Raw genomic sequence first — 72089 nt, forward strand, 5'->3', positions numbered from 1 at the left:
CAAATTAAAAGAACTGTCTGCTTAATCCCACTACAAAAGCAAATTATGGCCAGTACAGAAAAATTAGATACCCAATGTGAACAAACAAAAAAAAACGTACACCACCTATAATTCTCATCCCCAGTTAACCACGTTAAAGGTCTCAGTGATTATCATTAAGATCTCTTATGACACATTTCATTCACAGGTATCCATATAGATGATTTTAATGATCCTCCTGGACCCACTGCTTTGTAACTGGCATTTTTCACTCAGCAAAATATTGTGAAAATATTTCCATGGCCTGAAATTGCATCTATAGCAGATTGACGCCTCTAACCTATGGATAGACCACACGGCATTTAAGCAATATTTCCTGTTGATGTCGTTTCACTTTTACACTATAATAAATAATATTACAGTACTATTATAATAAATAATCAACAACATCTTTGCACCCTCATTTCCTCTTGATACATCCCTAATTGTATAATTTCTGAACCAAAGGGCTCTTAGGTTGGGTTCCCTGGGAACTGGCTAAGGGTGTGATTGAGTGTAGAGAGATGGTCAGGACGCCCTAAAGTTCAATGCCTCTTGGGTTGAGAAGGAAACAGAACTGGAAAGAAGGGGTTGTTGAGCTGTGATGCAACCACAAAGGCCTCAGCAGACCTCACGTGGGGCCCTGGACCTGTAATGGCCCTTCAGAATCATCCCACCCTGAGGCAAGGAGGGCAGGTCTTTATACCCACCCCACATGGACCAGTCAGTGGATGCAGGCTGTTCCCTACTGGGATGGCTCTCGGGCTGAGCGCAAGGCCCAAAGAACAACTCGGCACCCGAGCAGCTGGGGAGAGAGTGCCTGATTCCTGGGGAAGGGGCCTTGAGCAGCGCACCACAATATGAAGGGATTTAGAGGTGCAGGTATTTTAAATTGTTGGTGTTTTCAGGCTGCTCACTCAGAGGGTGTTATCAATTCTCATTGCCATTGGCACGTACGAGAATGCCCTGCTCCACTGTAAAATGTGATGAGTGATCAGAGAGGAACAGGCCCTGGGAGCATGTGGCAGGGAACCTTAACCTACCCGCAACATTGACCTCACGCTTCTGTTACTCCTCAATGGTTGATTTGTGTGTCTTATCTTGCTAAAGTAAATATATGACTATGAACCTGAAATGGACACTTAATGCTGTTTCCAGGCAATCATACCATATTTCATGAGTTCTATGTCCTCTCCCTCGCTCTCTTAGATAAATAGTTTACACCTCTCTCTTCTCAACATCCAATGCCATGACCTTACGTCCTACTGTGCTGAGAAAATTGAAGCAGTCAGGAAAACCTTCCCCAAACTCCCACCAAAACATCTCCACATCTACCAGAATATATAACCTATGTCCTTTTGGTTAAAATGATGAGCAGGATTTGTTCTTATCTGAGGCTGAAATGTCCCTGGAGATTAATACTCATTACTTCTTGACCACAGTAGGTAGGATACTGACTGATGTAGCAAAGCTCCTCTCTCTTCTATATCTTCCATTTTTTCCTCTATATTGGATTATTCACATCACTATTATTTCTCACAAGGAGAGAAAAAAGACCCTTTATTGACTCCACTTCCTGTCCATTACTCCATTTGTCAACTCTTCTCTGCAGCAAAATGACTCAAAGTTGTTCCTACTGCTTGTCTCCAATTCCTCCCCTCCGATTCCCTCTTAAACCTGATCCAATCTGACTTTGCAGACACAGCTTTCTCCTGGCTTTCCTCCTCCCCTGGCTATATTTTCTCTGTCCCGCCTGTTGGCCCCCTCTTCTCCCTGACTTATAAATGTAGGAAAACCCCAGGGCTCAGCCCCTGGAGTGCATCCCTCCTCCAGTGATCTCATTGGGTGTAGCTTTGAAGCAAATCCGCATGCCAAAAATGCCCACAATTATACCCCTACACTCCAGGTTTAGGTCCAACTTCCTACGTGGCATCTCTTATTTTATGACTAACATTCACTTCAAATTTTAAGTGTCCAAAATGTGTTCCTTCTACTGCCCTCACACCTCACTTAACAGCAGCTCTTTTATTCTAGTTGCTGAGGTCAAAACACTCACGATGCTCCACCATCTCGTACTTTTGTAACTCACACATGTGTGTAACTCACACATGTGTGTAACTCACACATCCAATCTACCCGGAAATCCCGTGGGCTCTACCTTCAAAGCATGTCCTGAGTCTACCTACTTCTTACCACCTCTGCTGCAACCACTCTGGTCCCAGTCATCCCCATCAACCCTCTTAATGCTGACTGTCATCTCAGCAGCTAGAGCGATGTTTTTTTAATATCCTTATCATTTTATTTTTATTGACGTACAATATTATATAAGTTACAGGTGTACAATATTGGCTGTATACCTGAAACTAACAAAATTGCTCATCAACTATGCTCCAATATAAAATAAAAATTTAAAAATTAAAAATAAATATAATAAGCTACAAGGATGTATTATACAACACAGGGAATATAGCCAATATTCTATAATAACTACAAACAGAGTATAACCTGTAAAAAAAATTATGAATCACTACATTGTACAGAGCGATGTGTTGAAAAGTAAGTCAAGTGACATCAGTCCTCTGCTTAAAGCCCTCCGATGGTTCACCCTTTCTCTCATGGCAAAAGCAAAAACCCTTACGGTCATCCACGAGCCCTGTGGGATCTGGTCTCCTGCTACCCTAGACCTCAGCTTTTATTGCTCCCCTCCCTTCCAGACCTCCTCCACAGCCTTTGCCTGTGCCCAGCATCCTCTCCCACTGGGACCTTGGATGCTCTTTCTATCTCGATAGCCACTTGGCTCACCCTCAACTTCTTTCAAGTCTTTGCTTAAATATCACTTACATAGTGAGGCCCGCAGGTCCCCTCCCACTTTAAATTTCAGCCCCGCAGCCGTCACTTAGGATCATCGCGCCAACGCCTGCAGCCCACTTGAACTCGGCATACTTTGGAAACACGTCCAGCGTCCCACGCCAAGTACGTGTGCTGGCACCCTTCCGTGCCGCTGCCTTGGAGCCACAGAAGACCTCTCCTCTGCGGGCATACTCTGGAAGTTCAGCGGAGTTAAATTTCCCCAGGAGCATCTCTTAACCAATGAGGGATAAAAGCCCCACGTTCCCCATTTTGCCACAGGACAAGTCCGGGCATGTTCTACGTGGCTTCTTTACTTCTTAGTTGAGAGAACCAGTTTGGGTAATCCGTTTGTTAATGAGTCCTTTCTTGGCCTTTTTTCTCACCGCGGGTCACTTTCCCCACTCCCTCATTTTGCTTCCTGGGATCACCTCCCAAATAAACTACCCACTTCCCAGTCCTTGCCTCAGACTCTGCTGGGGGGGAACCCCAAACTACAATAAATCCTTCCACAGCATTCCTGGATCCCATACCTAGCTCCATTTCTTTTTTCCACAGCACTCGCCCACTTCCTACCTACCATGCACCTTACTTATTGCTTACTGTCATTCTACTGCACTAGAACATAAGCTCTGTGAAGGCAGATAATTTTGTCTTTGCCCACTGATCTATCCTCAGCACCTAGATTACCTCCTGGCACATAGTAGGTCCTCCACATTTGTTGCCTAATAAGATGTCTTGCCCTCTCTTTAAGAACATCTTCTAACACAACGTTAGACAAACGTCAATTTAAATCTCAGATCTATCACTGATCATTTTGTTTTTTTATGGCTGAGTAATATTCCATTGTATATATGTACCACATCTTATTTACCCGTTCATCTGTTGATGGACACTTAGGTTGCTTCCATGTCCTGGCTATTGTAAACAGCACTGCAATAAACACTGGAGTGCATATATCTTTTCAAATTATGTTTTTCTCCAGATATATGCCCAGGAGTGGGATTGCTGGATCATATGGTAGCTCTATTTCTAGTTTTTCAAGGAACTTCCATACTGTTCTCCATAGTGGCTGCACCAACTTACATTCCCACCAACAGTGCAAGAGGGTTCCCTTTTCTCCACACCGTCTCCAGCATTTATTGTTTCTAGATTTTTTGATGATGGCCATTCTGATCAGTGTGAGGTGATACCTCATCGTAGTTTTGATTTGCATTTCTCTGATAATTAGTGATGTTGAGCATCTTTTCACGTGCCTCTTGGTCATCTGCATGTCTGTATTACCCAGCCATAAAAAAAGAATGAAACAATGCCATTTGCAGCAATATGGATGGACCTAGAGATTATCATACTGAGTAAAGTCAGACAGAGAAAGACAAATATCATATGATATCGCTTATATGTGGAATCTAAAAAAAAGGTACAAATGAACTTATTTACAAAACAGAAGTAGAGTCATAGATATAGAAAACAAACTTATGGTTACCAGGGGGAGAAAGGTGGGGGAGGGATAAATTGGGAGATTGGGATGGACATATACACACTACTATATGTAAAATAGATAACTAATAAGGACTACTGTATAGCACAGGGAACTCTACTCAATACACCGTAATGATCTATACGGGAAAATAATCTAAAAAAGAGTGGATATATGTATATGTATAACTGATTCACTATGCTGTACAGAAGAAACTAACAACATTGTAAATCAACTATACTCCAATAAAAATTAATTTAAAAAAATAATAATTTAAAAAATAAATAAATATCACTGATCAGCTGGGTGACCTTAAGCAAAATTAACCTCTCTGAGACAGGTTTGTCTCAATGATGCAATGATGTTTGTTTTGCCATAAACATCTTCATCTGAAGAAAGCACCTAGGAAAGTTCTGGCCCAATAACCAGGTTCCCTTTCCTTCTCTCCACCTGCTCTCTGGGATCAACGAATCGTGGTTGAAGTGAGTTAAACCCATGACTCAGCATCTTCTCCTTCTGGGAATCCTGACGATGCGAAGATTCTTCTGAAACATCTCCTGACGCCCAGCGGAGGTCAGGAAGCCAGGCTTCTTTCAATCCCCCAGCGAAATGCCAATTAGAAGGACATTACCAGAAGGAAGAGCTACTGGCAAAAACCACACACTTGTTCCAAAACAAAGATCACTCTGCATGTCATAAAAGCCCAGAAATGTCTTCCAGATGTTGCCTCCTGGGCCTGCACAGATGTTTCCGATGTCAAACCATAAATGTGGGAAACGTAAAACATTTGTGCCCCACAGATGTAGAGATTTAATTACACAGTGAATGTGATCAATCTTTGGGTAATAAAACAGACCACAAACTGGCCACATTACATTTTTTTTTAAAACCTGATTTTCCCCCCACATTGCAGTTCTACTGAGATATTTCAAGATTTTTATTCCTGTTGTTAAATTTGGGCAATTCACAGGGAAAAGTTGGAATACGTGAAAATATCTATTAACGGAGGTTCTGAATCCCTCTGGTTGGATGTCTGCACAGTCTGTTACAGCTAGGAAGCAACATCGTGACTGATGACGGTTTGCTTCAGGGCTTCCCCACCTCTGTCAGTGTCCCTCCGTGGGAGTACGGAGTTATGTATGTGACTGTCTAAGGAGCTCTCTGGATACATGGGGAATGGATTTCACCATGAACTCAACCCTGCTGCTCATAATTCCATGTCAAAGCAACTCTGTTTCTGACATCTGAAAAATCAGATTTTTCATCACCTCCAAGTACACAAATATATGTATGTACCTATGAGCAGTAAAGAGAAAAAATGTATTTGTGGGGTTTACATACACATACACTTCACACAGAGACAGAATAACTAAAGAAATGTTACCCACCATATACACAGGAGGGTAAGGCAGGAAGGTAACAAATGTTACATTTCCTCAGTGCTCCCGCTTTGACCAGACATACTCTATTCCCTTGATAAATTGATATGGCTAAAACACTGAAAGTTTTCTTCCATGCTTTTCATTCAAAACATTTATTACATTATATTAGTAGTGGAAAAGATACCAAGATTTCTAAGACCCATATCTGCCCTCAAAAAGGTTAAATGATAGGGGTCATTATCCAAAATATACAAAGAACTCATACAGTTCAATGGCAAAGAAACAAACAACCCAATTAAAAAATGGGCAGAGGAACTGAATAGACATTTTTCCAAACAAGACATCCGAATGGTCAACAGGCACATGAAAAGATGCTCAACATCACTAACCATCAGGGAAATGCAAATCAAAACCACAATGAGCTATCGCCTCACACCTGTCAGAATGGCTATTATCAAAAAGACAACAAATAGGGCTTCCCTGGTGGCGCAGTGGTTGAGAGTTCGCCTGCCGATGCAGGGGACACGGGTTCGTGCCCCGGTCCGGGAAGATCCCACATGCCGTGGAGCGGCTGGGCCCGTGAGCCGTGGCTGCTGAGCCTGCGTTCTGCAATGGGAGAGGCCACAACAGTGAGAGGCCCGCGTACTGCAAAAAAAAAAAAAAAAAAAAAAAGACAACAAATAACAAGTATCCTCCAGGATGTGGAGCAAAGGGAACCCTCCTGCACTGTTTGTGGGAATTGGTACAGCCACTATGAAAAACAGTATGGAGAGCCCTCAAAAAATTAAAAATAGAACTACCATATAATCAGCAATTCCACTCGGGTATTTATCCAAAGAAAACAAAACACTAATTAGAAAAAAATATATGCACCCTTATGGTTCATTGTGGCATTATTTAAAATAACCAAGATAGGGAAGCAACTTAAGTGCTCTGCTCATCAACAGAATGGATAAAGAAGATGTGATACACACACACACACACACACACACACACACACAGAGGAATATTTTTCAGCTATAAAAAAGAATGAAATCCTGCTATCTGTGACAATGTGGATCAAGAGGGTATTATGCTAAGTGAAATGAGTCAGACAGAGAAGTATGATTTCTCGTATATGTGGAATTTGATAAAACAGAACAAATGAAAAACCCAACAAAACAGAAAGAGCCATCGATACAAACAGGTGGTTGCCAGAAGGGGAGGGGGTGAGGAGAGGAAAGAAACAAGTGAGGGAGATTAAGAGGTACAAACTTCCAGTTGCAAAATCAATGAGTCACCAGTAGGAAACGTACAGTGTGGGGACTACTGTCAATAGCTAGGTAATGTCCTTGCATGGTGACAGATAGGGACTAGACTTCTATGGTGATTGGTTTGAAATGGATAGAAATATCAAATCACCATGTTGTGTAACATGAACTAACGGTGTTGTAGGTCAATTATACTTCAAAAACTCATTAAAAGATTGGATTTGTGGTTATCAGAGGTGGGAGGGGGGAATTGGATAAAGGGGGCCAAAAGGTACAAACTTCTGGTTATAAGATAAGTAAGTACTAGGGATGTAATGTACAACATGATAAATATAATTAATACTGCTCTATGTTATATATGAAAGTTGTTAAGAGTTATCACAAGAAAAAAATTTTTGTCTATTTAATTTTGGACCTATAGGAGATGATGGATGTTCACTAAACTTACTGTAACAATCACTTCATGATGTGTGTAAATCAAATCATCATGCTGTACACCTTAAACTTACACAGTGCTGTATGTCAATATCTCAATAAAACTGAAGAAAAAAATTTTATTAAAAAAATCAGTATACAAAAGCAAAAAAAAGGAAGCATGTGCTGAGAAGTGGTACAAAAATAATTGAAGAGCTGGGAAATGTGTGTTAAACTTGATTTCCACCATGCGATTTTCTTTTTTAACTTTTCTATATTAGATTAAAAAAATATGACAACTCGTGCATATTTTATATATATATATATATATATATATATATATATATATATAAGCTTTACTGAGGTATAACTGACAAAATTATATGCTATTTAAAGTATATACACTGTGATGATTTGATATATGTATACAGTGTGAAAAGATTCCCCCCTCCTCCACTGAGTTAATTAATACATCCATCACCTCACATACTTACCTTCGTTTGTGTGGTGAAAACATTTGAGTTCTTCTGTCTTAGCAATACAATATGGTGTTATCAACTACACTCAGCATATTATACATTAGATAAAAAAGGTGTGTGTGTGTGTGGGAATCACAATGGAATATTATTCAGCCACGAGAAAAAGAAATTCTGCCATTTGCAACAACATGGACGGACCTCGAGGGCATTACGCTCAGTGAAGTAAGACAGAGAAAGGTAAATACTGCACGATGTCACTTATATGTGGAATCTTAAAAAAAAAAAAAGTCATACATATAATTTTAAAATCAAGAACAGGAAACATTCCACTTCAGTAAATTTTCTTAAAATGCTGATAATAATCCTCGTGTTATTATAGTCAGCTACATGGAAGGAAAAAAGAAATGGAGAGATGGAAGGGGCAGGTGTAGGATGCAGAAGCACAAGAAACACTAAAAGGTAACAGTAATATCTGATGTGGGTTGTGCAAGGCCCAAGGGTAAGCACGTTAACAGAGATTTTCTCGTTTTAAGGCGAGAAAAAAGGATTTTACAGATGATGACACTGGGGCATGTTAAATAACAAAGACATTAAATAATTTTCCTTCAGTCACCCAGCTAAAATGTGAAATGACAGAGACAAAGAAAGAGACAGCCCTTCCCGAATGGCTGGCACCTTTTAGAATAGTGTAGCTAAGGACATTCCTTAGTATTTCTGAACAATCAGAGCCAGGAATGTATGTCAATCCTCCTTCCTCCTCCCCATTGTGACCCTGACCAGGACACATACTGCCTCTTATTCCCGCTGCCAACAACTTCCCGCCCACTATTCACTGCACATATTAGTCACTTAGTAAATATTTATTGAGCAAATAAAATACTCTGTTAACCTCTTCTTAAATCTCTTTCAGTAGCTGTTGAACCAAATTCTGCCAACTCCTCCTTCAATGTTCCTCAACTCAGTGGATCTTTTTTTTCTGTTTCCCAATGCCGCCACTGTCCCAGTAAGCAGCAGTCCAAGTAGAAAGCCCTACAAGTTGTAAAAATGGTAAGCCCCCGAGGGCTGTCTGTCTGTCTGATAGCCAGCAATCCAAAGACAACAATTTGGTGACGATAAAATTCTTGACCTAGTAGTCATTGTTTCTTTTTTTGGTTTCGTCATGGCTGGGAAAGACCAACCAAACAAATCTGAATAAAACAAAACCCAGGACAGATACAACCACTTAAAGGGATATCAACTCTGCAGAACATTCCCTGGAACTCCTGAACGTCTTCCCAGCACCAGTCCACGTACCTCAAGATAGACATCTACAGCCATAAATATATATATCAGAAAAGAATAAAGGCCAAAAACAAATTAGGAATCCATCACAAAAGGCTAGAAAAAGAATAAATTCACAGAAAGTGGAAGACTGGAAGTAGTTTAGGTAAAGGCAGGAGAAGATAAAGAGGTTAAAAGTACAATACAGGGCTTCCCTGGTGGCGCAGTGGTTGAGAGTCCGCCTGCCGATGCAGGGGACACGAGTTCATGCCCCGGTCTGGGAAGATCCCACATGCCGCGGAGCGGCTGGGCCCGTGAGCCGTGGCCACTGAGCCTGCGTGTCCGGAGCCTGTGCTCCGCAACGGGAGAGGCCACAGCAGTGAGAGGCCCGCGTACCACAAAAAAAAAGTACAATACAAAAATTATATGGAAACTTTATGCCAATACATATGAAAATTTAGATAAAGGTGAGAAATTCCTAGTCAAGCCAAAACTTTTCAAAGAGTCATAAAATATATTAAAAATACAAATGGTTATATGTCTCCTAAAGAAAATCTAAAAATCTAGCACAGAAACCTGCAAGTCCAGATAGCTTCAGCGTTTCATGTTTTCAAATATACAGAAATGAAATAGATCTCACAAATTCTTCCAGATAATTTATAACATATGAAACTTCAAAAATCCTGTTACAAGACGAGCACAACCTTGATGCTGATAAGGACAAGTTCAGAAAGGAAAATTACAGGTCAGTATCTCTCATCAACAAAAGTACAATATCCTAGATATTAGGAAAACATAAATAAACAATATACAGAAAAAGAATAATACGTTATGGCCACACTGAGATTATTTCAGAAATGCAAAGTTTGTTTAACATTCAAAAATCAAAAAAAAAAAAATCCACCCTTGTAAATCACATCATTAGCATAATAAAGGAGAAAATTATGTGATCATCTCAAGGGAAGCGGAACAAACTTGGATAAAAGTAAACACTTTCATGATTAAAAAATCACCAACATTTGGCAAACTAGGCACAGAAGGGAACTTTCTTAATCTAACAGAGGGTATCTATCAAAGCCCACAGCAAACATCATACTTAATGGTAAAATAGTGAAAACCTTCGTCCAGAAATCCAAAACAAGACAAGCTTGCCTGGCAATATTGTGATGGAGCTCATCCAGCTCCATAAGAAAACAAAACGTATACAGACTAGAAAGAAGGAAGATACTACTCACAGACAACATGATTTTGTTCTTATACAATCCCAAGGAATCTACAGTATACCACCAGAATTAAACTGATTTCAGCAAAACTGCTGGATACAAGGTTAACATATAAAAATCAAATGCATTCTGTATTGTTAAGAAAAAATTAGAGAACTATTTGAAATAAAATCCAAAACAGCAACAAAAACAAACAAGGAATTAAATACATAGGAATACATTTTACAAAAAGCTGGGCAAGACCTCTACACAAAAAAAGGTACAAAACATTGAGCCTTAAATAAACTTAAGGAAAAGAGGGATATACCATGTTCATGGATTAGAACACTCAAGAGTGTAAAGAGATTTCAATTCTCCCCAAAGTGATGTACAGATTTATTGCTCACTCCAAAATCCCAGCAAGTTTTTGCAGAAATTAACAAACATTCTAAATTTCGTACGGGGATATAAAAGCCCAAGTATAGCCAAGACAACTACAAAGAACAACAAAGTTGGAAGATGAATGCTACCAAGTGTCAGGCTCATTATAGAGCTACAGTGATAAGACAGTAAGAAAAGGATAGGGAATATATGTATATGTATAGCTGATTCACTTTGTTATAAAGCAGAAAATAACACACCATTGTAAAGCAATTATACTCCAATAAAGATACTAAAAAAAGATAGGAAATTAGAATGACAAAATGGGGGTCCCAAAAGAGATCCACATCAATAGAGACGCTTGATTGGTGACAGTGGTGCTGAGTCAAATGGATATCAACATGGAAAAGAAAATACCGAGTCCTTCTTCACATCTGACCAAATTCATAGCTAGCAAGCAGTACACCTGTGCATTTCCATTCCCACCAACTGAGTTAGGTACTTCAAGAGTCAATAGTTTGTTTCCAAATGTGTTTTGTCGATTTCACTTGTTAAGGTACTTACCTAATTCAATTAAATAATGTGTATACTGGTAAACACACACACACCCACACACGCAGGCACACAAACGTAAAGGATACTATGTATAATAGCCAAAACCTAAAAGCAACTCAAACGTCTATCAAAGATAGAGTGGATGGATGAATTACAGAATACTTCCACAACAGAGTGTCATACTGCAATGAAAGTGAATGAACAACTACCATATGTAACTATGAGTAAATTTCACAATCTCTGAGCAAAAGAAGCTAGACAGGAGAGAATCCATAGAGTATGACATTTACATAGAGTTCAAAACCAGTCAAAACTAATCTGAGGTGTTTTAGGTCAGGACAGTGGTTATCTTTCAAGAGAGGGTTCAGGATGTCCCAAGTAGGGCTTCTCAGGTGCTGGCAATATTCTATTTCTTGGTCTGGGAGGCATCTGGGTGGGGGTTTTCACTTTGTGATAATTTATTAAGCTGCACACCAAGAATCTGTATATTTTTCTGAAGGTATAGTACATTATAATTTAAATGTTTATTAAAAAACAATCAAAACATCAGTCATATCAATATTAGTTTCTACTATGCCTGAGGGCACTTTTTCAGCTTAGGTTTCCTGTGTGTTTCTATCTCCTGGAGAAACAAAGACGACTAGCTGTCAATCAAACCTGTGTTCCCTTTCTACGGTCCACAGATAAAGCTGAGAAGTGCCAGTCACTCGCGACTACGTTTCTCCAGCCTCCCTTGCAGCTTCTACTGACCATGGCTGGTTTTCACCAGTAGCCAAAGGGATCTGTGCCACTTTTGGGCCGAGGCTCTGAACAAGCTAAACAGGTATGTCTCCACTACAGTCTTTTCCTTTCCAGCCACTGGACACATATAGTGATAAGACCCCAGAAGATGCCAAGCCCTAAGAGAGAAGCAGCCTGAATTACCACATGGAGAAGAGCTATCAACTGACCAGCAGTATCTAGTGAGAATGGCTCTCTCTGCATAAAGAGAATGTTCCTGTGTTTAAGCCACCGAATTTGGGGCATCTCGGTGAATTGTGGGGGCATCCACTGTAGTTTATCCCCTCCAAACTGGGAGAAAATTGGATTTTTCTTTCCTTTTCTCCCTCTCCCCTCTCCTTCCCCACCTTCTCCAGTTCTCTCCTGTTGGTTTGGAAGTGTCACTGTGCTGCACTATTCCAAGATCTGATTACAAGCTAGTTCACAAACTCTTTAAGCCGTGTCTAATCTGCTATTAAACACATGGATATAATTTCTAATTTCAATTATTTTATATCTTTATTGCTGGAAATTCCACTTGGTTCTTTTTTGAAAATGCTAGGTCAGGATTTTAGAGATTCTCATTCTTAGAGGAAATGTCTAACCTTGCCTTTTTAAATATAGAAACAATTGTTTTATTACCTGTCTGGTAATTCCATCATCTAAATGCTTATGAGTCTACACTGCTGGCTGTCTCTGCAGCTTCTTGCTCATGGTGTCTCATTTTCTTGTGTGCTTTCTATTACTGTAAACACTCTATTTTCCTTAGAAAATCATCTGTGGAACTTCTTTGAAGCAGGGATGAAGAGAGAATTTACTTTTGCCTCTGTCAGGTGCCTGGGGACACTACTGGTTCTAGGCAATTTTAAGCTGAATTAGCAGATCACGTTTTTGACCTCCATCAGGTGTACTGGACACGTGATGTAGAAGAGGAAGAAATTATTTTTCCTACTACCCTCCTAAATTCTCCAGCTGGGCCCTGCAAACTAGACTGACAAAAGACAAATTAACAAGAGAAAAACAAACAGAAGTTTATTAACATGTGCATCACACACACACACACACACAGGCGGGAGCACCCAGATACGAGTAAATGAAAGGGTGGCTAGAATTGGGCTTATATGGCCTCTTGGCAAAGGAACAATACATCTTTCGAGATGTGACGATGTAAAGCAAAGGACTCTGTGTTTCTAGGGTGGCAGGTTTTCGGAAGGCAAATAATGAAAGGAGGGGAAGTAATGAAACCCGTAAGTAAAGTCTGTTATGTAGAGTCCACTGGGTTGATAGGATCTAAACTTGTCTCTGACGATTTACTTTTGTACTTTCTAATAGAGAAGAAAGTGGGTGGGGGGCCCTTTTATAAAGCTGTGCCCCGCTTCTAGGCAAACAGGGAGACGGCGGAGAGCTTTAGCTGTATCTGTGTCTTCTCAGTTTTTTACAACTCAAAATAATCCTGACGCTAAAGTGGCATGTGTAGGGGTGGCCTTTTCTGCTATCCTACGTTGGCAAATCTGCCCAGGGCAAGGTGGTGACTACAACGCCTTAGAGATACCCACTCTTCCCCCACCTTGTTCTGCTCAGTGCCAAACAAACGAACAACAACCAAACCTCTCCCTGCTGTCCCCTGGGAGTGGGGGCAGAGTGGAAAGTTTACATCTGATTCACTTTCTCCTAAGGGTTTGACTCTGAGAATATCAATTTACAATAGAAGTATCTTCTTTTCAACGATCATTTTGAGAAACCTCTTGGGATTGCTTGTTTGTTGTTGTTTTCTATTTGGGGCACTCTGCCACTACAAGCAAAGCAAGCTTACCTATTTGTCAAATGCCTTCAAGGCCAAAGTCACTTCACAGCTCTGCTTACCTCCTTCGGGTCCTTTAGAATCTGACCTCCTAATCCCTCAATTATCTTGTCATGTCTTTGATGCTGTTGAGCATAATTTTTAATGAATATTTCTCCAGAGTTTTTAGTTTCCAGCAGGAGGATTGGTCCTATTAACATATATTGTAGTAATTCCAGAGACAGCTATAGAATGATTCTTGAAAAAGAGACCGACAGTAAGAGAAAATCTAATACTGACGTGAAATTAAAGTTCTGAAATCTCTCTTAGAACACAGGAGTTGGAGATCCTGGGGAAGGACGAGAGTAAAAATATTCTCTAATCAGTGTTGGAGAAGTTCAGTAATAGAACATCTTGTTTTGGTCCATTCAGGCTGCTATGACAAAGTACCAAAGACTGGGTGGCTTCAACAACACTTAGTCCTCACAATTCTGGCGACTGAGAAGTCCAAGATCAAGGAGCCAGCAGATTCAGGTCTGGTGAGAGCCCACTTCCCAATTCATATATGGCCAATTTCTCTTTGTATCCTCACATGGCAGAAGGGGTGAGAGACCCCTCTGGGGTCTCTTTTATTAGGGCACTAATCCCATTCAGGAGGGCTCCACCCTCATGACCTAATTACTTCCCAAAGATTCCAACTCTTAGAACAATCCCATTGGGGGTGAGGAGTTCGACATACAAATGTGGAGGGAAGGGGGGACATAAACATTCAATCCTTTGTATTCTACCCTTGGCCCCACAAGATTCATGTCCTTCTCATATGCAAACCAAAGCTATTTCATCCCAACAGCCCCCAAAGTCTTCACTGATCCCAACGTCAACTCTCAAGTCCAAAGTCTCATCTAAACACCGTCTATACCAGACATCAGTGAGATTTAACGTGCATTTCACCCAGAGGCAAAACTCCTCTCCAGCTGTGAACCTGTGAAACCAAAAAGTTATGTGCTTCCGGGCTTCCCTGGTGGCTCAATGGTTAAGAATCCGCCTGCCAATGCAGGGGACACGGGTTCGAGCCCTGGCCCGGGAAGATCTCACATGCTGCAGAGCAACAAACCCATGTGCCACAACTACTGAGCCTGCACTCTAGAGCCCACGAGCCACAACTACTGAGCCTGCATGCCACAGATACTGAAGCCTGCACGCCTAGAGCCTGTGCTCTGCAACAAGAGAAGCCACCGCAACAAGAGAGGCCACCGCAAGAATAAGCCCACGCACCGCAATGAAGAGTAGCCCCCACTCGCCGCAACTAGAGAAAGCCTGCGTGCAGCAAGACCCAACACAGCCATAAATAAGTAAATAAATAACTTAAAAAAAAAAAGTTATGTGCTTCCAAAGTATAATGGGACAGGCACAGGACAGACTTTTGCCTTCCAAAATGGAGAAAGAAGAAAGAAGGAAGGGGTGACGGTTCCAAAGTGAGTCCAAAATCTAGCCAGGCAAGCTCCATGAGATCTGAGAGCTCAAGAATAAACCTCTTTGGCTTGATACTCTGCCTTCCAGACCCAGACACACGGGGGCAGCAACCCCATCTTCCAGACCCACTGGCGTTGCAACCTCACTCCCACTGCTTGGCTGCGGGCTCCCCCCACTGTAGCTCTCTGAAGTGTGCCTCCCCCCATGCCAAGGCTCTCGATGGGGGCCCTGTCCATGCTGAGGTCTCTGTTAGGGTGAGGGTTGTGTCCTCCTAGCTCCACTGGGCTGCCTTGCCCCCCAGGGCTCATGAGGGCCATGGTGCTGCAGGCAGCTCTGTCCCCGGGGTCCATACATTCTGAGCCTCTGCTGGAGTAACAGCCCTGAGGATCTCTGAATTTTTGAACCTTTGGGGTCCCTTCTTCCCGCATCTTGAAGAACAGCACACATTCACAGCCCCACCATTCTACGGTCCACTCTTGTGGGATCTAAGAAGTCCCATGGTCTTCCTCCATTTGGTTCTGTTATCTCGGTTTCCTTTAGTCACAGCTGGCAATGTTTCTGCTGGTATAATTCCACCTCCGTTCTGGGCTGCGGAACGGAGATGGCCGCTTAAGTCAATGGTTCCCACCCACATTCATCTCTTTGTCAAATGGTCAGTCGGCCACATCATGAGTGGTCGCCTCCAAACACACTTTCTCATTTTTCTGGAATACGGACAGACTGAGAATTTCCTAAACCTTTAAGTTCTGCTTGCTTTCCACTGAACAATTCTCCCTTCAAGCCATTTCTCTCTTTTCACGTTTTGCTCTACAGAGTCAGGAGGAGCCAAACTGTACCTTCAACACTTAGAAATCTCTTTGCTAAATACCTGACTCCATGCTCAGAGGTTCTATCTTCCACGAAACACTAAACATGAACAGAATTCAGTCACATCCTGTACCACGTATAACAAGGAGGGTCTTTTCTCCATCATTTAATAGCTTGTTCCTCATTTCCATCTGAGACCAAATCGGAATGGCCTTCCCCATCCTCATTTCTACCAACATTCTGTTCATGATTATTCATATTCTGAGAAGATGGACGTTTTCTTTGCATCTCCCCTCTTTTCTTTCTGAGCTCTCACCAGAATTGCCTCTAATGCTCCATTCACTGCAATGTACACTATTTCTAGCAGGTGCCTCAAAACTCTTCTAGCCTCTACCCACGACCCAGTCCCAAACCACTTGCACACTTTTAGAACGCATGCCATCCCCTCAGTACCAATTTTCTTAGTTCAGGCTGCTATTTCAAAGGACCACAGACTAGGTTGCTTAGACACTTATTTCTCACAGTTTTGGAGGCTGGTAAATCCAAGATCAAGGCACTGGCATATTTGGTGTTTGCTGAGAGCGTACCTCTTGGTTCATACACGGGTGACTTCTCATTTCATCCTCGCATGGCAGAAAAGAAGGCAAGAGAGCTCTCTGGGGTCCCTTTTGTTGGGGCACTAATCCCATTCAGGAGGGCTCCAGCCTCATGACCTAATTACTTTCCTAAGGCCTTAACTCCTAATACTATCACATCAGGGGTTAGGATTTCAACATATAAAATTTGGATGGGCCTATTCAGTCCATTGCACATTTTCATAAGTAGGAAACTCTTACTTCCATAAATAGTGGAAAATGTATGCTTCAGTATGAGGGTCAAAAAATGTTCATCCCTAGCAGAATGGAAAAATACGGTAGAACTTTTAAATGGATAAGAAAAAAACCAGAAAGTAAATAAAATCAGCTAAAAAAAAAAAAAGGAGAATCACAAAGTAAAACAAATCATCAGGAGGGGCATAATGAGATTAAGCACCATGTGTTAAACCAAATGTAAGCAGGATGAATTATCCCCTTAAATCGCAGAGATTGTCACACTGAGTTAAAAAACAAAACCCAGATATATGTCGTTAATAAGGATCATTTTTTTTAAATGGAAAAGAAACGTTGAAAATCAAGGGATGAGCAAAGAGATGTCAAGCAAATGCAAACAAAAAGAAAGCAGAGATGACAATATTAATATCAGACGGGGTGGAACTTAAGGCTAAAAGCCCAAAACGAGGAGGAACACTGTGTAGTAATAAAAGTTATGAAGAAGAAACAATGATCATAAACCTGTATGTTCGATAAAAACATAGCACCAAAGTATATGATATTAATGATTAGGGAGTCCAAGAAACGTTGATTAAAAGAAAAAACAATTTTTTGGATTTTTTTTTTTTTTTTTTTTTTTGGCGGTACACGGGCCTCTCACTGTTGTGGCCTCTCCCGTTGCAGAGCACAGCCTCCGGACGCGCAGGCTCAGCGGCCATGGCTCACGGGCCCAGCCACTCCACGGCATGTGGGATCTTCCCAGACCGGGGCACGAACCCGTGTCCCCTGCATCCGCAGGCGGACTCTCAACCACTGCGCCACCAGGGAAGCCCTGTCCTGGAAATTTTTAATGTCTCTCTTTCAAAATCAGACAGTTCTGGGGTACAGAAAATAAGTTGTTGTTGTTGTTGTTGTTTTTGGACACAATTGAATAATACATGAAGATATATAGATTTTTTTCCCTCACATCCGTGGACCCTTTACAGAAATCAGTTACATACTTGGCCACAGAGAAAGCACAACAAATTCAAAGAAGGAGGAAGTTTTTAGGCTATATTCTCTGATCATAATCCAGTAAAATTAGAAATAAAAAATATGACTGAAAAACCGTCAGTACTAGGAAGAAACGTTCTCCTAAATAACTCTGGGACCAAAGAAATAGGAAACCAAAATTGAAAGTGCAAGTCACTTAGAGAAAAGAGAAAAGAACGGATCATACCAAAATACGTATAGCAGTGGAAGCTATGCTCCAAGGAAAATTAATAGCCCTAAATGCTTTTATTACTGCAGATAAAAATTAGAATTAATTTATTTAAAAATAGAAATAGAAGAAAAATAATAAATCAACAAGTTTAATCTTGAAGGAATATAAACAATAAAACGGGCAAATTTCCAACAAGTCTAACTAGGAAAAATGAAGTAAGACTAAAGAAAGTGAAGTTAGAATAAAAATATGTAACACAGCAATAAATACCAATGATAAGTAAATACCACATTCCAATCAATCAATCAGATTTCTAAATCTGATGAAATTTACGATCATATGGAAAAAGTACAATTACTAAAGGACCCGCTGCCCCCAAACTCTAAACCTGAAAAGACCGAAAAGACTGAATAAGTTTCAAAGAATTTACCACCTAACAAGGCCTGGGGCTGAAAATGTGCCAAGGTAAGAGCCAATGTATCAAGGACCAAAAACTTACAAGAATATATAAACTCTTCAAGGTCCTGATCCATTGGTTGGGGAAAAAAGAAATACTGTTAGCAGAAAAGAAAAATTATAGGTCAATATAATACATAAGACACAATCACAAATGAAACAAAAATTCAATAAAAAACTCAAAAATTCTTCAGAATATTAAAAGAATACCCTTCCTCAGGGAGGTCTGATTTAACTAAAGGATGCAAAGTAATTTAAAAAGAAGTCTAACAATTAAATGCATCACGTACTTTTCTTTTCAGCAATGGTGAGACCATTGTTAAAATTAACATCCATAACTAATAAGAACTGGAAAAAAGAAAGGATCCTTCCTTCATGTGACAAACTGCCAAAATACTTTGTAAGGATTCCTGCCCGTACGGTATTTAGTACAATTCTCTGCAAGTGGGGTGGGTACCCAATAAATGTCCGCTCAAGGAACTGAACGCTACGGACAGATGAACGGTCTGGCAGTAAACAGGATAGGGTTCCAGAGGAGAAATGCTCGCAAGAGTCTACACTGCTCAGGGGTGGGGGCGTGGTCAGACTTAAGACATTTACAGGGGCTTCCCTGGTGGCGCAGTGGTGGAGAATCCGCCTGCCAATGCAGGGGACACAGGTTCAAGCCCTGGTCCGGGAAGATCCCACATGCCGCGGAGCAACTAAGCCCGTGTGCCACAGCTACTGAGCCTGAGCTCTAGAGCCCATGAACCATAACGACTGAGCCCACGTGCCACAGCTACTGAAGCTCGCGTGCCACAACTACTGAAGCCCGTGCACCTAGAGCCCGCGCACCACGATGAGAAGCCACCGCAATGAGCAGCCCGCGCACTGCAACGAAGAGTAGCCCCGCTCGCCGCAACTAGAGAAAGCCCGTGCTCGGCAACGAAGACCCGACGCGGCCCAAAATAAATAAATTTATTTTTTAAAAAAGACATTTACAGAGGCAAAAGGAGCGGAATGTTAGGAGCACAGGATTCAGGGTAGCAGGATGAAGGATCAGCTAGGAGACAGTTCTTTCTCCTGCGGGTACCTCTGTGAGGGGGTGAGATGTGCTTCATCACGTTTTAGGGATGTACGTCTGAAAGGAGGATGGACTCAAAACCCAAAACCTGCAGCAAGATGAGCAATTAAGAGTCTGTACGTAACAGTTCAGGTCGAGGCCCAAGGTCTGAAGGAGTAGGATGATGAGGGGGTGGGGAGGGGACAGGGGGAATGGGGACCGGGGGAGGGGAGGAGTGGGGAAGAGAACTGAGTGGGTCCTGCTCTGCGGACGCTGCAGCCCCACTGTCACCCCTCCCTGAGGTCAGGTCAGACATGCCCCTCCCCCAGTTCTCAGAGCCCATCCGTCACCCACCTTCCTGATTTTACACCTGAAATCTCTCTCAGATCACTGTGGTCCATGTCTCTTTGCTACCATCTCTTACACCCTTCTCCACCTAGACATTCTCGCCAGGGCTGCCTGGATAACTTCCCAAGTGCTTTTCCACATCTACTCCAGTCCCTTCAAATCTGTTCTTCAAACCAAGCTTGCACCATTTTTAACTGAAAATATAATATTTTCTTTGCTTCATTCTCTTTGTTTCTCTCTCTCACTCACACACACACAGTCACACTCAGCACATACTTACTGAGCTCCTAACGTGCTCCAAAGCACAGTTCTAGACAATGGAAACAGCAATTTCAATTCTCCTTCCCTTGCAGCGGTTCTGTCTAGTAGAGCAGGGAGCGAATGAATGAAGAGAAGCTGTGTCAGCCCTGCGTAACTGTAACACGGGATTAGCCAAGCAGGGTGGAGGCCGGGGCAGAAGGAGGCCTCCTCGTGGACTGGGGAGCCCGGGAGGCGAGGGAAACCGAGGGCTACACGACATCCACCTTCACCTTCTGAGATCCTGTGCTTTCTCAAGGGGGTTACCTGATTTTTGAAGATTTTTTAACCTGTAGCTTGATTTCAATCACTCCAAGTCCATTTATGCTCCAAGCACCGAGAAGGTAATAAAATGCTTCTTGGGATCAAGTGATCAGGTTTGCCTCGCTAATTTTAGAACGTTAAAAAATGTGGAACCACAAGAATAGGAACTCTATTGGAAACTACGTTCTCAAGTAAGACCCTTTTTTAGGTAAATAAAAGCCACTTGGCTCTTGGTGACTGGATTACACATACTTTCCTCAGATTTTTCTAGGGCTAAACCCTTGGAAATATATATAACTGGCTTAGAAAAACAAAATGTGGCTCTCTTTCTGTCTACCCCTTTGTTGTTGTTGGTTTTTCCACTTCTAGAAGCTTTTATAAACAATTCTCAGGGCAATTTAAATTAGGTATAAAAAGCCTCCAGCCTTTAGACCCACCTCAGCTTTCAGCTTAATTCTAGGAATCTTGTCACATTCTAGATGAGAAAATTAACCCTTAGGGATTCCTTGCCCTCCACTAAAACTAATTTTTGCCTACAGGTGTGTAAAGGAAATACACATTTGAACATTTAATGTGGAAATATCTTCGGAGTTTAAAAAATCACCTATTGTACAAAAAAAGGGGGGGGTTTCTCAGGGAATTGACATTCTGAAGAGTAGATAACCTCGCAATAATTCAGCACCTTACTTTTACAGGGTATTCCCAAAAGGATCCTTCGCAAAGGTTATCCAAGTTCAAAGAGAGGAACCATAGTCAACTATGGGGTTTGGGTAAGAAAAAAAGGGATGGCTGTGTTAAAAGTCATTCATGTTATGAAGACGGGGAAATTCGGAGGCTGCTGTCATCTCTACAGATGTGAAATAAACACCAAAAATGCCAAGAGCTTGAATTAACCACTGAAAGAAAGACTAAACGAAAAAGATGTTTTACAGATGGAAATGGAAATGTGGACAACAGAAAAGGGTCCCTAGGGGATTTCTTACAGATATACACAGCCTCTCAGAGAACAAATTCTACCTAAAAAACATGTGCGTTTCTCCATGGTGTGTGTGGAGAAGAGTGTTTTGTTTTGTTTTCTTAGAAGCAGGTCATTTTCTTGATTTAAATTAGATTTTTCTATTAATATATTATCAGTAGAACAGATATGCCAAAAATAATTTGAAAAGTACATTGTAAAAGACTCCAGAGCCAAAAGAAAGGGGTGTTTTGGGGGTGGCTTTTTTTTCTTAGCCCGTCAAGCAAGCCTGCTTTTGGGGGTGATGGACATGTTCTAGAATTGAAGGTGATGATGGTTGCACAATTCTGGGAATATCGTTAAAGCCACTGAATTATAGGCTTTAAGTGAGTCAATTGTATGGAATGTGATTTGTATTTAAATAAAGCTGAAATAAATATTCCAACTTAAGTGGTCAGAAGCAAAGGCCTGGCTGTGAAAGTTTTCAGAGAATCCAGTTTACTGGGATAGAGGTTTCACAAGCCTTTGAGTAGAACAGGCATTAAGAACAGTCAAGGGGGACGCAGGGGCTGAATGGGTCTTTGCATCGCACTTTCTCTGAACCTTGTCAACTTCCTCCCTGAATGTCTCTTCTCCACTGTCCACTATTCCTTTCCAGAAATTTCTAGTTGCCAATGTTGTCCTGACTGACCTTATGTCTCTTATTTGTTCATCATACTGAATCAGGGATGTGCTACCTATTATATTCATTTTTAAAAGCTCTTGATTCCCCAGCGAAATGTGAAAATCTTAACGGATTTGTTCTTTGTTGTCATTGTTTTGTTTTAATTTAAAAACTACGTGGGCTTCTTTCTTCTGGGCAACATATTTTGAGTGTGTGTGTTTCAGGAAAACTCAATTCAGAATGATGCCACATTGAACATCTCAGAGTTCGATTTTTTTTTTTTTTTTTTTAATCCACAAGCAGGTTACGTCATTTGGGGAGTTCAATCAGGAAAACTGAGACAGGTCATTTTCTTGATTTAAAAGATGTCAGAATTATTTCTGGGTTTCAGATACTTGTAAGGAACCATGACTGTTTGAGCTTGGGCCACATGAAACTCACTTCACATCATCCCCAACTCCTTAGATAGGATTCCTCCTTAAATAGGACTATTCTTTCAAACTCCAGAGTTCAGACTTAGAAAAAAGTTTCCACCAGAGGGAGAATACTTGCAGGGTCAAAGGACTCAGTGTCAGAGACATCTATGGTAGTGAACTTGTGTCATAAATCTTTCCCATGTAAGTGAAGTCACTGAGCTTACTGGAAAATGTAGCTAAAAAACCCTATTTTATAAGATTATGGTAGATTTGTTGGAAGGGGAGTGAGAGGCTCCCCTCCTTTCCTCCCTCCCTCCCTCCTCCCTCCAGAACAAACTGGCTCCAGGAGAAGCCAAAGGTCCATCATTTCATTAAGGCCTTTTTTTTTTTTCAGACATGAGCTCATCGCTTTCAGTTCAATAGTAATACATGATTTGTAGGGAGCAGCTTACATCAGTGCCTTGTAAATAACCACCATCTGACTTCCTTGAAACGTTGGCTCAGATGCTGGATGCACACATGGGTACCAACCCTGCAGCCTCCCCGTCCCCTGATGCCAGACCAGTGAGAGGAAGCCCGCGGAGTCTGCCAAAGGGATGGGTGGCAGAGCACGCCACAGACACACAACCATTTCGGACAGTGTCACTGTGCCCTGGTAGGCACGACAGAAGCCGAGTGGGCTGCATTCCTGGGGTCAGGCAGTCCCCAGAGATTTTTCCTAGTGAGTCTGCTCGTGAGTAAGTGGCAAGAATCTCCTCTCCCACCACCAGAGCCCTTCACATATGGCGGCCCTCACAGGCTGCTCTCAAGTGCCCCCAGGTGGAAAGGGCAGAGTTCACCATGGTCAACCATGCAGGTGACGGTGCTCAGCCCCCCACACCGAGCAGGGAACTCTGCTGCTTGCACATGAGGAAGAGTGCTTGTACTTATTTGCACGCAGGTCCAGGACTGGAGAGTTTGGAAAGGCAGAACAGGGCTTCCTGGCTTAATCTTTCATCCAGTTCTTAGGGCTCCATTGACAGAAACTAAACTGCTTGCAACAGGAGGTCCTGATAAGGGACACGGTGTTGCCACTGAAAACTAACCAGGAGAATTCGGGAGGGGCCAAAAGGAGGGAGGAGACACCAGCCCATAATATGTTCTGCCAACCTCCCAGAAACGCTTGCACTGGAATCCATCTTGGCTGAGAGATGCACACACCACCAGGAAGGACCCGAGTCAGACCAAATATGGGCACAAGCAAGATGATTGGCCAGAGACAACCCGGAAAGCTAAGCCCATCACCATAACACCTGAGACTGTGAGCCACGTGGCAGAGCAGTTCTCCTGGGCTCCCTCACCCTGCTGCTCTCTGCCGGGCGCCCCTCCCCAACAAAGTCTCTTGCTTTGTCGGTACACGTGTCTCCTCGGACAATCCATTTCCAAGTGTGAGACAAGAGTCCACTCTCGGGCTCTGGAAGAGGTTCCCCTTCCAGTAACACAATGACCCCAAAACCTTCATCAAAAAGAATGTTTTTTTTTAAAAAGAATGTAAAAGGATGGAGACTTAGAGTCAAAAGACCTGAGCTTGAGGACCATCCAGTCTATGCGTCGAGGCTCTGAGCGGGGCTTCCTCCACCTGGGTCAAGATGTGCAAGCTCTTGAGTCTCCTCAACGGCGACCGGGACTGCCTAAGACACCTCTCCTACCCATCTCAAACGAGGGTGCGCATGTGCTCTGAAGCTATACAGTGCTGGGCAGATGTTAGGTAGATCAACCACTCACCCACCTAGAGCCTGAAGCCATTTCCAACACGCGGGTTGAGAATCCCTATCCCTGGAACCCCACCTTCCATCCTGTGGGAGGCTGAATTACTGAATTCCTAGAAAGCAATTTCCCGCGAGCCCTCCAACCCACAGCAAGCACGCGACACGGTCAACATTTACGGTTATGCAATGATTAAGGTCACGCCGTAATGTATTGGAAACAAGTCGTTGAGATGTCTGTGATCTAGTCAGAGAAAACGCACATTACAAAACAGTACGATCCCATTCGGGGGGAACTCTGCGGGTGCACACACAGGCAGAGACACGGGACAGGTAAAAGTGGGTTTTGCTTGGAACTACAAAAGCATGTCTCGTTTATTTTCTTCTTTTCGCATCATGTGATTTTTTCAATTTTTCCAAAAACTATGTATTTATACTACTGAGGAAAAAGAATTAAGGGCAACACAAGGCATTCTGAAGAGTTACTGCTTCATCTCTGGCTCTTCTCTTCCCCAAGGGCCCCAGAGGCAGGGGACCTTTCCGCTCACCGGCAGGCCTGCCCTGCCAGCCCAGGACCCTCTCCCAAGTTCAGGGCTCCATCCTCCTCAGCCCCCCTTGAGTGGGTCCTGTGTTCTCACCCAACAGCCAGGTGCGGCTCAAAGTTCAGGCTCCCTTGCAGTCCTTGATGGGATAAGAGACATCCAGCAGGAGAGAGGGCTTCTCTTACGGGAGGGGCCGCACTGAGAAGATGTGGCCAGCGTTGCTCAGGGAAAGGAGAGTCCATTGTCAAGGACTCAAACCAGAATGTCTGTCTTTTAAGGTACATGTGTGCGCGTGTGCATGTGTGTGCAGAGGATTGTTAACACTGGCTCTGTTTCTGGGTTACTGGACCCCTAACAAAGCAGAGACAATAATGTAAAGCTTCACTGTGTAAAGAAACACAAATTACAGGCATTTATGGGATCTGGTCGCCATTCATATGGAAAAACTTCCCTGGCAAAACAATTATCCATATTGTTAAATTCACGGCTGTTGCCAGATTAACTGTTGTAGATTTTAATTAACTGCAACACAAAATTGCTGGCGGGGCTCAGGCGTCGCACGTTGGCTGGCCCTGAAACACTACTGTCTGCTCCCAACTTGGAGAAACTTCAGAGAACGCTGACCACAACGACAAGATGGGGCCACACGGTTCAGCACGGTCCATTGCTGCTTGCGTGTTATCGCTATGGCATGAAGCTACTCAATTTCCCCAAATTTTAAACAACAAAGCTGTATTAAGTCTTCGAAAGCTAAAATGCATCTCTTACTGTTTTCGACCTGCCTCTCCATTACTTACTGTTCGACCATTTTGCACCAATATACCAACCAGATGGCTTACATTCATCTTATTTACACTATTTTTTTCAGCCAAACAGTATTAATCCAATCGTATAAACGGATCCATGTAAACTCCTTGAGGCCTCAGACCTACAGCAGCCTCTTCTCTTCCTTCTTGCCCTGGTTGGGTCACCTTGTGGTCCTCCATCCATCTGTCCAGACTCTGCACCCTCGGAACCGTTTCATCACTCCCCAGTGCCTTCTCTCCTTTCCCTCGGAGCCTCGGTGGGTGGTCCACAGAGTCCAGGCTTTGGCACCATCTCTATTTCAGAGCATTTCCTTGTCTTGGTGTGACTGTTGAAATGACTGTTGACGGAAATAAAATCGCCCACAAGGACAGATGTCCTGACCCAGCAGATGGAGGGTAACTGGAATTTAAAATGTCTCTTGGTCCATCTTTATGCATTTCTTGCCCCCAATACTGTAGAGCTTAATCAATTAACCAGTGCATACTTACTGAGAGGCTAAGTGGTACCTAGTGTTTTGCTCGCGCTCTAGGGAATACTAAAAAGCACAGCCCCCACCCCACAACTAGAGGACCGATACCCATCTATTTAGTTGGGAAAGGGGAAGTTGGGGGTGGAAATTAACCTTCAAGAAATGGAAAAAGATGACACACACCCCAGTCAGACTGACCAGGTAAGATACAGTGAAGTAAGATGGGGTGATTGGAGAGAAGCAGGTTAGAGAAAGATGGATCTGACTGGATCCTGAAAGACGGAGAAGATGTGGACATGAACTTGAGGAGTTTGATCTTATAAAAGGTTCAAAAGACACCAGAGACTCTCTGATAGAAGAGTGTTACATGGCACGCTGCAAGTTCCGTCTTAAAAAGATTCCCCTGCTCGTTCTCTACACAAAACAGTGGAAGTCGGGGCGTTGGGGAAGCCAGTTTTAGACACAACCCTGCGAGACAACCTCTAACAGCCTCTCACGGCCCACCTATTCAAACTCTGTCACTGGGCATCCAAGCCTGATAGAAAGGCTGCTTGGTTTTTAAAAAGGGCTGAGATGGAAGCAATTAGATTTGGGTTTTTACAAAACATCAGACCACAGAGCTTGAGCATTAAAGACAAAAGACCAATTAACTTCTTCTTCTCATTTTACAGGTGGAAAGGGTGAGGTGCAAAGAGCTTAAGAAATACACCCGAAGTGTCCTGAGGCCCGGGACCCAGTACTCTGTATCCTCAATATTCCCGAAGTCAGGACGTGAAAGAACCTCAGGTTCAGAGGGAGAATATATTTGCAAGGAAGACTCCTTAAGTGAATTCTCCTCACACGAATTCTCCTTACACGAATTCTCCTCACACGAATTCTCCTCACACGAATTCTTATGTGAATTTTCTTAACTGAAGAAACATCTCAAGAGCTCCCCCAAGCAATGGGACTTCAGTGCCACCACTGAATAGGATTTTCCATGGAAACAATATTGCTTTTGGTTGAGATAACCTAAACAAAACTGTTCACACAAACCTAAACCCAACTGTTACTTCCTGACATGAAGAGTGGAAGTTAGGAGAAACACTTGCAAAAACACAGGCCAAAGAAAATCTCAGCAGAAAAAGAAACAAGATATAGGAACACCTTGAAGGACTAGATAAAATACTGATCAAGGTGATGACACCCTGTTGACACCTCACTGAGAAAAAGTGCTTGGAAGCGGAATTTTTCTCCCCTTAGCTGCTCAGCCTGCAGTCAGGGTGTATCCTCAAATTGTTAAGAATTCCAGACACCCAAACAAAAAGTGCTTCCTGCTAACAAGGGCCATGTCTTACCTGTCTGTCCACTTGTCCCCAAACCCCTAGCTCCCCGACCCAAACCAGGTTGTACCCGTGTCCCTAACAAATCTTACACCTCCAGGGAATGGTCCACAGTGGCTCTCTCCACTCTACCTAAAACTCCTTGGAGTCCAGCTCAAGTCCCAACCTTCTCAGGAAGTCATCCCAGCTTGCCCAACACAGGCTGAAGCATCCCACCACCCTGCACTGTTCCTTGGGCTATTCGTGCCCATCTTTCCAGCTCAGCTTATCAGCTCTTTCAAGGCAGGGAGAGCAAAGAACACATTTTCCAAATATCTCAGTGTTAAGAAGGAGCCCGGAGCCCGGGTGTCAGCCTTCTAATTCATTTCAGGACCAGACCCGTGCATAAATCCCTCAAGGCATCATCGAATAGGTATTTTGTAAACAGAAAGAAACGAAACTTGAACAGCCTTTAACTCTCTGGTTTTCCAAATCTTGCACACAGCTTATCCAAAACAAGTTAGCTAGACCCTTTGTTAAACCTGCTTCGAATCTGTGTAACTACATTTAGCTCCTTGTTTTTGGAGTCAGAGAAGTAGCCAAATTATAATGTCCTCCCTTCCCCCTGCAAGAAAAGCAGCAAAAAAGAGAAGCTGGAGACGGTATTTGTCAAGGGCTGAGAGGAAACCCTTCTCCTAGTGTCTATTTCAGATAGCGAGGGGCGAGGAGAAAGAATTAGAGAACTTGACAGTAAATCAAGGAAAACGTGGCCGTGAGATGTCCGGCAACTCAGGTCTCAGCGGGATGCTGAGACGCGACACCCCCGACTGCTCAAAGGTCAGCTCGAAAACACATGAGAAATGCATCAGACGTGGAGGAAAGTTTGCCCAGCTTGTTAGCCAGGGCCTGGAGAGAGAAGCTCGATAAAGAAGGGCGAGTCAAGAGGGAGAGAAGCCTTAAATCAATATTTAGACTACCCCAGAGAGACAGATGAGACCTGGAAGAGGGGGGCCGATCTGTGGTCCAGAAAGAACGAAGTACGCCACCCAGGGCCCAGCACGAGAGGAAGTGAGCTCATTAGTCTGAGGCTGGCTGAAGGCTGGAACATTTGAGACCCACGCTAATACCCTAAGCCACCCTCAGTGGGATCGAGGAACAGCAGTGTGAGGTTCATTTGTATCTCCTAGACTTCCTCCAACTCTAAGACGGTGTTTTTGGCCTCCTACCCGGCCAACCTCACTATCTTTGGAGAAGATCCTTAGATGGCAGGACTTAAGATACTGCCACTGGGGGTTTCCCTGAAGCCCTTTCCTCCTGGAGGTATCTGTGCAGCAGCTGCCTCCCTGCACGGCTATTAACGCTCTAAGCACTGTCCTGGCATCTTCAGCGACGGCCTCAGTACCAGAGAGGACTGTGGGCTGCTGGGAGCAGCATGTGCCGGAGCATCCTCAGATGACTGGCTGCTGGCCAGAGGAGGGCCAGGCCCGAGAGCCGGCCACACTGCAGGCCTTGGCAGCTCGGGCCGGCCACCCGGGGCCGAGTCCCGCAGGAATGAGCCTGGGTTGAAACCACCATCAATCTCTGTTTCAAAATCCTTGTTAAGTTTTCCGTTTTGTTTTGTTTTGTTTAAATGTTGTTTAAACATCTTTGGTTCTGGAAGAGAGGCGAGCTCCGAGTCCCTCAGTTCTAAGGAACTCCCCGAGGCCAAGTGTGTCTGATGAAGTATGAGAATCTTGATAAAGAGGACATTAAACAGAAACTAAGTGTTTAATGTAAAAACCTGGCAGCTGTGTGTTCATTTTACTTAGTAATCTACCTGTCGAGGGATGGAGGTTTTCCCTTTGTTTTGGTTGGAAAATTCCTCTCTTTTGATTGGAAAAACACTGTCACTGAGGTTCAGTTTTTTTTCTTCCAGTATAGAGATACATCTCTTTAAGTATTAGGTGTCCTGTTTGTATACCTTAGAGAAAATGCTCAGGATTCCTCAGGGGACACAGGAGGGTAATTAAGGGCCAATTAACATCTGCTCTGACTTATTTTTATCAGTGTAATGGGAAAGTGTACCCACAGTTAAGGGAGAGAGAGAAAAAGGTAGAGGCAGCTCTAAGGATAAAATCCAACCAGCGTAAAATCTTTTGACGCCAACATGACCTTGAAGGTCAAGGCTTACAAGTCAGTGCCTGAAATAGCGTCTGGTACACAGTAGGTGCTCAACAAATGCTTGTGGAGTGAAGGAGAGATTGAAGCTTGAGAATAAAATAAGTGGTGGTATATTAAGCCCGGACTGATGCTAGGACATGGAGAATTGTTATCTTATCATGAGATTAGCAACGTGTGAGGTTTTTAGAAGACATTATGCGCGTATCTTTACATAGAGAAATGCTTCCCAAATGTTTCCACGTCGAGGCACACACAGATACCACCACCACGCGGGGTCAGACGAGATGTAATTCATGCAAAGGCAACTCACCCCCCGAGCTGCAGCCACACTGGACCCCACCTGTCACTCCAAGAGCTAAGGAGACTGACAGCCTGGCCGGGAGTCTGTCCCCTCTTTGGGGAACACCACCGTGGGCTTCGTTTCTCTGCTTTTCATGTCTATAGTGGTTTTTCTTTAAGGATCTGAATCACGGTATCCTGGGGCCTGAAGCCCCATCACCACATAATGAGGGTTTCTCCTAACTGCAGGCCAAGCATCTCAGAGGAAATGAACTCTCCTGAAACTAAAGCTAAAAATGTAATTGCCCCGGGATTATTTTAAACCTCCCCTCCAGCACCCCATTTGCTGTCCGTAACATTTTTACCAAGAAGAACCTGAGGCTGTTCCTGCTTGTGACTTTCTAAGCCGTCCTTTCTATTTCAAGCCTGGGTTCTGGGGTTGGGGGCTCAGGCCCTGATCTGCTCACGCCCGGTAAGTATCAACTGTGACGAAGAGGCTGACCAAGCCCCAGTTTTCTCCTCCTGGCATACAGCCACAGTGCTCACTGCCCAGCAGCCTTCCCACCATCAATGTGGCCCTGAGACCGGGTTCTCACCAATGCCAAGGGTCTGATGACCATGTGACTGCATAAGGGACAAAGAAACTGAAATAGGTATGCCTCCCCTGTTCTCCTTCCCTTAGGGTGGGCTACAGGGAGATGCAGGACGGAATGAACCTGGAGCCCTGAATCACCAGCTGGAGAAGAGCTGCCCAGCAACTGGGAGCAGCCACCTTGAACTGTCAGGTGAGGGAGCGAGAAACCTGCACTGCCTATGAGCCATGGAAGCAATGTGGGGTCTATGGGTTGCAGCAGCTAGTATTACCCTAATACAACTCCATGGGTCTGCAAAGCTCCACTCCGAGTCACTTTAAGTAATTCATCGCTCCCTGGGCCTCTCATGTAACAGCATTTCAGCCATTCCACAGTATGTCCTGGACCCAAGAGCCTACTGATCAGACCGACCCCAAAGGATGACCGCCACAGCTGCCCCTCAGTTACCTGAGCCAGAACAGAACTCCCAGCTCCTGGGTCCAGGGACAGACAGCTTTATCCCAGGCGCATTCAAATGAGTGGAATCTCTCATCTGCTTTATTGGCTGACACCATAAAATGTCCTGACCTCAAATGAATTTTATGTATTTCTACAAACATAACATTTCTTGCCATTGTTTAATTTGAGATGTCTTGGGGATTTATTAATAGTTTCATAAAGATATTTTCTGTTTTATCTGACTGAAGTATTTGCCTAGGATAAAAAATATTCTTTTTTCCATGCATTTTTTTTTATTCCCTATTTGCTCTCAGCATTCGTGAGGCATTAACCCCACACTCAACTCAAGCCCCAGGTAGAACGTTCATTCCTAGGAGGGCAAAGCAATCAGGTCAGATCCCCGCAGAAAGGACATGAACACAAAAGGACTGTTGCTTTTCAGAGGATCATGGTGAAAATGACCATCACTCAAAGCCAAGCTGAAAAGAGGTATCAGAACTGTCTAAAACCCTCGCTACTCAAAGTGGGCTGGCATCGCATGGGGAGCTCGTCAGAAATACAGACTCTCAGGTCGTGCCCAGGCCTCCCGAATCAGAACCTGCATTTTAACAAAATCCGCGCGTTGATTTGTGTGTACCTTCTAGCGTGAGAGGCACCGGTCCAAGTATCACAAAGATGTGGTGGAATAATTCTGCCGTTTAAATCATTTCCTGTCTAGTGTCTTTAATCTGAATTAAAAAAATATATATCAAGGCCCACTCTCTACACAGCTTGACTGACTTTACTGAAGCTCAGCTCTTTTGTGGACACACAGAGCCTAACCAACCTCCCTCTAAGTACCTTAGATCCTGCATCTGTGCCTTAAAATTACTTCCATTGAAAAGTTCAAAATGTCTACTTAAAGGCTGGAGGAATCACTGATTTCCCATCTTTCGGTTGTCTGCATGAACTTGAGGTAACTCTGGACCACTGCTGGGGGATGCGGGGAACAGAAACTAATCTTGTGGGGAGAAGAGTGGGAGGAAAGGAAATATTGTAAGCATGGTGGTGTATGTCTTTCTAGTGTTTTTTTTCAAACATACTCTTAAAAGGCAACAGGTGAATATTGTGTTTACGTTATTTTTTTTGCTTTGTATAATAAAAGTAAAAATTCCCCATATAAATAAATACAACATTTTTAATGGCTGTGTGTTAGCCCATTCTATGGACTTTCTATGATTTCTGAATCCACATCCTGAGGCTGGAGCTGTTGCTAACTTTTCACAGATCTAAAAACGCTCCATGGGTCATCCCTGCCAATAAATTTTAGTCCACATTTCTGATCTCTTAAGATAAATCCTTGAAATTCTTTATGCTGAAACTTTAAGGCCTCAAGAAGTTTACCTTGTTCTGAAATATGAAATAGTAATCAATTCGTTAGTACTTGCTCCAACACCGTTATTAGATAATCTAGCAAGTTTATGACACAATCACACACTAAGCTCTTATTCTCTTCCAACTAACCTCAAGCCATTTCCATTCAGTTTTACTTACTGTAGATCGCTAACATATGTTCGTTTCTGATAGCAAAGGTTCATTCTTTTCTTTTCCTCACAATATTCTTGACTGTTTCGGCAACCTCTATAAGACGTTCGAATTTCTCTTGGAATTTCACGGAACATCCAATTAACTTGAGGTAGACTGTCGATACTACACTCTCCCATCCAGAAGTGTGATGTCTCTCAGTGCAGTGAAATCGTGTCACTTACTAATGTCTGGTCATATTTTTGTGTATCCTGGACATTTCCTCCTTAAATTTAATCCTAGAATGTTTATATATATATATATATATATATATATAGCCATTGAGAATAAGATTATTGCCTACAGTTTCCTGCTGACACAGAGAAAAGTTACTGGTTTTTTTTTTACAGTTATTTTATAACTGACCATCTTACTGAACTCTTTTCATAAATGTAGCTGTTTTTCACTGATTTGGTTGGGTTTCCTGTAAATTACCTGCAAAATAGTGGCAATTTTGACTCTTCCTTTCTAATATTTAAACATCTTCTCACTGTCTTTCTCCCTTTTCTTTTTTTTCTTTAATATTTTTACCATACTTGCTTGATTTTGGTTTTTAAAATACGCTTGATCAATGGGATAGGGCATTGGTTACGGTTGTGCTTGTTTTCAAACTTTGGTGTTAGGATCTGGGGATAGGGAAGATGGCCATTGTCCTAAGCTTTAAAACCACTGCATTCACATGGAAGTTTTTTTACTTGTAGAATACTTGAAAGAACTTACCCAAATGCCACTGTGGTTCAGATCTCTGACTGTCTGTAAAATTTCACTAATGCCTTTAGTCCAGTTACCTCCAGCCTCAACATGAATTGATACAGGGGTAGATTCTCATCTTCAAATCTGGACAACCTACATTTTTAAACAGTTTGATTATAAGCATAATGTATTTGTTTCCTCCATCTGTGGTTTACTCTCCATCATCATAATACTATGTATGCTGTCCTTTCCCTTTTCCCCTTCTCTTACTGCTCTGTTCCTTCCCTTCCCATGCTACTTCTCGAGCTCTCTCATTTTTCCCTAGCTGACCATACACTGGTTACGTTTACCAAGCACTATTATGTTTCCTCTTTAAACTGGATCCTGGTCATCAGTTCTAATATGCGGCTCGGGGTGTGGTGGGATCCCCATACCATCAAGCAATTCTCTGACACCAGCTGGGTGTCCTACAAGTCAACTAGACTCTGCCACTATTTACCTGGTAATAGCGTCACATTCCACGGTGAAGGGCTCAGTCCCACAAGACGGTCCCCTGCTTCAGAAGCCAATCACAAGTCCAGGCTGTCACCTGTACTTCTGAATGACCAGCTTAAATCACAGGTTCCCATACCCCCCTCCTTGGGTTTGATTAATTTGCTAGAGTGGCTCAGAGAACTCAGAGAAACCCGTTTACTCACTAGACTACCAGCTGATTTTAAAAGGATAAAACTCAGCAACAGCCGGATGGGAGAGATGCACAGGGCAAGGTATGGGGAAAGGGCACGGCCCGTCCATATTCTCTCTGAGAGTACCACTCTCTTCTAGAATCTCCAGGGAATCTTCACAGAATATTCACCAACCCCAAAGCTCTCAGAACCCCATCCTTTTGGGGTTTTAACGAGGCTTTGTTACATAGGCACAGTTGATTAGATCATTGGCCACTGGCCATGGATTCAACCTCCAGCCCCTCTCCCCTCCCCAGAGGTCAGGGGGTGCGGCTGACACTTCCAAACTCCAATCACTGGCCAATTTTCCTGGCCACCAGCCCCCATCCTCAGGTGCCATCCAAAAGTCACTTTATTAACAAAAACACCTTTAAAGCTCCCATCAGTTAGGAAATTCCAAAGGTTTTAGGTGCTTTGTGCCAGCAATGGGACAAAGACCCCCAAAACACATATTTCTTACTATAAATCACAATATCACACTGTTCATAATTTTTTTTTTTTTTGCGGTACATGGGCCTCTCACTGTTGTGGCCTCTCCCGTTGCGGAGCACAGGTTCCGGACGCGCAGGCTCAGCGGCCATGGCTCACGGGCCCAGCCGCTCCGCGGCATGTGGGATCCTCCCGGACCGGGGCATGAACCCGTGTCCCCTGCATCGACAGGCGGACTCTCAACCACTGCGCCACCAGGGAAGCCCTGTTCATAATTTTTAAATGGAATAAATGGTTTAGTATTCTCTCTTAAATTTGTATACATGTATGCATATACATATTTACTTATATTGTATATCAAATATATATTCTTAATTTTTATAAAACAAGATATATGTTATTATATTATACTTACACCACCCTTGACATTTTCCTAGGGGTGTCGCTCTTAATAGCAAAGAGCTTCTCACTTTATAGAATTTTCTGGTCTCCGGAGAGCACGTGCACCATGGTAACACTCTTTATGGCATTTCAGTAATGGCCTCTGCTCTAACTGTTTGGCTCAGAGCAACTTTCCTCTATCCCGGAGTCAACAGTTCCCAAATATCTTAGGAAAGAGGCTCTTCTCGGCCGGTAAGTTTAAGCAGAAAAACAAAGCCCACTTCAAGTATATTAGCAGAGGGAACGGACCGCAAGGTGATGGAGGTGAGTTAACTGGGAGATGAGCCACAGCAGGAGGCCGGGGCCAGCCTTGGCTGGAGACGCCAAGGATGTGGTGCTGACGTGGGGCACAGGGGCACCTGATGACCGTGGAGGACCTGCCTGTCCAGGGAGCCACAGCCTGGAGCTGAGAAGGTGCAGCCCCGGAGGTCAGCCCCTCTGTGGGGGGAGCAAGCGGGCCAAGGACCAGGAAGGGATCCAAGGGCAGACAGACCTCGCACTGGCACGGGGCCTTAGCAAGAACAGACTGCGTTGTGTTTCTGGCGTTCAAAACTTAAGGACAGCATTCACTAGATACTAAATCAGTTTTCGGTCCACTGGGCTTTTAAGTCAATCTTGCGGTTAAGTCACCTTTGCTCTTTCCCACTGGGTCTAGATGGCACTGTACCAAGTCAGAATAGATGCGCCAGGAAGCTCAAGTTCGGGGACCGTCACCCACATAGCTGCCTTCCACATCCTAGCAGGAGACTTAGCCATGTGTATACACAGTTTCTGTTTGGTAAAAAAAAAAAAAAAGGAAACTCAATCAGCCATGACTACTGTCTTTTCACTCTGACTCCCCCGCTGTTACACTTAGCCTGGTGTTGGGTCACCCTGGGGAGGCATCTTTTAAAGTAGACTAGAAGAAGTTTAGCTAGGGATGCGTTTCATTCTCCTTTAGTGGGATATATTTATGGGGTCCGCAGTCACTTCCATAAAGAGCTGAAGTACTGCTTGCCATTCTGGCATAGGAGCAGCTTTTAGGACTACTCCTACTATCTACCGTGCTGACTCAGCCAGCATTGTGAAATCAAAGTGGGAGGCCAGAGGTCACATCACAGTATATGTGTCCCACAATGCTTGAAACCGGAAGTACGTGAGTAGTGAAGAGAAATAAGATTTGAAATGCCTGCACAAAATTTCTGCCAACCTTCCTATGTGCAAACTTGTGAGAGGACTCACTTATCTTGAATACCTGGTCCCAGCTGAAGCTCTCTCCTTTCCGAAATCTACCTGATAATGCACCATGCATATTCTCAATTTATTTCAGGGAACAGTACAAAGTGTAGTTTATCCGAATTCTGTGTGTGTGTTATGGCTTGCGGAAGAAGGCAGTGGTAACAGTCAAGGGAAAGATGCTCAAGTCATTTCACGGGCTGGGGACAAAGAGGTGGCAGTGAGTGACGGCAGCAGTAGCCAGGTCACCTTGGGTTGGGGAGCAATCAGGAGATACAGGATGTCACATCAGAGAAACTTGGACATCAAGAGAAATCCCGTGATTATAAAGTCACGAGGGTGCAGGATCAAGGGGTGAGGTTATTATTTTTTTAATAGGATAAGGGTGACATAAGCCTATCATTACATGGTGGTTAAGAGCAAGTAGAGATGGAATGGTTGGGAGCGCAGGTGAGAACTGGGGATCTCAGTGGTGTCCATTTCCTGTGTGAACTGGAGAAGGTCACACCCTCTCTGAGCTGATCTGTAAAGTGGGAGCCAGGCTAGGGACTTCCCTGGTGGCGCAGTGGTTAAGAATCCGCCTGCCAATGCAGGGGACACAGGTTCAAACCCTGGTCTGGGAAGATCCAACATGCCGCGGAGCAACTAAGCCCGTGCGCCACAGCTACTCAGCCTGCGCTCTAGAGCCCACCAGTCACAACTACTGAGCCTGCGTGCCACAACTACTGAAGCCCGCATGCCTAGAGCCCGTGCTCCGCAACAAGAGAAGCCACCACAATGAGAAGCCTGCGCGCCGCAACGAAGAGTAGCCCCCGCTCACTGCAACTAGAGAAAGCCCGTGTGCAGCCACGAAGACCCAACGCAGCCAAAAATAAGTTAATTTAAAAGAAAAGTGGGAGCCAGGGAGCTATCATCTTCCTCCCAGCGTTGCTGTGAGAATCAAACAGTAAATTTTTAAAATAAATTTATTTATTTACTTATTTTTGGCTGCATTGGGGGTCTTTGTTGCTGTGTGTGGGCTTTCTCTAGTTGCAGCGAGCAGGGGCTACTCTTTGTTGCGGTGCGCAGGTTTCTCACTGCAGTGGCTTCTCTTGTCGTGGAGCGCGGGCTCTAGGTGCGTGGGCTCAGTAGTTGTGGCTCGTGGGCTCTAGAGCACAGGCTCAGTAGTTGCGGCACACGGGCTTAGCTGCTCCGCAGCAAGTGGGATCTTCCCGGACCAGGGCTCGAACCTGTATCTCCTGCATTGGCAGGCGGATTCTTAACCACTGCGCCACCAGGGAAGCTCAAATGGTATATTTTAAGAGCACATGCACTGTAAATGGAAAAGTACCTAATAACTGCTAACAAGCGTGGGTTGGGCAAGACCTCCTTAGAGCAGTCTGAGAGTTCAGCTAAAAACTAATGGATCATGAATTGGGAAATTGGGACTGACATATACACACCACTGTGTATAAAATAGATAACTAATGAGAACCTGCTGTGTAACACAGGGAACTGTACTCAATGCTCTGGGGTGACCTAAATGGGAAGGAAATCCAAAAAAGAGGGAATATATGTATACGTATAGCTGATTCATTTTGCTGTACAGCAGAAACTAATACAACATTGTAAAACAACTATACTCCAAATTAAAAAAACAACTAATGGATCAAACCAGATAATTCACTCAGAGCTTTGCACAGTCTCCCAGATCACAGCTCTCGTGGTCTCATTGAGTTGTTGAGTAGAAAATAAGGATGGAAGTGGCAAATTTGGGCAGTCCCCACCCCAAACTTATCTGCTTGAAAGGGTGCCCTGACTTAGGGACTCAACGTATCCAGATACGGGGACAAGAATTTACCTAGCGTAGGAATGGAAGCATCATAGCGCCTTATCTTGCTTTCATCAAATTCTCAAGTTACTACCCACACCCAGAGAAACCACTGGCTACAGTCTGGCTTCCCCTGAAATTCCGCACATGAAGGAAGCATATGCTAACCACGTCAACCTGAGATGTTCTAGCCCTTGTTACAGTATCACCTCCCAATACCTACTATCACCACTCACTGTCGTATGCACCAGGAATACAGTACATATTACACAACTCTGGGGGCATCATTTATAACACAGTTTATATAAAAATACTACCCCTTGGAACACAACTACAATAGCAGGGACTGCTGACCAAAATCCAAGTGTTTAATCTTCGCTGGCACATACATTTCCAAGCCTCCTTTGCAATGAGGTACGAGTTCTAACTAACGAGGGTGCAGGTGCTGTACCTTCAGGCTTTACTCATGTAAACCTCCTACGTGTCCTCCTTCGTATTTCCTCCCTTTCTCGTTGGCTGGATGAGACAGCTTTCAGGAGACCTTGAAAAACCACCTCTGCGATTAGAAGAGCCACTGTTGTCCTGGATCACTGAATGGCTCTGGAGCAGAGTCTCCTCCCTGACCTCTGCCTGCCCCTCATTTGTGATATGAGCAAAAAACGGACTTCTAGTGTGCTTTGAGCCACTAAACATTGCTTTGGTTATCCACATGGAAGTAGCGTCTTGAACCGTGAAGCCGAGACCTAAATAACGGAAAGGAATCATCTGTGCAAAGACTGCCGGGCAAGAGGGGAAACAGGGAAGCGCATCAGGCAGACATAACTGCACGCAGCAAAGTGAGGGTGATCTTGGTACACTGTCTCCCACTGAACTCTATAGACGTCAGTGTACTTTTATCTATTGATCTCAAAAAGTTCTATTACTGTGAATCAGCCCCTAAGAAATATCATTAAGTCTGATGAAACAAGGATACTGAGGCCAGATTCTAGAGCATGATGTGTTATTCACTTAGGTAAATCCAACTTTGTGGGGCCATTTGCTAGACTGCCAACATCTCGCCCTGGCCTCTATTTGGTCTTCTGCTGTAATGTTATTGCACTAAAACTGTTAGGATCAGGGATGCAGACGTGCTCTGTGCTGCACTGATGCCTACAGACTCCTCTGGGTCTCTTGAGCACCCCCTGGATGGGAACTGGTGAGTCGCATCTTTTTTGTTCTCATCCAGGTTGTGCCGAGTCTCCATTCTCTCAACCGGGCCATCGCAAGCCCAAGATCGGTCTTGTATTTCACATGGTCCAGTGATCTCAGGGCCACAGTTCTTAATCCAAAGAGGCAGCACGGCAGTGCAAGAGGAGCAAGGCTCTGACACCATTTTTTTCCACGTGGCCGTGATCAGCCTTTCCTACCGCACCAGAAGGACCATGGCACACGTGTGGGGCCCAGAGACAAAGCCAAGATTTTTACATATACACTCTTCGGAGATCTCATCCATCGGGCTCTCACTTGAAGGAACTCAAGGCGAATTTTCCCAGTTTTCTATCTCCCTCGTCCTTGCCTCTCTGCAAAGATAAATCTAATGGAAAGCACACGCAGGCCACAAGCTGAGCTCCCAGGAATGACAGCACAGAGCCAACTGCGTTTAGGGCCACAGGCGAGCTGTTTGGGCCAATGCTCCCTGGTGAGAAGGGGGCTCCCGGGGAGTGGGCGGATCGCCAGGCCCAAAGGGTGGCATCAGCCAGGGTTAGGAGCTTCCCATCACGCTGTTCTTTTACTATAAGATATAAGCAGGCGGGGACAGACCGCCAGCCGTACGGTCTCCTAGGGTCCCGCTGTTCCACAAGGCTAAATTCAAATATTTCTCCCATGAAGCTTTCTTGAATTCTACCTGTTGAAGTGAATCTCTTCCTCCTCTGTGACTTTCTACCACTCATTTAGGTTTACAGCAGTTAACATTTTCACATATGTCGTCAGTGGTTGCTTGTTTCCCTACACTGGATTGGGAGTGTCTTGAGGATAGGAATTGTATTCTGTGGCTCTCAGCCATGGTCAAGTTCATTTTCTTAGAGTGGGCATGCAAAAAAATGTTTATTCAATGAAACTGAAATAATGTTCAAAAACTTGGCCCTAGGGAACTATTTAGTCCATTAAAAGTCAGCAATTCTCAACCAACTTAAATGCTAGCACAAAGTCACTTCCTAATTACTAGGCAAAACCTCCTGTAATTTCGATATTTTTGTTCTAAGGTTTTTGCTTTTGTATACAGTGCCGCGAAGAATAACCATGCAGCTCTATGTCTGTGAACCACCTCAGTTATTCCTACAAGTGAAATACCTGGATCAAAGGGTATTCGCAATACCCAGGCTTTACATTTATATTGCCAAATTGCCTCCAGGGAAGTTGCAGTAATATATAGCACCATTAACAATGGTTCAGAATGTATGTTTTCAGGCAATGACACTGAAAATTATTATTTTTGGTCAAGACTGTCAATTTCATTGCTAGAAAACAGTATCTTTTGGTTTAATTTGCACTTCTCAATTAACAATGAGGTTAATTTTTCTTTCTTGTACACTAGTTTTCTACACCACTTATGTGAATTGTTTCATCATGTCCTTTGCCCATCTCTCTACTGGCATATGATGGGGAGAGAGGCTGTCTGACTTGAGATTACTAGGAGAATCAAAAGACTTTTCATTCATCTAGATATCTTGCTTTTGTTATATCCTAAAATGTCCAGTTGTGAAGAAGGGAGATCTATCAGTTACAATTCTTTTGGTGGCAAAAGTCAGAAATGCAATTCAAACTACTCAAAACAAAAAGAACAGGAAAAGGAATTCACTGATCTTGTAACAGACATGCCCTGGTGCTCCTGTAGCTTCAGGTGTGGGTTGATCAAGAGTCTCAAGCAATGACTTAAGACTCAATCGTTCTCTCCCCCTTGGCTTTGCAGATTCCACATGAGGAGTCACGAAGAGCATCCATTCTAAAGAGCTGGGACTCTCCTGCCAGTCCCACCACAGGTCTCACTGCATCTCATTTTCTCTGTTTTGCTTGTACCCATCTCTGGACCAACCACTGTGGACAGGGGACAGTGATATTCTGTGTGGTTATGTTTACATGGGATGTCCACCCCTACAGCTGAGATGGAGTCAACTCCACTGCACAGTATGTTGGCTTGAGAGTTTCCCAAATGAAACTACAGTGGATGAGTCCTGGGCCATCAAAATCCAGCAAATAATCCATTCTAGAGGCTGCTGCAAGTGAGCTATAGAGGCTCAAGTTTAGGAATTAGTAAAGTAGAAATGAAAAATATTAAGAGAAAGAAATTCAATGCACCAGCAGGAAGAGCATTATACATAGGTTTCCCATGGAAAGTAAGCATGCTAATCCACACAGGCCATCAAGTAAAATTGGGGGATGAGGGCAATAATTCCCATGAGAAGAAAGAACAGGCTCAGTGGGCTTCAACTCTGGGGAAGAGGCTCCGATCAGAAAAGGCATGTACGGTGCCTACATTTTTTTTTTTTCCCTACACCTACAAGTTCTACAGCTGGAACGATGACCAACATATTATCAGAAGTTACCAGGAAACAGGGCACAGGGCTTCCCTGGTGGCGCAGTGGTTGAGAGTCCGCCTGCCGATGCAGGGGACACGGGTTTGTGCCCCGGTCCGGGAAGATCCCACATGCCGCGGAGCAGCTGGGCCCGTGAGCCACAACTACTGAGCCTGTGCGTCTGGAGCCTGTGCTCCGCAACGGGAGAGGCCACAGCAGTAAAAAGAAGATAGTTTTGTTTTGTTTTTTTTCCTGCCCCAGGAAGGGAATAAATGGAATGGAATGGAATAGAATGAGTAACTGGAATTCACAAGAAAAAAGAAGAGAACCAGAAACTGTAAGTAAAGTTAATGTAACAAACTCTATAAATGCATTCTTGCTCTTTTTTTCCTCTCCATTTCTTTAAAAGACATAAAATTTTATAAAGTAACAACTGTAATGATATATTGCTCGGTTTGTAACACAGACATGATCAATAATGACACTAAAAAGGAGGGGAGAGGAAACGGAGAAACACAGTAACCAAGTTTCTGTATCTCACTGAAATTAAGTTAGTATAAATCTGAAGTAGATTCTGATGACTTAAGATGCATCTTGTGAACCCTAGAGTAACCATTAAGAAAATAACTCAAAATATATAGTTAAAAATGCATTAAGGAAGTTAGAAAGTTACATTAGAAAATAACTCTAGGAGAGCCAGAATGGCTATACTGATATCAGACAAAATAGAGTTTAAAATTTTTAAATGTTACTAAAGAGGGATATTTTGTAATGATAAAAGAGTGAATCCATTAGTAAAATACAACAATTATAAGCATATATGCATTGCACAACAGAACCTAAAAATACATGAAGCAAAAACTGACAGAATTGTAGGGAGAAATATACAACTCAACAGTAGTTGGAGATGTCAATATTCCCTTTACAATAATGGACAGAACAACTAGACAAGAGATCAAGAAGGATATAAACAAACTGAACACTATAAATGAACTAGACCTGACAGACATCTATGAAACACCCCACACATCAGCAGCAGTATATATAATATTCTCCAGGGCACATGGAACATCTCCCAGGACAGACCATAAAACAAACCTCAATACATTTGAAAAGACTGAAATCTTATAAGTATTATGTTTTCTGACCACAATGGAAATAAATTAGGAATGGATTGAAATGGAACTCAATTCAACTCAAGGTTCCCATAAAGGAGGACTCTATGGGGAGTGGTGTGTGCCTCAAAGAAAAAGCAATTCAGTTAAGGTTAGGGGCTAAGAAGCAGCTCTGGTCCAAGAGGTCCAGCATACATAGCAGGGTCTCCAACTGTGATCCACGTAGGGGCTTCAGAAGTATTAACCTGCTAAAAAGTTGCATATGGTTAATGTAGGTCCCCCTCCAGAGGGTCCACAATTTTATGAGATTTTTCAAAGGGACCTATTCTCCAAAAGAGGTTAAAAATCCCTGATGTGCTTCCACAAGACATAACAGGAGCAGAGAAGTACCCCCAGAGAGGGAGGGAGGGTGGGTGTAAATCACAGGACTGGAGGCAGCAGGGAAGGGCGGACAAAGCACAGGATGGTTTTGTTGTGAAAAAATCCTATGACCACCGAACAAACATTCACACGAGACTCTGTTATGCACTTTGGAAACATGTCCAGTGACCATCACTGACTATCATCAGAGCGTCATCAGTCCCCAATCCAGAAAGAGGCTCCACCCACCTCCCTAGCTCTTATCTAAAACGTCCTTTTTTTTTTTATCTTGACATATAGAAGGTGAAGAAAGGTTTAAACTATTTACAGATGTCACTAGTAATATCTGAAGCACACAAATGAGGACATGGAAATTATTTCCAGCCCTTTCATCTTTGAGCCAAATTTATTTTTTAAACATTCCAACCTATAAAACTTGGAAGTCAGTTAACGTCTTGGAGCCGTGAAATCTGTAGGACTGTGCCGGCCCTCCATGTAAACATGTGTCCAACAGATCACAGAGCCCGATTTCCCAACCCTTCGATCCAAGGAAAGGCTTACAGCAGCCGGGGGCCTGTGGCTCCCTGAAGGGCACTGGGCTTTGGGCAGAGACGCATCGCCAAGGATCTCCCAAAACCACGGCTGAAAGTTGTGGCTCTTTCTTATCAGGAAGGTTTATCCATCGGGATCTACCCAGGAAACAAAACCCCACTTGCACATTTAACACAGAGGCGCTTTCAGGCAGGAAACCGGTTTCCCAGGTGACAAATGAGCGGAGGGGATGGTAACTCCAGAATCAGCAAAAGCGAGAAATTCCTGCTGCCGCAAGCTGAGGGTCATGTGGCGGGGTGGGCAGAATGATGGGGGCCCAGGAGCCGGGGTCACCTACAGAAGCTGGAAGCACGGGGGCTTGTCAGATGGCAACTGGGGCCACGGAGGAGATGCAGGGGCTGCTGGAGAAACCTTCAGAAACAGTGAGAGGGGAGACATACCCAGCCTGTCCCTCCTACCCCTGCCCTTCATCTCCCGGCGGGGTGGGGGGAAGGGTGCTCACTGTGTGACCCCAGCCAGAAGTCAGCCAAGCCAGCAACCCGGAAGCACTGAGGGTGAGACTGGCTCCTGTGATGATGAATGGGCCTGAGGTGAGACAGAGGGTCTTGGCAACACACACGCCTTCCGGGCCCGTGTGGACTGACTGAGTTTACATAATCTTCTCTTTTGTCAGGCCGTGTGCTACCATACCTCCTCATGTGGATGGAAGGCCCAGAACATCCATTCCCGTCTCGCAATCACATCCCCATCACCATCATGGCTGTTTGGCCTCAGAGAGCTCATGTGACACTCTGAAGCTGTTGGGAAGATAGATAACATCTTTCCCTCCCTGGCCCTTCATTTCCAGTCAAATGTGTTCCCTAAAGAACGAACCTGGGTTTCCCTTGTGGTGCAGCAGTTAAGAATCCACCTGCCAATGCAGGGCACACGGGCTCAAGCCCTGGTCTGGGAAGATCCCACATGCCACAGAGCAACTAAGCCCGTGCACAACTACTGAGCCTGCACTCTAGAGCCTGCAAGCCACAACTACTGAAGTCTGCATGCCTAGAGCCCGCGAGCCGCTACTGAGCCCACATGCCACAACTACTGAGCCTGCACTCTAGAGCCCGTGCGCCACAACTACTGAGCCCGTGCGCCACAACTACTGAGCCTGCGCTCTAGAGCCCGTGAGCCACAACTACTGAGCCCACGTGTCACAACTACTGAAGCCCACAAGCCACAACTACTGAAGCCCGTGGGCCACAACTACTGAGCCCGCAGGCCACAACTACTGAAGCCCGTGGGCCACAACTACTGAGCCCGCAGGCCACAACTACTGAGCCCACGGGCCACAACTACTGAAGCCTGCGCACCTAGAGCCCATGCTCCACAAGAGAAGCCACCGCAATGAGAAGCTGGCGCACCACAACGAAGAGCAGCCCCCGCTCGCCGCAACTAGAGAAAGCCCACACACAGCAACGAAGACCCAACACAGCCAAAAATAAATTTAAAAATAAAAATAGATAAATTTATTAAAAAATACTATACTAACATCAATTTACAAAAAAATAAAAACCTGCATCTTGCCATCGTTTCATCTGCTGAGCTCCTCAAGGCTTGGATGAGCTCTGGTGCGGGGAGGCCTGCAGGTCAGCACATGGTCAGGGGCAGCGATGGGCTGGGGACACACAGCCTGCGTCTTGCATCCACCGTCCCTGGGAGGGCTTGCCAAGAACCTGTATAAAGCAGACTGCAAAGCACCCTTGAGGGTGCAGCTCTCCTGGGAGGGTCGATGGGGGTCCAAGAGCAGGTCCGGCCGCCTGTGCCAGCCGAGCATCTCTGAGGCTGCGCCTCTGTCATCCCACAGAAGAAATCTGTCCTCCATCAGCCCATCACGAGTTTGATCCGAGGTGTCACGGCTCTTCCCCTTCTCTCAGTTCCTTTGTAAAGATCTGCTTGTAAAAGGTCTGCCTTATCTATTTTGACAATAAGATTATGCAAATGAAGGAATTGCATCAACTATCAGATACCGCACAAAGATAAGCTGTCACTTTTATAGTCACTGATATTATCCTACAAGCTGAATGCAAGGGGAAAGGATTCTGGCTCTTTCCACGGCCCTGAGAGTAAGGGGAAGCTGGGCAACGAGAAGGCTCAGCTTTACCAGCAGAAAAGCAGCTGGATGAAGGAGAGAGTTTTAGAAAAGCTGGAACCTCAGGAGGAAAAACAACTAGAGAACCCATCCATATGAAACGTAAAACCTTTTGCTTATGATTCTACACATGTGAGAAGGAACTCAGATTGAGGGGAAGATGACTGCAGGGTCGAATCCATCACAGAGGGAGAACCCACACTGAGACTTGTCATAAGCTGAATTCTGTCCCTCTCACTCCCAGGGCCCCCGAATGTGACCTTATGGAGATGGGGGTCTCTACAGAGGTCATCGAGTTAAAGTAAGGTCATGAGGGTGGGCCCTAATCCAATAGGACTGGTGTCCTTTATAAGGGGAAATGTGGGTTTTGGAAACAGACACGCACAGAGGGAAGATGATGCGAAGACACAGGGAGACCCAGGTAAGTGGAAGATGGTCCAGGTCTGATGCCCATGAAGCTGGCCCCGCATGAAGAAGGAAGGCAATTCCACCACCCCTAGATCAGATTCTCTTGAATTTTGCAAGTCTTCTGTGCTTTCATTTTACATTAATACTTTCATCAGTCTGGAGCTGGTCTGGTATGTGGTTTGAGGGGTAGACTAATTTGGTTTTTTCTGTAGTGGCTTGGTAAGTGTTCTGACATCTCTTCCTACAGATGTAAAATGCCACCATTACCATATTCTCAACTCTGGTCTCACTCTGCTTCTAGTCGGTCCATTCTTGTACCAGTTTTATACTATTTTTATTGTATCCCCATAAAACCATTTTAAAGTTTGGCAATGTATATGCCCCATCATTCTTTTTTTGCTGGATTTTCATGGTCAGGCTTGCCTTTTATTGCCCCTGTCAAACTTTAAAACCACTTTGTCAGGTTAAAAAAAATAATAAATCCTTCCTGTTTTAACTAGAATTGTGTTAACTCTAGCAATTAATCTAGGAGGAATAAACATCTTTACAATTCTCTTAGGTTCATTTACTTTCAAAGAATAGAGACTCATTAAAATTGCCTGAAGCAATAGCCTAGTAAGTGTAAGGATACAAACAAAAATTACTCTGGAATCCAGATAGCACTCATGTCAGACTTCATGGCAATTTAAAGGTCAACTGGGCTTTGGAAGGGGCTTCCAGACCCAGAGAGATTTAGTGACTGGTCACACACCGGATATGCCCTGCCACTGAGGTGACTCAGTTCCTATCAAATTCTGCTTCTTCCACGCCCAATGTTATATACCAACTACCTCACCATGTTCTCGCAATTCATCATGGTTTACACTTACTCGGGGTTCCTCATTCCCCATCGTTTCTGCTCCTTATCGGCCCTTGCTGTTTCATGGCTCAGAATTTAATAACATAGTTTTATAGCCATGATACTTCTTTTTAAGGTGACCTATTTATGGCAAGCGGTAACACTAGCCTTCCATTTATGGCAATAAATTAAAGTTTCCTTGGAAATCAACATTTTTAAGTTTAAACCAAAAATATTTTTAAACAAAAATACTCAATAAACCAAAGCATGAGTATACACAGAGTTTTTTGAAAAATTGTGGAAGTAGATCATGAATGACTACAGTTTGGAAATCACCATCTGGTCTAGCAGAAATTTACGGAATGAGAATGAAGACATTTTTAGATCCTTCCCTGACTTACCAGCATCAAGCTATGCAACTCCACACAAATCATTTAAGCTCTTCTGTGACTTTTCCTCACTGTCCAGCCTATTTGGGCTGATTATTTGGCCTATGCTACCTTCCTAATGGAGAGGGGTTAATGAGATAAAAAAGACTGGCAGCATGTTGGAGAACCCAGGACAGGGGCAAAGACTGGCGGGAGAGGGATGGGGGCTGTTGGCATGGCAATGGGATGGTTTCCTATCGCTCCGTATCAAGGGGACTCAAATGGTGCCTCCTGTATCAGGCCTATCCCATCCCCACCCTCTACGTGCAGAAAAATTTACCCCATCGGAATATTTTTATAAGAACAATGCAGAGCCACATAATGTCCTTTACAAATTAGTAAAGTGAAACACTGAGAATTCACAAAATGATCTCTGATAAATGACTGGAATAAAGTTAAGACGTAAAGCAGCACTTGACACCGCACTGAACTAGACGCAGCCTGTGACCCTGGTTCTCAGGGAGGCTCTAACTCAGTAAAGAAGACGGAATACATATTTTCAACTATACTCTAAGAAAAATGTGATGTGACATGATGAAGGAACAGATTAAGTGCTGGAGGAGGAGAGAAGAGAAAGATGATGCTTCTGGGTGAGGCAAGCAGCATCTCGGCTGCATCGTGAAGGCTGAGTAGCACTTATATGTAAGGAGAGCGAGGAAAAGTATTTCTGTGAAGGGGGGGCCTGAGAACAACGGTACAGATGTAAGGAATCCCTGAGGACGTACGAGAGTTCAGTGTCTCAGCAGCACAGTGTGCTGAAGCCACGGAGGAATTGGACCCCCTTTGAAAAGACCTTGGACACAGGGCTGCAAAGATACTGATCATCCAGTTAAAAATTTTTCATTAGAATGATACGATAATCGAATTATTTGTTTCAGAAAGATTGACGGTAGTGGCGTGTCGCATGAATGACAGAGCAAAGGTATAAGAATTAACACAAGTGTCAATAAGACAGTTTAGGAAGTGGTGGTGATGACGATGATCGTTACGATGATGGTGATGGAAAGCAGCAGATGGAAGAGGAAAAAGCAGAAACTCAGTATCTTGGAGTCTTTTACTTTTCAAGGTTTATCTTCAAAACTTTTGCAGTTGGTCCTCTCCTAACTGGGCTTGTCAGGAAAGAAAAAAGCAACTCTATCGTAAAGCAGGTTAAAGTCTTGCCAAAAATCACACCACCACTTGAGGTCGGATAGAAACCAGGTTTAGTGCTAGGATTAAAAACTTACTGTAACTTACCTCAAGGCCTAATCTGTCATCTCCCTTTCCAAAAGTCAAGCCAAAACATCGTCAAAGGAACCATAGTTTTATGCTCTGTATCCCAGAGAAAGTGTGCTTGCATTCCCAGCATTGCCCTATACACGATCAAAACCATCAGGCCAAACTCCTCCGGAATAATTTCCAACGTCCAGACCCCCTGCCCCTTTACTAACGTGGGGATGAGATCTGCACGAGAGCAACTGGTTCTACGTAAGCGCTCCAGTCACCACCCCGCCACCTCCCGTAGGGAACCTGGCTTTGGTTATTTGTGGACAAAAATAATCTCGGCGTGAAGAGAGATCCCAATCACAACTTTCTAAATGACAGACACCGAAATATCCAATACTCTAAATAGAGAGACTCAAGCCCTTCTCCTTCGGCAAGAGGTGATGGATGAACGTCACAGAGAGCAGTGCCAAGAACGCGGGATGCTTCCCAGATGCACAGATTGACACACCATGCAAACTATTTATGAAATTTCTCTGGAAGAGTCAAGGAAAATAACAGCCTGCCCCCTGCCCCCCCCGCCTCCACTGCCACCCAAGTTCACTGGAGTAGCTCTGCTCAGAATGACAGGACGGCTGGCCCTGGGGCTCTGGTGAGCTTTGGTGCGATGGGATTTGCTGTCTGTTATTGTCTGAGATTTCTCGCCCCAATACTCCAAGTTTTTCCCCTTTATTCCAATATATCTTAAATAGGTGGCTACGTCATCGATGCCAGATTGGACGCCTGATGCCCTCTGACCTTCCCCATCACCTCAGACAGCCACAAGGAGCTGTTATTCTGTGCAAGACCCTAGGGAGTTAAATAGGGGGTTAAACTCCCCACCCCCCAGCCTACACACACACACACACACACACACACACAACCGTGATAAACATTTAGTAACTCATAGATGTTGTGATCTCATAAGAGAAGACTTCAAATAGTGTTTTAAAAGACACTGATTGATTACATAAGTAAATAATCACTATCTCCGTTGCCCCCAGGCTGACTCACTGTAACTTCTTTTTCCTCTTATGGCTGCTCTTGAATAAGGGAACAGACATGATCTGGTATGATTTGTCCTTGGAATTTATCCTCAGAGGAGAGGTTTGTCTGGACTTGGGTTTTTTCTCAGGATCATTCCAAGCCCCACACGCCAGTCACCACTGGGAAACCAAGCTAACAAGTGAATTCGAAATCAGAGGGTGTCTACTCTCAGGCAGAGGGACTGCTCCCCGGGCGTCACGGCCAATGCTGCCTTCTTTCCATCACCTACACTTAACTCCCAAGGGAACACATGAGCTGTGAGCATTCTGTGTGGCTGGCTGATTAGTTTCTATAGAAACTTCCCTACGAAGGCTTGATGTCAGCACCAAAACGAACAAGAAGACCCGCACAAACAAGTATTTCTTAACACGACAAGGGTGAAAACACTATGAGTGGAAAGAAAAGGAATTTCTCATCTCATCTGAGGCTGTCTTGTCCAACACGTGTCCACCACCCCCCGCTTCTCCCAAGCAGCAGCAAACCTGTGGTTTTGTGTTTTTTTAAGTGTGAATTTCCTTTGAACTAAGAAGAAAATTAGGGGTAGGCAGTGTTCAGATTTACTTGAGAAATTCTGCCTTTTTATATTCACTCTTATCTTGGAGAACCACAGTGTATACTATAAAGACACACACACGTCTGAGAAGTAACCCGGTAACTGAACTTGGTTGTTTAACCTTGTTGTTTCAGCCAGGAACCCTTCCCTTCCTTGTTACCCCACACCCCAAAGCCTTGCTATTAAATATATTAAGCACGTTAACCATACCGAGAGCGCCTACGAAAATACTGTGGGAAGCAATGCTCTTACAATTTTGAACTAAAAATCTAAAGTCAATCACTGTTTAGGGAAATGCAATCTTCATCCTCTTTCTGCATAAAAACGGCAGGCTCCTTTCAGACACCAGGATGGGAAGGCGTGCGTAGACCTAGCTCTGAACTGTCACCAGAAACGTTATCTTTAACTTCTAAACTTGTCAACTAATGATTACGATGCTATACAAAGAGAATCCATTTTCATGCACAGACACATGTAAAGGACGTGGAATCCAATATAGACCCGCAAACAAACCAAACTCAAAATGAAACCCAAACTTGAAAAAAGGAACCCTCCTACACTGCTGGTGGGAATGTAAATTGGTGCAGCCACTATGGGGAAAAGTATGGAGGTTCCTCAAAAAACTAAAAATAGAGCTGCCACATGATCCTGCAATCCCACGCCTGGGCATATATCCGGACAAAACTCTAATTCGAAAAGATACACGGATCCCAATGTTCATGGCAGCACTATTCACAATACCCAAGACATGGAAGCAACCTAAATGTCCATCGGCAGATGAATGGATAAAGACGACGTGGTATGTGTGTGTGTATATATATATATTTTCATATATATGATGGACTATTACTCAGCCGTAAAAAAAAGAATGAAATAATGCCCTTTGCCGCAACATGGACGGACCTAGAGATTGTCATACTAAGTGAAGTAAGTCAGAGAAAGACAAAGATGATATCACTGATGTGTGGAATCTAAAAAACGATACAAAAATGAACTTATTTACAAAACAGAAACAGACTCACAGACTTCTAGAAAACAATCTTACAGTTACCAAAGGGGAAAGGGGGGGAGTGATAAATTAGAGGAGTTTGGGGTTAATAGATAACACGTCATTATATATAAAGTAGATAAACAGCAAGGGCTTACTGTAGAGCACAGGGAACTATACTCAGTATCTTGTAATAACCTATGATGGAAAAGAATATTAAGAATATGAAAAAGAATATATAACTGTATCACTTTGCTGTACACCTGAAACTAACATAACATCTAAATCAACTATACTTCAGTTCCAAAAAAATCAAACCCAAACAGGACATGACAGAGTGCAAGGCCCAGTTTCAAACACGTTCTCTGTTCTCACAGTTCTACATAAATCTGTGTGATAGCGCTTCTCCCTCAACCTGTTATGTCTCACTTCATGGAATATTGAGAAAGCCGTCACTTGTCTCCACTAATAGAAACCACCAGAGCCACATCTCTAATTTTGCTACAGAGAAATCCGGTAAATGTGACTTCTACTGTTGTGGAAGACTGAAACACATCCCTTTAAGAATTCAATGCTGAGAGAATCTTCCAGCAGGAGTCTTTTTAAAAATTATTTCTCTCACCCCCTGAAAGATGATCAGTGCACTGAATAAGAAAGAAGAGTAAGTGAGCTCTTGTCTGTCACATGTAACTCCGGAGTCTTCTAACACAAGGACATGGGTTAATTGCACTCGTGGTTCTGGGAGCCTAAAACAGTCGGAACAAAAGGGTTTGATAACTCAAGGATGAAAACTTTTAGAACTATTTTATGCTTCTGGCTATGAAAAGTTAGCTTGTGTCTTCCACTGCTAACAAAACTAGAATAGTTAGGTTTAAAAAAATAAGCATTCTGTTTAAAGGAATCTAAGCACTACCAAGGTAGCCAGGAAATGAGGCAAGATCAGAGACAGTGGAGAGACACAAGGCATTTGCTACTTTCAAAGCATCACAGGGCTGAGAAGCTAAGGCGCTAATTGGCTGAGGAAAAGGGCTAAGATCCTACATGATTTTTCATACACCATGTCCAGCAATCAGTCAAAAAGTATCAGGCATACAAGGACACAGGACCAAAAACCAAGAGGGAAAAAAGATAATAGAAAGAAGAGGACAAAAGACAATAGAAACAGATTCACCTATGATATTGGAATTATCAGCTATTACTTCTAAAATAACATGAGTATGTTCGGTAAAACACACAAAAGATGGAGAATTTCAGTTGAAAACTGAAATCTGTGAGAAAGAATCAGATGTGAAATCTAGAATTAAGAAAGTCAACACCTGAAGTTAATAACCCATTCAGTGGGCTTAACAAAAGGTTAAACACCACTGAAGAAAGGACACAGCTGTGCTTCCACAATGAAACACAACAAGAAAAAGTGCAGAGAAGAGTCTGAGAGACACTTGGGTCACGGTAGAAACTGCACATATGTAGTTGAAATCCCAGAAAGAAAGAAAAAATGGAGCTGAAATTTTATTGAGAAAGTTAGTAAAAGAAAAATTTTCGAACTAAAGAGATATCTCAAGCCACAGATTCAAGAAACACTATCGTGGCCAAGTAGAATTATAACAAAGAAAGGCATACCTTGGCCTATCGTGGCCGAACTGCTACAAACCAGCAACAGAGGGAAGAGATAATCTTTCCTTCTAAGGATTCAATAAGACTTACAAATGACTTTAACAGAAAAGATAGAAGTCAGAAGACAATGGACGACTTTGGAGCAGACTACTGTGGTGAGTGTTAAGTGGTCCCGTTATCAATCCCAAGGGAATAGAGCACCAAATGCCAATCCCAAGAGAAGACTCCAAGCACTTCTGCCCACTGCTTCTTCATATCAGAGACTCCAAGGAGAAACTAACGCAAGCACTGGATGAAACAGCACTTCTCTTACACAGAGGACAGAGCAAGGTCAGCTTCAATAGTGGGCATCGACCCCCTACGGCTAGCAGGTCTCTCCCAGCAGGTGACACAGGGCAATGTGCCTACGTGCATACCTCTTATGCCACAGTGGAAGGAGCCCTGTCCCCTCCCTGGGTAGGACAGATAAACAGTGGGGTTGGTCAGGTGCCATATGACAGACATACTTTAAGCAAAGCCAAAAGAGCCCCCATTGAGCATGAAACAGAAAAGTATTCCCATCCAAGGTGGTAAGTCCAGCACGTGCTGTGTGGGCTCTATCGCCTGGTAAGGAAGTGTTTCAAACCCAAGGTCCATTCTTATGTAGCTGAATGGGGGCTGGAAAAATGCGTTCACAAGACCGCCTTTCCCAACAAATATCCTTTAAATGCTCAAAGACAGTAATTGTCAACCCAGCTGAGCACCTCGGGAAACTATTCCTTAACCAAAAAACAAAGATGAGATGAGTATTAAAATAATCTGTCATTGGGCTTCCCTGGTGGCGCAGTGGTTGAGAGTCCGCCTGCCGATGCAGGGGACACGGGTTCGTGCCCCGGTCCGGGAAGATCCCACGTGCCGCGGAGCGGCTGGGCCCGTGAGCCATGGCCGCTGAGCCTGTGCATCCGGAGCCTGTGCTCCGCAACGGGAGAGGCCACAACAGTGAGAGGCCTGCGTACCACAAAAACAAAAACAAAAACAAAAACATAAAAGTAACACAAAAAGGGGAGGAACCTTGTGAAGAAAATACGGTGCCAATTTCTCTATACACTTATATAAGTCAAGGAAATACACTTTTGCCACTAAAAGAAAACACTAAAGAGTAAGAAAATACATAACAATTGATCAAGGAGAAAAAAATGAAAAAATTAAAAATGCTGATATACCACAGAAATCAAGAAAAGAAAAATAAATCCACAATCAAATGGGAGATTTAAATACATTTCTTTCAGTAACTGATAAAACAGGCAGACAGAATGTCAGGTAAAATACAGAAAATTTGAACAAACGACCTGATTAAAAAAATACTGCAGAATACATATTTCAAGTTCACATGGAGCATTATAAAGTTAACCCACATACTATATACTAGCTTATAAAGTTTCAATAAATTCCAAACATCTGAAGCCATGCAGAATACATTCTCTGCATTCAGAGAAACTACACTAGAAATCAATTTACAAGATACAAAGTATCTACAAACACTTAGAAATTAGGCAACACTAATAACTAACGGGTCAAAGAAGGAATAAGAATGGAAATTATAAAACATCTAACAGATGATTGAGAAAACATCGCATATCCAAACTTTAGACTACTACTAAAGGAATACTTGCAGGGGAATTGTAGCTTTAAATACATGTATTAAGAGAGAAAAAGGCTAAAACCAGCGATGTAAGTCTCCATCTCAAGAGCATAGGGATAAAAAGCATATTAAACCCAAGAAAATAGAAAGAAAAAAACTGATGACTAGAAGAGAAAAACTGATGAAATAGAAAGCACAGGTAATACAAATCAAAGTCAAAAGTTGTTCCTTAAAGACTAAAACGACAAAAGTAATACAACAAGTACAACTGATCAAGAAGAGAGAAGGTACAAACTCCCAATAATGGACCTCAAGAGGGAGGTTTTACTACAGATCCTACAGATAATCAAGAAACAGGAAAAGTATATATTTGAACAACTTTATGCAAATGCAATTGAAATTTCAGGCAACAAGACACATTCGTAGAAAAACACAATTTATAAACTGGCATAATCTAAATAATCTTATATCTTTAAAGAAACTGAATTCATAACTTAAAACCTCTCCCACAAAGAAAACTCTGATCTCAGAGAGCTTCACTGTCAAGTTCCACTGAATGTGTAAGGAAGAAACAACAATTCTAAACACAACTTCTAGGGACTAGGAAAAAGAAAAGGGCACACTTCCCAACTGATTTTATGAGGCCAATATAATCTTATTACCAAAACTTGGCAAGGAAATTACAAATAAGGACAGTATAGGCCAAAAACTCTCATGTGCAAAATTGCAAAAGTTCTCAACAAAGGGTAGCAAGTCAAATTCAGCAATATATAGTAAAATCGCAGTAAAGCTGGGCTCGCTCCAGGAACACAGAGTTGGTTTAACATTTCAAAATCCAATCAACAGAATTTACAAAGATCATTTGATCATCTGAAGAGATACGATAAAAGCATGTAATAAGTCTCAATACCCAGCCATGATAAAACGTAGAAAACTGGGAACAGAGGTGATTTTCTTAAGTCTGCCCAAGGTATCCGAAGAATCTACATCGAACACAACACTTAATAACAAAATATTTAAAGCTTTTCCCCTGTATCAGCACCAAAACAGTGATGTTCACGCTCACCATTTCTCTACTATGTCATAAGAGTCAGTAAGTGGACGTAGCAGGGTCACTAGATACAAATTCAGCATGCAAAATTACATTGTATTTCTATTCATTAGCGATAAAAAAAGAAAAGATTAAATATTAAACATGGTAACAACCCCACCAAAATATATCCAACACCTGGGGATAAACGAAATGAAAGATGTAAAAAGCTACCCAGAAAATTGTAAAACATTATTGAGAGAAATTAGACAGTCTATATAATAAAACAGAAAGTCCATGCTCATGGATTTAAAGGCTCGATATAATAGATTAAGTATGTATAGTCTCTCCAGACCGAGCTAAAGGGTCAACAGTCCATTCAATATCCTAGCAGGGGTTTTGCGTGTATGTGTGGAAATGAACAAGGTGGTTCTAATGCTAAAGGCCATGATGATCTTGAGCAGGAACACAGCTGGAGGCCTTACACGGCCAGAAGTCAGTGGTGCGTTATAAAGCTACAATAGTTGTAACAGTATGGTATTGGCACAAAGAATGCCACGGATGGCTGGCAACACCAGAAGCTAAGAGAAAGATGTGGAACACACCCTCCCCTAGAGTGTTTCAGAGAGCACGGTCCTGTTGACATCTTGATTTCGGGCTTCTGACCTCCAGAACTGTGAAATGATCGATTTTTGTTGTTTTAGGTCAGCCATCTTGTGGCCCTTGTAATAGCAGCCCTGGGAAACAAATGCACCTTCCCACTGCTTGGGCCCCACTGACAGTTCCTCGGACCAGCCATGGGGACCGGGAATGAACATTCAGAAATGAACGTGGTAACCTCAGACGTCCAAACTCTCACCTTGAGTCTTTTCACAGTGCACTGCATGTGCATCTAATTCATTCCTGTTCTCCTGCATGATCAGTCAGACCCCTGGGCGCCCCACCAGGAATAGCAGAGCAGAGGGACCAGAGGTCTGGACCAGAATCTCAGAGTAACTGACAGACCTCGGTGGATGTTGTAGGGGTAGCGATCAGGTTCCTTCTTCATTCTCCTGGGCGTTCTTTGACTACTGAACAAGAAAGTGAGTTCCAAAGCATGGACGGGATCAGAGGGTCATAAAGAGACAAAAGAGGGTGATGTACCACCAACGTGGCGGGACACAAAGAACTCAAAGTCTCTTCTACCAACCCCCGACCTTCCATCCAGGGCCTGACATGCCACCTCTGGCCACTCCTCTGGGTTACGAAGTTACAGGCCCTGGTACAACATGGGGGAAAGCACGTTATCAGATGACCCCAGTGAAGGCCTGGTCAGTGTTTTATTTTTCAGGACGGTGGGACTCCTACTGGCAGCCCGGGCTGGAGACCCCAGGAAGACTGGAGAAGGGAGAGAGCCTGTGAGCAGTGGGCAGTGTTGCAGAGATGAGGCGAGAAGAACCGTTTCCCCAAAGGAATTCAGAGAATCAAAATCCTGGCAGGGATCCTTCAGCAGATTAAGTTGGAGAACTTCACTCTTAGGTGAAAGAAAGGGGCAGCGAGGCCTAGTTTTTCTGGAATTTGCCAACTATGCTCAGGGTAGGGGTGAAAGGGCTTCAATTTAACTCAACACACTTTTCTTGAGCTCCTATTAAGCCCAAGATGCTATGCTGAGGTTTAGCTACTAGAGAACGATATTAAAGGACGCGCAGCTAGAGCCCCTGCCCTGGAGATGACCCTTTCCATCCAGTAGGAGAGCCTAAGTCATGTTTCTAACTCAGAATGTGAAGCAGAAGGCGACAAGCACCACCACAGAGGGACAAACAAGAGATGCTTACACCAAGTGCTCACCACGTACCGGGCCTGAGCCTAAGCAGTGTACGGCTATTAATTCCTTTTATGTTCACCACAATCCTCTCATGCTATTATGATCTTCATTTTACAACTGACACCAGAGAAGTTAAGTTACCTGCCCAAACAGCACAGACAGCAGGTGGCCCGGCAGAGACTTGAACACCTGTAGTCTGCCTCCTAAGCCCACGTGCTAAGCCCTGAGCTAACTCTTGCAGAATATTGCTTCTGGCTGGCAGGGGTGGGGGAAGATGGGACAGTTCCAATGGCAGAGAATGTCCTTTGAGAGGTGTTGTGAGGCCACGGTAGGTAACCTAAGTCCCCCCCAAACCATGCATAAGGGAGGACACCCTCTCTAAGGCTGGAATCCTAAGTAATCACGTGACATTCGAACACAGAGTTTGCCTTAAAGGAAACCAACAGATAAATGGTCAACTGCAAAAGTCCCTTCTATCTGCAAGAACATACATCTATGAAGCCTGGAATGCAAAAGCCATTGGGCCGTAAAGGAGGCCGTGGTCCCTCTTCCAAGAGGCAGAAATTTGAGAGGTTGATAGGACCCCTGGATTCTGGGCTGGTGAAAGCTACCGTAGGGGTGAACTTGAAAAGCAAGTCATCCAAGCTGCCGAACTAACTTTGACTTCAAGTAACACGGCCAATAGCAGAAAATGGCCACTTTCTCTTCCCTCTGGCCATTTTTTCAATGTTCACCTTTCCTGCTAAGTGTTATATTGATACACTTTCTATCTTAGAGGATTCTGTTGGGTGTGTGACATCCACGAAAGCAACATCAGCTGATTTTAAAAGCAAGGGTCTGATTTTGTGACCAAATGCATCCCTGAGGGCAACCTGAAGGTACAGGGCTACACAGGAAGAAACAGAAAACCAGGGGATGAGACTCCCCTCCAGCGCCATTTAGTCTAAGACCTGCACCATTTAGTCTAAGACCCGCACCCATCTGAGGAAGGGAACTGTGAGTTCCTCATTATCCTACTGGGTCGAGGGCCCAGTACCACCACGGGGGTGACACTCGCTCCAGTTCTTTATTTAGTAAAACGAAAACTCCGCGAACGTTCTGGCACTAGGAGGCCTGAGTTGGCTCCTTCGAATGAGACCTCTGCTATTTAGGGACTCCACAAAACAGAAAAATGTGTATTACCAAATAACTATTTAGAGAAAATATTGAAGACCAAAAAAAAAAAGACCCAGAGAGAACTGTTTGTTTTAATAGGGTCTGTTGACAATGCATTATTACTGGACAGCAGAGTGTGTGCTAAGGGAAGAAAAATGCATGTGCATTTTTTCAAGGTCAAAATAGCCATGTTCAGACAGCCCACAGCCATCCCTCTTACAGTTATTTTTCTCCTCTCTCTCTTTCTGGCATCTGATAGATTCTCAAAGTTCATCTAACTTGACCTTTGGCTAAACTGCCCTCATCGCTATGAAAATATATTCTCCCTCCAACAGAGCCTCTTTCTCAGAAGGAGTCGGTTTCTCTAAGCCAATGGTTCTCAAACTTTAATCCACACCAAAACTCCCGGAGGGTTTGCCAAAGCACAGATGGGGTCCCATCTCTAGATGTGCTGTTTTAGGAGGTCTGAGAGGAGGGGCCCCAGGATTTGCTTTCCGACAAGTTCCCAGGTGATGCCTGGGCTCCAGGTCCACGCTTTGATGCCCGCTGTTCTCCGCCCCGTGCAGTACACAGTGTGTAGCCACGGATATGTCGAGATGATTCACAAAGAAGGGAGGGAGAGGGCGATCTGGGCATCTGGGGGTCTGGATGGATGCTGACTGATCTCAACCAACCAGTGAGTTGTGCCTCACGACCCCTGGGATTGGTGTGAAGACCCACGTGACCCCGGGCAGTTCAATAATCTGGGCTCTAAGCTTTGGCTTCACTGTCTGGAGAGAAAGCTCCTTCTTTTCCTCCCAGACATCAGGCTCAAGGAATGTGGTAACAGGATTGGAGACAACGCCCTTGTGCCCATGACAGGATGATGCATGGGAAAATGAACCAATACAGCAAGGAAAACGGAAACAAGGGAGAGTCAAGAGACTCAGCCTACTGACGACACTGGCACCTCTGCACCCAGCTGAGCTCCGGCCTGGTCAGTTACATGAGTCAACGTGTTAGCTTTCTGCTAAAGTAGCTTGGGTTGGGTTAGCTGTCGTTTGCAAGAACCCTGGCTCAGTCTGCCGTTTTCTGGACGTTTCTGGCACAGGATCCTTCAGCTCCCTTTGTTCTATCACTCGTTGCCAAGGGAGGCCCCCGGAGCAGTGGCCCAGAACCCACCTTTAATGAGTCATGCTCCCCTGTCCACCACCTATTCACTTTCTTTTCCCGGCAATTAACCCAACTCAGGAACTTCCACCACACACTCTCATGCTGCCCAACCTTGAATTTCACTTTTCTGGTTATAGGAATAGACACGTTTGTTCACTTCTCTGCTTCACTCTCCAGGTTCCACAAGCCCTGAAGCATAACAACATGCAAATACAGAAACAGGAACACTGCACGTCACCTTATTCTGAGAAAGCCGAAGGGTTCTGACTTCTATACTTCCAATTCTTGATTCCATCTATTTGATCAAAAGAACCAGTAAGGTTCGCTTTCGAGGATTTCTGAGGTTTCTGTAATTGCCAAGGTTTTGTGATTAATCCAGATTAGCCGAACTCCATTACTGAGAGCATCCTGGCACATTTTAGAGTTGGGGAGCCTAACCTAGCAAGCACGCCACATCAGTAGTCATCCATGAACGTGTAAGATACCAAGCAAGGTCAGCTGCATCCCACAGAGAATTAATACACGTGGAATTAGACTCATTTCCATTTAATCATTACATAGGCATGTCCTCAGTGTCCACAAAATACGCAGAATTCTACATCCACAGTAGCATAAAAAATATCTTCCTTATCTTAAGGAAAAATGCAATTTAATAAGACAGACAAGACCAAAATACTAACAATTGGAAAGTGAATAAAGGCACTGCTACTATTTCTTTAACAAAGTGCCGGAGGGTATATGACCAAATCAAGGCATTCTTCAAATATCCTGAAGAGGCTGCCAGTGTTTCCTGTGCAATTCTTTTTTGCAACTGTCCTCACAGACAGCCTACCACCCATTCATGTGTGTGGCAGACACAGTTGATAGCCTACCCCATAAGCATTTTGTCCCTGTCATCAGAACCCCTATTTTGTTTTGGAAACCGATGTGCTCCTATCCAGGCTAAGCCAATCATGACACGCCTGTCCCCTGCTTTCCCAGGGCTCTTGCTGATGGGATGGCAGTGAAAGCAAGTTCTGACCGATGACATCGGAGCAATGGTTGGTTTTCCCGATCAGTGAGGAAGACCTGGGCATAGCTCTTTGCTCTTTCCCTTTCTCCCAGCCTTGCACATAGAAGTGGGGCCTACAGACACACCAGCCACCTTGTGACCCTGGGCAGCGGTCAGGAGACCAAAAGAATCGCAGCAATGCCAGCCCTGGCGTCATGGAGCAACTGAAACCCAGGCCAGCAGCCTCGGACTTCTTAATACATCAGAAACAAAAATTCATTGGTTTCAGCCACCATACTGGCTTTTTATATTACTTAAAGCTAAATATAATATTGTAAGTGATACAACATCATAGTCTCATTTTTTAAATTAATCCAGCAGATCCAGCAAACGTATTCCCCAAACTTTAATCCATATTTCTTTAGACTGTTGCCAAAACTTATATCCTCCCCTCAAAGCATACTGCGAACAGTAAAAGGCATGTACTGTCAGCCCTGAAGACAATTTTACAAGACAACTGTGAGAGATGTTTTAAACAATGGTAATTCTGTGACAATGAGTGACAGCATTACATGAAACAACCCTCACTTGGTTATAACATTTGGTCAAAAGAGTCATTTATTTTGAGTCCAGCTCACAGCTAAGTAAAACCAAAAGTTGATTAAAGCCATAGTAGGATGATCTATGAGGATAATCATTAATTAGCTTAGTTTTAGTTCAGTTGTCAAGAAAAATATTTAATTAGCTTAAAACCATATGTGAGGGTTGCTGGGCTCAATTTGGACTCTGACTTATTTTCATTCTGTCTCACAGTAAATGTTGAAAATCATTTTTGGATGAGTTTCCAACGTATAACCTGTGTTTCAAATTTTCAGCAGGAAATTTCACTAGATGAATCTAGTTTCACTAAACGAATCTAGTTTAATGTTTTGAAATTTCACTAGATGAATCTAGTTTAATGTTTTCTTTAATCTGTCCTACAGTTTTGTCCAAACCTGGTGGTTCTTTATTTTTATTAGTGCAGAAAGTGAATTGTTTAGTTATAGATGATTTGGAAAATAAAAAAAATCGAGGCTATATCACTCCACATTGCCATCAGAGCTACCACCAAGGAAGCGTTTTTTACATAATAAAACATAATAGAAAATTTACAGTTCTAACAACAAAGAACACCCTAAATAAATTCCAGAAGAGGTAGAGTCATATGTAAACCTCAGAACAACCAGAAAAAACATCAGAGTATTCATCTGATCTCAAGTGGGGGAAGACTGGGCACAAAATTAAAAGAAGACACTTAGAAAGATATTAATAAATGTGACAGCATTATAAAAATATTTAAACTTCTGTATATCACAAGTTACAAAAAGTAACAAACTAGGAAAATAATTTTAACAAATATAATAGACGGAAAAATGATATTGTACTATAATCAACAGAAAGAACTGAGCAAGGTCATGACTGAATTTTAGCTGAGAAAAAAAACACAAGTTACCAACAAGCATTCATTTAACAAATGCCAAATACTAGGATAGAGCAGTGAACACAGAGCTCTACCACTTGCAGCTGATAAACAACAATTAAGGTGTAAGAAGTATAAATAAATTATACAGGTAACTTTTGGAAGAACTAAGAAAAGTAATAGACTCAGCAACAATGAAGTGTTGCAGGAAACGAAAGGAAAACAGGATAAAGGGAAAATATATTAATTATCACTGTTATAAACAGGAGTCAAAAGCTGCTGCCTAAAAAAATAATGAATTAAATATATAAAGTTACAGTTCTAAAAACAAGCAGTAGAAAAACAACAAAGAAAGGAATTCGAATTTTCAAAAGGAACATATACACTCATATACAAACACATGCAAAAAATTTTAGAAGGCAAGAAAATATTTTAAAGGAGAAGCAATCTCTCCCTAGGAGTCTCTCTCTCTCTGTTACGGAAACTCATCAGGATTCCTCTCCCATCTTATACCTCTGGCTCTCAATCAACTAGAATACATCAAGTATAATATAACGGGCTCCTGCCCTTCCACTTTATAACCATAATGTCCACTGTTAGGCACAGATCGGCAATCAATCTGAGATCGTAGTACACACCTGAATCAATCTTTCAGCTAATGCAAGAAATTCTTTTGGCTGTGTAGCCCTTACCTTAGGTCTATGGAGAATCCTGTGAAAGGTCTCCTTTATATCCCCAAATATTGCTCATATGCAAAAAGTTTAATTGTGAGAACTGTGGTCCTCGTTCTATAAAACTGAGAGGGAAAGTTAAAAGTTAAATGAATCAGGTAAATAAAAATCTTCTTGGGCTTCCCTGGTGGCGCAGTGGTTGAGAGTCCGCCTGCCGATGCAGGGGACACGTGCCCCGGTCCGGGAAGATCCCACATGCCGCAGAGCGGCTGGGCCCGTGAGCCATGGCCGCTGGGCCTGCGCGTCCGGAGCCTGTGCTCCGCAACGGGAGAGGCCACGGCAGTGAGAGGCCCGCGTAACGCAAAAAAAAAAAAAAAAAAAAAAATCTTTAAAATCTGCTTCAATCACATTGGCTACGTATGAATGTATATGAATGGGCGTATGTATGTTTGCTTCTTCATACCTTAAGTACAACACAGCCTTAAATGATATCTATTCTGTAGTTAAAATACAATAGAGATTTGGGAGAGTGATCCAGATTTGTAATAGTTTCTGAAGGAATATTTTGATTCCACTTATCCAATTAAACAGGAGAAAGAGGAAATAAAAATAGATATAATAATTAAAAACAAATATCATATAAATCAATGTAAACACAGAGTTCATATCAAGATAAAGACTCTCAGATTAGAGCAAAGAGCAAAATTCAATTATATTCTCCACTGTATACCAGGGTCAGACCTGCAACAAAGCGATTAAGAAATGGTTGAAATTAGAAGATGCGCAAATGCTATCAAGCAACATACACAAAATAATTTTTAAATCAAGCAAGTTTGCATTCAGGACAAAAAGTATTAAACAAGACAAGTAAGGCCATATTTATTTAAAAGAAAAAAAAACCTCCCCAATAGCTCTTCCAGTAATTAATAACTACGCATCAAATAAGAGCATCAAAATCATAGAGCAGAATTACCGGGAATAAAAGGAAAAATACATTAGTAAAAGGAAATTTTAATTTACATCCCTCAGTTCAGGACATATTAAGTGGACCAGAAATTACTGAGGACATGGGTGATATAACAATAACAATAAAAAGCTACGGTAGACCTAATTTACAGATATCGAATTCCACAATCTGCAAACAGAACTAGATAATTTGGAAGGTCTCACAAACACTGACCATAGAACAGTCCACACTGAAGTTAAATGTGAGTAATCTCGATCCCCTTATATAAAATGGCTGTGGTACTTGCGTAGAACCAGCACACATTCTCCTCTATACTTTAAGTCATCTCTAGGTTACTTACAAAACCTAATATAATGTAGATACAATGCAAATAGTTGCTGGCATGAGGCACATGCAAGTTTTGCTTTTGGGAACTTTCTGGAATTTTTTTTTCCCTAAATATTCTTGGATCCCCATGTGGTTGAATCTACAGATGCCCACTGTCTAGCAACCCACATGTGTTTTGTTTGGGGGTTTCCCCAAAAGCAGACCCCGAGAGAAGAAGAATGTAGTTTATTTGGCAGACAAATATGACAAATGTGAGAAAGTGGGGAAAGTGCGATGGGGCAGAAAGGAAAACCAAAATAATAGTGTGTTTTTAGAGTGAGTGAAGGAGGGAGTTACTGGACCTCAGTTTTGCTAGGGACCCTCTGAATGCAGCTCAGAATTTTCCCACGGAGGAGAAAGGAAGCTGGGGCATTTAGCAACCGATCCCCGTCCCTTTTCAGCGGAAGGGCTGTTCCAGAGAATCTTCTCTCCTGCATTCCTCACTGCCCTGCACACCTACGGCACTGGAGAGACACCTTAGGTAGAGAAGAGGAAAGTCACAGCAGGCACTGGAAATGGAAAGCTGACAACACAGACAACTGTCCTGTAGGCAAACTCAGAGGAATGCTGGGGGAACGTGTGCTGGGCAAACCCCAAGGTGGCCCCCCAGTGAGTCATGCCCTTGTGTAGCTCCCTTCCCTTCGAGTGGGTGGAGCCAGAGACCACTTCTAACCAATAGGACATGGCAAGGGGATGAGACACCAACCCCATGTTTAGGTTTGATGAGGTTACATCATATGAAAAAAAAAAGTGAAAGAATTTTGCAGATATAATTAAAGTCCCATTGGGATTTGATTAAAAAGGAAATTATCTTAGATGAGTCCAGCTTAATAAGGTGGAAAATTCTGGAAAGAGCCTGAAGTCAGAGCTTCCCAGGCTGACCCTGAGGAAGCACGCGTTGTCATGTGTCTGCAGAGGTGAGATCTCAGCCGCTGACACCTGATTACAGCTGTGAGACGCTTGCCGGGGTACCAAGGTGTGTCGTGTCTGGGCTCCTGAACCACAGAAAGTGAGATGATAATTGTCTGTTGAAGTCACTAAGTTTGTGGTCATTTATTACAACGCATAGAAAAGAATCTTTTTCACTTGACAGTAAGTCATAATACCTGGAACTCTGCGTCTAAGAGTCATCAAAACGTTTATGATCTGCACTTTTAGTTAACAGCAATGAAAACCTCATGACTGATAGACGGGTAGGTCAATGGTAAAGACTGGGGAGTCCATAAATTAACCCCCAAACATATGGGAGTTTAATAAATGATAAAGGTGACACAGCAAACCACTGAAAAAGAAAATGAGCTGTTCACTAAATGATATTCAAAGCCAACTGGAGAAAGAAAAAAGGCATTCCTGCTTCACTCCTAACACCAAAATAAATTCTAGATGATCTCCGATTTAAATGTTAAAAAACTAGAAACTGAAGAACACATGAGAAAAAAATTTTTTAATAATCTCAGAGCAAGGAAGATCTTTCCCATTGTGACTACCCCCTCCCCAAAGCACAAAAAGATGGATTAATTCGACTACATCAAAAGGAAACATTCTGAAAAAAAAAAAAAAAAAAAAAGCATGTTCTGAATGGAAAATACTATCAACTCAAAAGATATGTGACATAGGTGGGGGGAAAGCTTGTTCACACATATCACAAAGAGATCGTTCCCTTTTTCTAGAAACAGCACACACAAAGGACTGGTAAAACATGTGTAACTTCACTCAATAATAAAAATGCAAAGATTAAAAAACCCTGTATCGGCAAACACACTTTGGCTGCCTTCTGTGTTGGCAGCCACAGATGTTGGCATGGGTGTTGGCACAGGTGTGAGGAAACAGGTACACTCCCACCTTGGTGGTGGTAGAATAAAACCTTACAACCCCCATGGAGGGCAATATAGCAATAGACAAAAAAATTACAACTACCCTTACCCCTTGTCTCAGCAACTCAACTTGCCCAGGTATGAAATGATGGAGTCAGCTGACATTCCACATAATGAAAATTTATTCAGAGCCTGCTGTGTAACAGGCATTGTTGGAATTGCTGAAGATACAGTGGGAAACAACACAATCCTTAACTCCATTCAGGGAGGGAAGTAATTCTGGGTGAAGATAGACAACACACAAAGAAAAGCAACCCCCAAGATAAATTCTGGTTCATATATCCGTTAGAATACCATAAAGATGTTTCAGAAAACGAAGCTGAGCTATCTGTATTAATATGAAAGGAGTTTCAAGATATATTGGTGAAATAAGCAAGGAGGAAAAGCATATGCGTAGTATATTGCTATTTGTGTAAAAGCAATCCATACACAGAGATGTGGTACATACATACAATGGAATACTACTCAGCCACAAAAAGACTGAAATCATGCCATTTGCCACAACGTGGATGGACCTAGAGATTATCATACTAAGTGAAGTGAGTCAGAAAGAGAAAGACAAATACCATATGATATAGCTGATATGTGGAATCTAAAAATACGACACAAATGAACTATTCTACGAAACAGAAGCAGACTCACAGACAGAGAACAGACTTGTGGTTGCCAAGGGGGCGGGTGTGGGGAAGGATGGATTGGGAGTCTGGGATTAGCAGATGCAAACTATATATATATAGAAATGGATAAACAAGATCCTACTATATAGCACAGGGAACTATATTCAATATCCTGTGATAAAACATAATGGAGAAGTATACGAAAAGGAATGTATATATATGTATAACCAAATCACTTTGCTGTACAGAAATTAACACAAATTGTAAATCAACTATACTTTAATAAATTTTTTAAAAGTCCATATACACACATAGCAGGACATACAAGAAGCTTGAAATAGTAGCTGTCTTTGGGTGTCTGGGGAATCAGAGTGAGAAGGAGACATTTTGCTGTATATCCTTTTGTACCTCTGGAATTAGGTGCCATGTGCATGTATCAAATATAAAAGAATGCATTAAAATTGTTAGCAAAAACATAAATAAATACAAGTGACTGGGTAGATATATGCCCACACAATAATTAAGTCCGAGTATACTGTTATACTAAATACAACAAATTTTTAAGAGTATCAAAAAAAGAATGCAAATCTACAAGTATAAAAAGTACTCTGTGTTTCTTAAATTCACACTTGCAGAATTCTGGTTCAGCTCCTAGCCACATATTTTTTTTGATTCCCTGTTCTTCCTTTCTCAAATCAATTTACTTTCTTTTCAGTATCTGTGCAGTGAAATGCAGTGACGGCCATCACATGTCCACTTCAGTCACCACCGAGACCTAGCAGATCTCTCAATGCCCTGGGCCATTTATTTCTCCAGATCTCTCAGAATGACCAAGATGGACAGAGTGGGGTCCTCATCTGTTTCTAAAGCCCACTGGTTTACCTTCTTCCCCCCAGAGTAGCTCCTTTTCTACTTCTGATACTTTTTTTTGTTTTAAGTGATGTCATTAGGACACTGTCAGTCCCAGCTGTTTCTGAGTCCTTCATAACTATCAGATAAATCACTGTTATGGACTGTAGGTTTGTATCCCCCAAATCCATATGTTGAGGCACTAACCCCCAATGTGTTGGTACCTGGAGATGGGGATTTGGGGAGGTAACTAGGGTAAGATGAGGTTACAGGGATGGAGCCCTCATGATGTGATTAGTGCCCTTATGAGAAGAGACACCAGGGGATTCCTTGACAGTCCAGTGGTTAGGACTCAGTGCTCTCACTGTCAGGGCCCCGGGTTCAATTGCTGGTCAGCAAACTAAAATCCCGTAAGCCTCGTGGTATGGACAAAAGAAAAAAAAAAACAGAGACACAAGAGCTTGCTCTCTCCTCCTGCACCCCCAATTTCATATGAAGCAACACTAACAATTTATCCTTCTATCAGTCCTTTTAGTAAATGGATCCCTTATGCTTTCAACCAGAGCTTGCTCTCCCCGTGAACCGCCCCCCGCAGAGAGGTCACATGAGTACACAGTGAGAGGGCAGCTGCCTACAAGGCAAGAAGAGAGGCCTCAGAATGACACCTACCTTCCTAATACCTTGACCTTGGACTTCCTAGCCTCCAGAAGGGTGAGAAATATATTTCTGTTGTTTAAGTCACCCAGTCTACGGTCTTGTGGTATGTCAGCCTCTGAGCTGACAAATACAATCATTTTCCCTACTTTGGTCACGTAACTGTCTCAGGGGCCAGGTCATTTTAAAACATCGTCAACTCTGGGGCTTCCCTGGTGGCGCAGTGGTTGAGAGTCCGCCTGCCGATGCAGGGGACACGGGTTCGTGCCCTGGTCCGGGAAGATCCCACATGCCGCGGAGCGGCTGGGCCCGTGAGCCATGGCCGCTGAGCCTGTGCGTCCGGAGCCTGTGCTCCGCAACGGGAGAGGCCACAACAGTGAGAGGCCCGCGTACCGCAAAAAAAAAAAAAAAATCGTCAACTCTGGAGGCGAATGGTGGTGATGGTTATACAATAACGTGAACGAACTTAATGCTACTGAACTGTCCCCTTAACAATGGTTAAAACGGTGTATGTTATATATTTTAACCTCGACCAAAAAAAAAAAAAAAACCCAGCCAACACTTTTTCTCACTTCAAGCTCAATTACCCAACCCCACTCCCTTCCTTACTTGCCCAAAGAGACAGGCATGTCTACAGCCTGTCCATGGAATAGGATACTATAGGAAAGACGCTCACCACATAGTTATTTAATGTTTGAAAACAGAACCTTGAAAAAAAAAATGTGTAGGCACGGTTGCAGTGTAAGTGAACCGTCACACTGTAAGTTAATAACCCCCGGGAATCCTGGAGGCTATTTTAAACATGGTACTAAGAGTCCTGGAAAAATCTGTGATGAAGACCAAAACTGTAAGACTCTTAGAAAACAAAATGCCCGGCTTGCTAGCTATCAGAGGCAAAGAAGTTAGCAACATAAGGAGAGGCGGAACAGGATGCCTCAAAATGGAGAGGTTTTGGTAGAAATGAGAAGAGTGGGCAGGGCGTAAAATAAGAGCCCTGGAAAACTTGCCTCCTGCAGTCTTACAACACCACCATGGTATTCGCCCGTTAGGGTCCACTTGTAATTAACTTCTAGCCTTTGACTAGATGCCTTGATCTTTCAGGTGAATTGCTACATCCATTCATATTTTTAACACGTACGTTTTCCTGTACTTTATGGCATTTATATGCTCCCCTGGGATAGGGTGTCAGTAGATCCTAGCTCCTGGTGGAAACTTCCATCCATCAGTGAATCCTTCTTCGTTTCATGACATTGGTGAGGTAGAATGGAAAGGTATGGGATTCAGGGACAGAAGGTGGAGGTCCATGCTTGGCCCCCGGTCCCTGGCAGGCTGTGGCTAGTGTGTCATTTGTACTGGGGAAAATCAGAGTACAAATGTCACTATGGGGACTGTTCTGTCTGGTAGGGTATCTAGCTTTCCTGAACCTCAGCCTCCTCAGCTGTGAAAAGTACCAGATATATGGTGGGAAGGAGGAAGGAGAGGTCAACAGAAAGCTTTGTAAAAATGCACCTTGTGACTGTAAAATACAGAAAGAAAAAATTTTGCAGTGCAAATCCTTTAACTTAGCACCAATTAAAATTAATGCCAAAGGCCACCAAGTTTGTAATACCAGAAGACTGAGAAAAGTTCAGCTATTGGCACAAGCCTTTGAAAATATAACGCACCAAGCTGTTTTATCTCGTTATGTAGATGACGTAATGGCTAGAAGATATTTGCAAGACGTTTACCTTGAACTTAGGAAGAATTTAAACATGAAGCCAGTTCCTTTGAAGGTTCTTTTCTTGCCACATTTATAGCTATTCTGTGTCTTCTCATCGTAAAATTCAGTAGTTTGTTTACAAAAAGCTGTCCTGTGAAACTCTACCTTAACAGCAATAGTTACTTGTTACATTGGTATTATCCCACATTTATTTACCTGTTTGAGATAGAAAAGTACACTGAAGTTACAATTCATCCATCCAGCATTAAAAAAAAAAAAAAAGTGGTCATATTCTCTTGAGATTGGGGGGGAAATCTATAAATCAATCTATAAAAGTTATAAAAAATGAAATTCTATTTCGATTGTGGTGGAAGTATTGTTAAACATTGCAGCATTTCGGTATTTTCATCAAGAAATACATGTAAATATCATTTATCTTAAAGTCAGGAAGTCACCTATGATCTTTCAGAAAACTTTCATAAATTAAGCGCATTTAGGGTACCTCCCATCAGCGTGAGACTTTACTGGTTATAGACCACATAAAGAAAACTTCTTATATAAGCTAAGTTCTGACTCAATACTTAAGGAAGGTGAGGGACCAGGGAACTGGTTGAGAAAGCAATTAGCAAACTGTGGGCACAGAATGGAGGAGATGGGTGAAGAACACCTCCTAAGCCAGTCTGGTGTCCGGGAGATGTCAAATCCTTGTTATAAAGCCTGGTGGTCGCAGACAGACAAGATGATCTTCCCACTGCGTTGATTAGAACCTCGCTACCAGTTGTAATCTCAGACCCAATTGCAGAAGCTCATTAGCAAGTAGGCATAGACAGCAATGCAAACTGTCTGAAGCTGGGGGGAGGCAGCCGCAGGTGCCCCCACTGGCCCCTTGCGGGACACGCTCCCTTGCAAGAGGATGGGGAAGGATGTCTGTGGGTCCTGTGAGCAGTCAAGTCGGTAGGACCCTGCCCCTTGGAAGAGGAGGGGTGGGGCTGGTGGGCTCTGGCACAGACTTTAGGGTTGGCTGGTTTCTTCTAACCTTCTTCATGCAAGGCTGACAGACTGTTATACCATTTCCCGTTAACCGTATAGCTTAAACACCACTGATTTCATCAATCTGAAATTACTTCTAACTATTTATTCTTCACGTTAATTAGACAAACCTAGTATTCGTTCTGGTTAGAATACTTCACAGGCTAATTAACCACCCCTAACGGGTTGAATAGAAATAGCTTGCTCTTACATACCACCAGTCACGCTGAAGTATTTCAGTGGGATAATACTACTAATAAAGCCACTGTCTGAGATCCAACGGAGGGGTGAGGGGCCACAATCATGACTGAGAAGCTAACACTTATTAAACACTACACGTGTGCTAAGTATTATGCTGCAGATCAGCTTTTCAGCAACAATCCTGTGAACTGTAAAGGATTGTCCCCATTTTACATATAAGAAAACCGAGGCTTAGAGAGATTAACTCACTCAAAGTCAATTAACTAGTATTAGAGCCACAGTTCAAATCTAGGCTTGTTTCATACCAGAACACATACTCTTCGGGCAAGTTTAACATTCGAAATGCTGTTCCTGAGTCATTTGAATTTAGACCCTTGACCAAATCGTCTACAGCAGAAACAAATTTTTCCACCGAAGTGGACAAATGTGCAGAAATCCACTCCAGTATTTCAGGTATGAAAAGGTGAAAACAATTACAAGAGTGACTCAAACATTCAGGCTTCTGGAGTTAAAAGTTCCCTCACTTTACGGGAAACTAAAGAAATGGAAAGGAAACACTAACGACGCAGAAGAAACTGGTGAGGCTCCGTGACCAGCCAGGTAAATGCATTTATTTTCAGCCATGGTGGTGTCGCTGCATCTGGCAATAGGATGCCCACTACACTGGAGAGATTGTGGGGACACTTTTCTCCCCTGTCCACTGAGGATGGAGATGAAGCCTGGTTCTTTGTTATACGCCCCATAAGACAAATACCAGGAACCAAACAAACCAATAAATGCCGAATAAATGACTGCATTTATTTAATTAAGCGCTAAGTAGCATTTACCATGGAGAGATGGGGAAGGAATTTACTGTCTACGCTGCAGTGTATTAAGTGCCCTGACAGATGGAAGCACCCAGCGTGGGGAAGGATATAGGAAAGGCACTTAAGTGATTCTGAGAGTGGGGCAAGCACCCAGGGAGGGGGGGCTCCTGAATGATCCTTGAAGTTGCAGGAGTTACACAGGTGAAGGGGAGGGTGATCCAGGTGGAGGAAAGGCCACCTGTGAATGAAATAGACGACAGGGCTTGGGAGGAGACAATGGCCGAAGCCCAGATGCTGACAGGCCTCAGGTTCAAATTTAAGGAACCTGAACTCATCATGTAAGCTACAGGGGCGAGGGAAGGTGGGCTGGGGGCTGGTCCACGAAAGACCTCATGCTAACAGACTTACACCCCTCCCGCAAGCCTAGATTTCTTGGAAGCAAGAAGTTCTGCCCTATGGTGTGAGGGAAATTAGGTGTTGACGATTAACACCCATTGAGGACTTCTCTCAAGGGTCTGGGAAGAATTGAGGGCATCAGGAAAGGGGGGGAGCTTTCGAGCTT

This window comes from Grampus griseus (assembly GCF_964374135.1).
Source record: "Grampus griseus genome assembly, chromosome: 20".
Lineage (NCBI taxonomy): Eukaryota > Metazoa > Chordata > Mammalia > Artiodactyla > Delphinidae > Grampus > Grampus griseus.